This window comes from Aythya fuligula, chromosome 3, assembly GCF_009819795.1.
Source record: "Aythya fuligula isolate bAytFul2 chromosome 3, bAytFul2.pri, whole genome shotgun sequence".
Classification (NCBI taxonomy): domain Eukaryota; kingdom Metazoa; phylum Chordata; class Aves; order Anseriformes; family Anatidae; genus Aythya; species Aythya fuligula.
This window is the reverse complement of record NC_045561.1, coordinates 114807167-114879255: the sequence shown is the minus strand read 5'-3', so window position 1 is coordinate 114879255 and position 72089 is coordinate 114807167. Positions and strand designations below refer to the sequence as shown.

Sequence of the window (72089 nt, the reverse complement as noted above, 5' to 3'; positions counted from 1 at the left end):
CTGTTTACTTTAACTCTTACCCGTTATTAAATTTAAGACTCAGAATCCCCTGTAGCCATTTGCTTTTATTAACAGTGAGCATGTGTGCACTGCCAGAAAATCCAAGGCCTGGGAGAAATAGACTGCAGAATGTTACAGCTTCAGAAAAAAGCCCGTTAGAAACAAGGTATTCTGGATGATTTGCATGGGAATTATCATAAAGGCTTAGTGGAGCTTAAAAAACAGATTTTGTGACTGATTCTGACCTTGCTTGAGTTGCTTGTATACCAGTGCTGCTCTGCTGATTTCAGTTCATCTACTTCTGAACGCAAATAAATCAAGTTGAGGTACATTCTTCTTAAAGTGACCCAAGTGCTTAGCTTTAGACCTATAAAGGATTGATGGAACCTGTTCTCCTCTGCACTTAGATCCAGATCTTAGAACCTTATCCAGATCATTTACTACAAACACACAAAAAAGACATCACGAAAAGCAGCAGATACTCACTGAACTACTCAGGGTAACCCAAAACATAACTATCTGAGAGTATCCCAAGTATAGCAAGGGTACAAAGAGGAAGACATATGAGGAGCAACTGAGGTCACCTGGTTTGTTCAGCCCAGAGCAGAGGAGACTGAGGGGAGGCCTCATGGCAGTCTTTTATTTTCCCTTAATTCCCTTAGTCCCATAAACTGTGTATTCCTCATCTGTGCCTGGTGGCAAGAACTGAGGATATTTCCCTATTTCCTTCCTTTTCCCCCTTCACATCAAATCTCAAGCCATAGAATGGATCTGGGATCCCTTCTGGGCAAGGGGATCAATGTCTTCTTCAGGCAGAAAGGTTCTTCTTCAGGCTCAACTCCCTCTGTGCAAGTCTGGTTTCTGGGACACCTGAACCCACAAGGCCTTTAGGCACAGCAGTATTTGGTTCAGCGGAGACGTACACTGCTATGGGTATCACTTAGAGATAAAAAAGTGGAAAGGTGGTAGGAGCTACAGAAACTTGCCTGCAACTTTCGACATACAAAATGTCTTTGCGTCAGGGGTTAGGACAGCATAACCTACATTTGTCCTCTCAATTCAGGCTTCTGCAGTACCAAAATAAATTTAAATCTAAGTGTAAGCTGCCAACCTCTCTGTGCTCCACTGACCTTGCTGAATAGATTTCTACCTCCCATAGTGAGATGTTTGATACTTGGAGAGCCCATAGGCACCTGCACATTCAAAACAACATTTAATTGCCTTAATCTCTGACTGATTCCCACCTCTCTTTATCTCTGAATGATATTTTAGGTATCTGCATGCTTGGTTTCATCTGACAGTGGGTTGTAGGTAGCCCATAAATCTAGGCATAAGATTTAGGTGTTGTCTAGGTGGTAGGGATGTGGTCTCATTGCCCACAAAATCAGATACTGATGACAGAGAAAGCACAGATGAAGGAGAATACTGTAGCAATACAATTAATGCTTAAAGACTGGAAGTGTACAAAAACTTGAGCAGTTCAAAGCCTTTGGCTTTCTAATATTTAGATTAGCAATCTAACCTAATGCATCTCAAATGTTAAAGTTATTTATTTGGATTGGAAGTGTTAACCTGGAAGCACAGGAAAATCAAATTCACCTCACCTAACTTTAGCCATCAGAAAGTTAGACATCTGTCTACACTATTTAATCAGTTCCTCTTACAGTCTGTGAAGAAAGATACAAACCGCTAGTAATGGCCTAACCCATCCTAGTGTAAGTGAGATGAACTGCTATCTGGAGGATTCTGTCTGCTTCCATTGACTATTGAGAGATGATCAACAGCATAGACAACTAGCTTAGATTAGGTACCAACTGTCTAGACATGCAACACTACATGAGACTAATCTACCCCCCAGATATTCAGTATCTCTTTAAAAATCTCATGAGTCTTCTTGCAATAATAAATATTGCTTTTTCATATTTATGCTTCACAGAAGCAAATTTTGATTTGCTAGTGTATCTCAGCAATGATTGTTGCCCTTCTCTTCGCCTCTCTAAACACATGTATATGTGTATGTGTATGTAGGTACATACATGTAGTGTACATGTGAACTAGTTATGTTTTCATATGTAATACAGCATACTTGTATTTCATGAGTTTTGTTTTAATTTGTTTTCTTATGCACAGAAAACTTGGAAATCTTACAAAATATTCAGGTTTCTGTATCTGAATTCTAAGCACAATATATTTTTTCTGTTAACTATTGACCACAGGAAACTTCTGGAACTTAAAAGCCTTAGGAAATTATTATTAATATTATACTCTTAAGGGTTATTTTAAAACCATAGTCTCCCAGGTGCTATACTTAGTTTGTCCTGGGATATTTAAGTCATGTTAACCCTTGAACCTGTCTCATCTTTTCTTCAAAATTTAGCCAGCTGAGGCTTTTAAAGTTCACACTTAAAATTAACCTCTTGTCTGTTGAGTCTTATAAATGTTCTAATCTATAGCTTGTGATTCTGAACTGCAGACTGCTGGCTGCAGAGCAGAAATAATCAGGTGTTTTTCAGCATTAGAAACCAAAAGGAAAAAAAAAAAAAAAAAAAAAAAAGGACAAACTATATATATATATATATATATATATATATATATTCTGTATGTACCCTAATAATATCAGATGGATTTATTTGCAGCAAAATAAATTACCAGATATATATAAACAGCTTGCTTGGATACTAAACAGATTAGTCCTTCATGCCATTTAAAGGAAGAAAACTACTTTGCAACAGGAAAATTATTTTTATATCTCCTATCTCACCTAGTGTATTTCCCTTCCATTCTACTGATAATTTCAACATACTTTTTATGAAGAGCAATTCCAGACCCTATTATTTTTCCAAGCTCTGACATTCACATAGGAAATGAAAAACTGCTCTAACCTTCCTTCCTGCTCATAAAGTCCTGGAAGAGGTGGATAAGACCACAGAATCTTTTGACTTAGGGTACAATTTTTTCTGCATTTGCATAAATCCCCCAGGCAGGCAGGAAGAAACAATATTTCAAACCCAATCCCAAATATTTCATTTGGAGCAGTTATCTCATAATTACAGAGCTGCTGCCAATTAGCAAAAAGAGAAACCTGTAGAATAATTTTGTGCTGTTAGACATGGAGGAACGGATGGGGCTGATGGGCTTTAACATGTATTGGAGGTAAATACATAGTCCTGAACTAAAACTGGCAGTCCCACAGAGTGACCAATGATTTCTTTGCCTGGAGGGTACACATACCCTATACACATTGATAGAAACACCTTTTTCTCTTGAAGACATTTTCTGTTGTGGGACAACCATTGCTGTCACGGTGATTTAATAGAACAAAGCAGTATTATGGGCAATCTGAGGCAAAGATTTTATTCTCCCACCAAAAATGCACAGAAAATTTAGAGATAATATAATTTTCTTTGGCAGAATTGAGGGATTAGTGCCCACACACAGAACTTCCCTGGAAGTCTGACAGCTGTGGACAAAAAAAAAAAAATCTTTCCTTCAGCATCACCTGAAATATATCAGTAACAGTCACGCCCAGTGTCATGTGGGTTCAGAATATGGTTACATGAAATTATGTTTGGGCCATATGTAATTCCTGCTGAAAAACGTCCTCTTTAAACATCTCATACTCCCTATTACCCCACCAACACATCAAACTTTGTGATTTAAAGTGATTTAATGTAATTTGATACCTTTTTATTGAAGGTTCCTTTCCTATTTATTTGTTGGTCTGTGCACATGTTACTTAGGTTAGTAAACTCATGAAAATATGGGCTGCAAGTGTTTTATAGATGAGGCCATGGTAAGAAGAGGTTAGAACAGGAGCAAAAACTGAAAAACTCTTCCATCTTCATGTTATATTTAACACTTATGAACTAGACATGCCCTGTGATTTTTGCTAAATAAAGAATCTCTACAGATTTTTTTTTCAAGTAAAACAGTGAATGTGTTTTTCCTAACATTAACATCAAAACCTTGTGTCTGGATATGAGATCAATGTTCCCCTTGAAGAAGTGATTATCATCCTTTTGGCTGAATAAGAGTGTAAAGTATCATCTTACCTGTTAGAAAAGGTCCATTCATCGCTCCTAAATCTTGGAGGTGAGGAAGGCACCTCTCAAAGCATGACTATGTCTACAGCAGTTTACAAGTGAACTTGCGATAAGTATGGAATTTTTCTTATCTTCTGACTTTTGAAAATGTTTCCAGTGCAGACTCATTACAGACCACTTACGTTGTTTCCATACTATGTGTATGCAAGCAGATGGGCTCTAGTTTTGTGTGGAAACTAGACATCAGAAGGATGGGAAAATCACAGAATCATAGAATAGCCGAGGTTGGAAAAGACCTCAGAAGATTATCTAGGCCAAGCAGGGTCACCTAGAGCACATTGTGCAAAATGGCTTCCAGGTGGGTTTTGAATATCTACAGAGAAGGAGACTCCACAACCTCTCTGGGCAGCCTGTCCCAGTGCTCTGTCACCCTCACAGTAAAGTGCCCCCTCATATTCAGCTGGAACCTCCTGTGCTTCAGTTTGTGCCCATTGCCTTTCGTCTTGTCGCAGGGCACAACTGAAAAGAGAAAATCTCCATCCAATCAACACCCTCCTCTCAGATATTTATATACATTAATGAGGTCAACAAAATGTAACCTATGTGTCCCCTCAAGGTCAACCTGAAGGAACATAATTTTTCATCTGCTATTGTATGAGATTCCTAATGGAGAAGAAGTACCATGTCACTACTGCTTGACAGTCCTAGACAGACAGTACTTGAAATGAGCTGGATTTCCAGATATTATTGGATAAGAGATGTAGAAACTCTGTATTTTCCTGGAAGTACACAATAGATAACTAAGTAGGTCTGTTCATGCAGTAAGCAATGTGTTGAGGATGCTGAAGATCACATTCAGAACAAATCTGATGACTGCAATTATGCTGAAGTAGAAAGGACAAAAGATTATTGATTATTATTGACAGGTACACTCTTTGCTGGGTTAAAGCTGTCTGGACAGCCAGACCCAGAAAACAGTGGTTAATGGAGTGAAATCCAGCTGGCAACAGGTCACCAGGGGCCAGTGTTGGGAGCCATCTTCTTTAATATCTTTATTGATGATTTGAATGAGGTAATTGAGTGCACCCTCATTAAGTTTGCAGACAACACCAAGTTGTGAGGAAGTGTCAATCTGACAGAGGGTAGGAAGACCATGCAGAGGGACCTGGACATGTTGGATAGATGGGCAGAGGCCAATGGAATGAGGTTCAACATAGCTAAGTGCCGGGTCCTGCAATTTGGCCACAACTACCTCATGCATGGCTACACGGTTTGGGGGAGAGTGGCTGGAAAGGTGTACAGAGGAAAAGGATCTGGAGGTGTTGGTTGATGCTCGCCTGGACATGAGACAGCAGTGTGCCCAGGTGGCCAATATGGCCAAAGGCATCTTGGCTTGTATCAGGAACAGTGTAGCTAACAGGACCAGAGAGGTGATTGCTCCCCTGTGATCTGCTCCGGTGAGGCTGCACCTCAAGTGCTGTGCTCAGCTCTGGGCTCCTTGAAAGAAATCCTATAATCCACTGATTATGACCCATTCAAAATTATATGAGTTGGGTTTTCCTTTAGGAAAATTTAAGGAAAGTGCCTTGTTGCATTCAGAGGGTAGGAATGTGAATCTATTACTTTACAATGGACAGCACTGATTATGGGCAGACCCTGTTCTCACTGAAATCAATTAGAATTTTGCTACTGATTAAAATGGAAGTTGAATCAGACTTCATAACTACTTTTCTGAGTACTTTAATAGGCATTCCTGTGTTTTTATAATGTCTGCATTTAAATAGCTTATTCTTTTAACAACATCCTTTCTACTTAATTCATGTTACAAATAAACAGAAATTATTGAGCTGATGCCTAAAAATGAAAAATAAATAATAATAATGCAAATACTTGCTACAGCAACAACTAAAAACAAGGATTCACCTCTGGCCTGCCTATGCTAAGAATAAATTAGATCCAGTAATTTTTATTACATTCACTATAAAATAGACCACACACTCATTTCTTTGAGAAATGTTTAATCGTGGCTTTAAACACATGTGCATGGTTCCTAAATCCTGCAGCACCATAGGATGTACAGAGGGTATCTACTGAAGAAGCTCATCCCTTTCCCCCTGATCTATTCAAGGGAATATAATTATTGGCTTATAATAATTATTACAGAGAGGAGATTATTGGCTTATAATAATTATTACAGAGAAGAGATGCCTCCAATACTGGAGGCATTGTTTACCACAGGCATGACACCAGAAGGTGTGATATTGTCTGCTTTTGCATTAAAGTCACCCAAATGAAGAATAATCAGCCTCATATGGATATGACTAGATAGTGGCACATCAGCCAATATGTGCCAAGTAAGTGTGGCCTGACAGCTCCAAGCTGTCTGCTGTAGAGAATGAATTTATAAGTCCTTATGTTAGAAATACCATTTGAATTTCCTATTTTTTTTCCTAACTGCGGTGGTTTTACTCAGGTGGGCAGCCGAGCTCCACCACAACCGCTCTCTCACTCCCCCTCTCCTCAAAGAGGAAGGGGGAGAAAATACAACACAGAGAACTCGAGGTTTGAGATAAGAAAGGTTTAATTAAAGGGAAAGGGAATGGGAGGAAAAAAACAGAGACAAAAGAAGCAATCAGTCCGCGCGGAAGCACAGAGAGAGGAAAAATTATTCTCTACTTCCCATCAGCGAGCGGTGTTCGGCCACGTCCTGGGAAGCAGGGTCTCAAACGTGTAGTGGTTGTTCAGGAGGAACAGCCCCCTCCCCCACAAGAGCCCCCCTGTTTATTGCTGAGTGTGACATCAGGTGTTATGGAATATCCCTTTGGTTGGTTTAGGTCAGCTGCCCCAGCAATGTCCCCTCCCCATCACTTGCCCACCCCCAGCCTGCTGGCTCTTGGGGGCTTGGAAGGAGTCCTGATGCTGTACCAGCACTATGCAGCAATAGACACAACACTGGAGTGATATCAGTGCTGTTCCAGCTACGAGTGCAGAGTACAGCACTGTGTGGGCTGCTGCAGGGAAAAGTTGACTCCAGCTCAGACAGACCCAACACACTAACATCTAGAAAGGATCACCATATTGGACACAACCTGGCATACTTTTCTTTTTTTGTTTGTTTGTTTTTTGTTTGTTTGTTTGTTTGTTTTTGTGAAGATTTCCAGTTGGAATTCATTAGCTTTGTAAGTCCCTTCCAATTGAACTAAACTATTCTATTCTATTCTATTCTATTCTATTCTATTCTATTCTATTCTATTCTATTCTATTCTATTCTATTCCCTATCTTTTCCACCTCTCCAAGCAAAATGACAGTTGACTTCATGCCATCCTACATTCTTTTAAGTAGTTTATGAAAATAGGGAAAAAAGTGGAGGGGGGGGGGGAAAGGATCAATAAAAATTAAGAGATTCAGAATAAAGTAATATAGTTAACAAATAAAAGAAAGATTAGTATTTTACTAGGACAACATGATTTATTTATTTTTTCACATTCCATTTCAAATTGATAGAAAGAATAGAGGAATCAAAAAAGAAAGGCCAAGAAGTCCTTACAGCTCACCTTACTACTATTTTTCCTGAGATCTGGAGCACACTCAGCTTCTCCCTTGTGCACTGCATCATATTGTTTGGTTACCCAGCAGAGAAATTTGTTAGTTAATATTGGAAAGAAAGCCAAGTATATGATATTCTGCATAAACATTAAATGCTCTTGTTATCTAGAGAAAACTGTTATTCCACCACTCTTATAAAAAAGGAGCTTGTCATGGCTGTTGTTGGGGGCATAGAGGTATGAGCCCGAGTGGTCAGATTGCGTAGGTGCTTAGGAACTCTGCCAAAATAGGGTCTTTAAATGCCATGCATGTTTCCAAACCATGGGTTATAGGTAACCTGTGGAAAACTTGTCCATGTTTCAGCCTGCAGGTTAACCAGGGAGGTTTGAGGGAAGGAGGTACATGTACTTGTTTCTGCTGCGGCTGCCAAAAGCTTCTGCTGTAGTTTACACCTCCAGAGACCATGCGCAAAGAAACACTTCACAAATTTTCAGTTGATGAGTGCATCAGGAAGGCCTCTTTCTGTCTCACTGCCACCATTCACACCCAGGGTTACGGTCTCTAATAACCTTTCACATGGCCTGAGAAAGGCCTGGCCAGTTCCTCTATTTTCCCCATAATAAGAAAGAGCAGAAGAAACTTTGCAGTTTATTGACACAATAATCTCATTAAAGCTTCACCATGGCTTCCAGAAGTTTTAATAAACCAGCTGGTTAATCACAATAATATCCCTCCCCCCTTCACTTTATGGAAAGATCCTGCAGTCAGGAAATATAAAACTCTCAACACGTTGACCACAGCGAGGATTACAGCCTCATGCAGTGACACTTTCCAACTGCAGATCTTGTGTGCTGCACAAACCTCAAACAACCTCATAAACAAGTTTGAAGCAGACCTAACGCCAGGCTTGCCAAGGAGAACATCAAGAGTGATTCTGTTAATGAGGTCTGGCTGGAGCTGAAACACCTCTCTTAAGTGTGTTATTTTTAATCAAGTCATTTCCAGCAGGAACCTTTATAGAAGTGTGCAGTGATTCATTCCTTAAAATTTACACTTGAAGGGCCCAGTCTTGGGCCACTGATGTCACTGGAAGCTTTAGCAGTGACAGATGGGTGTTGAATCAGACACCAGGGGTTTGATATTCATTGACTTAACACACACAGATCACACTATAATCAGTGTCCTCAGACTCTCATACCACAGAGAAAGGTTGGGAGTGTAATCCAAGAGCTCACTTCTACAACTAATAAGAAAGTTAATAAAAGATCAGCAAACAACATTTGCATTGCATCAAAACTGTCATGAGCTGAGCTAACATGCCACCTGCATGAGGCTCACAAGTGGGTGCCCCTGAGCTGCTGTTACTAGAAAATATGTGCTGTTACTATCAAAGCCTACAAGTGAAAGCAGAGTAACACCAAGCAGCTGAGACAGTGTCAAAGCAAGGTGGATGTGGTGAGCATATGTGACTCTAATGATAATGCAAAAGTTCAGCTGATGTTTTACTCAATAGGCCACAAAACCACAATTCTCCTTGGTCAAACCAAAGGTATCACTCTCATGTGTTACAAACTAAATTCACTTATGCAAAGAAACAGGACAAAGAAGAAGGAAAGTCTACAGTAGCAGTGACACTGCTGGGGAAGCACAGTTCTTTGTGTCTCAAAGTTCTCAACATAAAATAAGTAGCAATGGTCACCTTTACCTGTGCCTAATTTAGCAGCTCTATCAGATGTGGACTTGTAGTTCAATAACAATAAGGAGATCAGTAAAAGTAAAAGAAAACTCATGCTGTCTCCTATGAGTTCTCTGGGTCCCCATGAAGCGAATTAAGAAACAAAGACAGTGATGTTGGTCATACAGTTTATCTACTCACGTTAAGGTGGCAAAAAAACAGCCCCTGGTAAAAGCTCGCTCTATCTATGCAGAGGGAGCCTCTGCAACTTATTCAGGTTCCTACCTTTTAAATAAGCTAATGAAATTAACCTCAGTCCCTCAGTAAAACACCAGGATGTGGGTCCTTATCCCAACTTATTTATATAAAAATGAGGAATAAGACAGCTGTTTCAGGAGAATGGCTGAACTGAGAAAAGACTCTGCTTTTTCCTTTCTCCCATTCCATGTCTCTACTCACTGGGTCACATTGTTTCTCTCACATTTTTCTACTCCTGCAAATGTACTATTTCTGGATAATGGTTCCCAAGTAGTTATTTAATTAAAGCCCCCATGCAGCCAATTTTATTCCAGAATTCTGGAATAGCTATTCTGGTAAATTCTGAAGTGTCAAGAAGCCCTAAGGCATGTGAAGAGAAGTGTGTGCCTGTCTCAATGAGAAGCAGTAAAAAAGGAAGGTAAAAATAATAGGAAACTTGCGTACATTGGCAAATGGCAATGAGAATGTTGCTGGTAGCATCATTTTCAATCATTCTGGCACACAAACAACTAGAGCTGAGCCACTAGTTTGGAAGAAAAAAGAAGAATTGAATTAATTCAACTTTTTTTGAGATTCACACAAGGTCTTCGAGGTTATGATTTATTCATTATTCAAAGCCACATTCCAAATTATTTCTTTGAGGCATCTTGGTCTCAAGTCTACGGGCTGTTTGTTGTATATGTTTGATATATCAAAACAAAGCTGGGCTAATTAGTTTTGTTTAAACACGTAGTTTATGATGTGTTAGTCCTTTGCCTTGATTGGATTAATTTAGTTCAGAAACACATGCTACATGTGAAAAAGGTATTTGGAAATACCTCTGCCACAAACATCCTCCAAAAGTCATTTGAAATGCCTTGTTTGTAAAAACTTTTCTGCAGTAAACTTACAGACTAAACTATACATAAAAAAATAATACACTGGAAACAGGAACATAGAAATATATATATACATACATATATATATGTATATAGCATAGTATTTTATTTGAGCAAGTAGTCAATGTTTTGTAGACTAGCCCAGCACTGTTCACTACTGGGTTGGTTAATTACATCCACTAATTTTGTAGTCTTTGTTCCTGGTACTGAGCACTTATTCATGCATGTTCAGCTACATTAAAGTCAATGAGATTGCTTGTGACTTTCAGCAAGCTAGTGGAAGGGCTGTACCAGCTCATGCTTCAATGTAGAAAACCCAGACTGCATTTTGATTATACCCACACCTCTTACATCCCTGACCCACAAAACATGGCTGAGAGTCTGTCTCGTGTGGTCCTGCTGGTGCCATCCTGGCTCCTGAGAGTCCTCCAGCATGCACCTGCTCCATTGCAGACACACTCAGATACACCCACCTTCAGCTTCAATCATACCCTCTTCCCTCCACTAACATGTACTCACTCAGACACTTTCACATTTGGTTACATATCCAACTCCTGGCACTCACATTCAGTTATGTTCGGAGTGCTACACCCACACTTAATTACAATCACACCCTCACACTCCCCATTCAGTTATACCACCAATGTTGCCCTCATACCCCCACACTCAATTATAATTACATGCGATTAAACATGCAATTCTGCACCTATGGTATAATCCTTCTCTGGCATTCGCATCCACTTATGCTCAAGAGCCTTCACTGGGATACACGTCTGCTCGTCACATTCATGCATGCATGGAAACACCAGATTTCTTCTCCTGTCCTGACAGCAGAACCTTATTTATTTATTTATTTATTTTACAGCAACAGAAAGAGAACCACTTTTTACCAAGGGAAAAAAAAAAAAAAACATGCTGCTGTTCTTAAAGACTACTACCTTCCCACAAAATAGCCTTGAGTCCTCACTATTTTATACCTCCTGAAGAAAGTACCCTACAGTCGTTATTGTTAGTCCTAGCAGGACTAACCTAGCAGGAATGAAAACCAAGTGGAAACATTATGAGAGCAAATTACTGGTGTTTCCTAACACATGACCAACCACTCAATGTTGCAGCAACTGACAGTCCAAATCAGACGTGTGTCTGCAATCCCATAACATAACACATATGTATAGTCTCTTCTGCATAACTACATGGCCATCTTTTGCAATTTGCTAGTAGAGATGTCCAGGTGAAATCTTTTTTCTCCTAAAGTCAGCAAGGAAGTTGTTTCAGCAATGATGAACCTGGCCATGTGTTTTCCCTGATAATGAGAACACCCACTTCAAATATGTATGAAGCCCACACAAATGCTAACAAGAAGTCTGGGCTGTTTTCACTAGATACACTCAATTCCAGTAATACTAACCATACTCATGAATATTAATGAAAGAACGGGAAAAAAGAAAAAAAAAAGAAAAAAAAAAAAAAAAGATAGGAAAAAGATTCCATATAGACAAATTAGAGGAATAAACAGAGCAAGCATCAATCATTTGTACCAGTTCATGTGCACACACATATACAGACACCTTATTATTTTTCCCATTATTTAAAACCCACAGTCAGTCTGAACCAGACTTAAGAGGAAACTGGTAATCTGAAGTGATTTCTAAAGCAGGTTTTCATTTAGAAAGATAAGACAAAACTCTGACTGAGAAGCCAAATTTCCAATCCTGTATTCCTAACAGAGACTTGAACCTGTTTTTTTGTTGTTGTTTTTTTGTTTTTGTTTTTGTTTTGTTTTTTAATGAAGACTTAAAAATCCAATGAAATTCACACCACTTCTTCTAGAAGCAACACCAGGGGAAAAGAAAAAGAAAAAAGAAAACTAAAAAACACACTGCAGGATGAGACAGAGTCTATGGATAAGTGCCTGCTGCCACAATAGGATACACATGGCCTGTTCAAAGATGCCTTTGCAGGGAGCCAGGCCACAAATAAAAAAAAAAAAAAGACATGTTGTGTGGGGTTGAATTGGCCACTTTTTTATTAAATAAACAATTGATCCAAATCAAGTAACTCTAAATCGTTTAGGAGTTCTTTGTTGATCCTGACCAGAACTAATATGTGCAGATAACCTACACTTGGTCTTATAATTATCATTCCCTGCACGGCTACCACCCATCAGAAATCCCGCTTCTGTGTATCTCAGGAGGCAGGGGAGAAGATGAGAGGGATGATAGGAAGGGACACAAACTGGAGGGACAATCTTTTTTCTCCAGCCAAGCATCTGGAGTGCAGATCCAAATGGCAGAGGAGGAGACCAGTCTCAGCGTTATGGGGCTGGCTCCCCCAGTCTGTGACTCCCACAGCGTGTTGTGCCCAGCCTCGGATGCAGAGAAGGCTAAAATACTATGGCTGCTTGTACCATCATGTCTGGTAGAGTTGAGATTAAGGTTAAGTTATTTTGCTCCACAGTTCTTGCAGAACTTATGAAAGGCAGAGCTCTTTTTTTTTTTTTTTTTTTTTTTTTTTTTTTTTTTTTTCAGGACACTGTTGTAGCCACCTTAGAGAATACTTTTTTTTTTTTTTTTCTTAAAGACATACAAAAAGTCACTACTCCATAGGACAGTCCTATGTGTCCTGACAGTAATAGAATTTTGGAAAATACAGGGTGTTGCTAATGTAACTAAAATAACACCTATGAATTGCTGCTGTATGGAAGGGAAGGGTTCAGGCCAAAAAAGCAAATGTCTGGGTTCACTAGAATGAAAGGCATGATAATAATAAGGATTACTATTAAATTATGTACATCCAACATGAAATATTTTTTGAATGGTGTCACTGTCTTGGGGGTGTATTCTGCTTTTCAGCTGGTGATCAGTCAGTGCCTAAAGATGAAGGTGGTGTCAAAATATGAAAAATTATTTCAAAGGAATGGTTTCCTGGAGACTTGATCCTTAAGGACTAGTCCCAGCCCTGAGGGTCCCGCAGATCTCAGCAGTGTTCCCGAGGCACCGTTGGCATCCCAGTGCTCTGTTAACCTTCTCTTGTGAGATTTATTGTGGGTTTACACACAAAATGATCCAGACACGATGCCTGTAGTAGGCTTATTTCCTATGGAGTAAAGAAAGGGAGAAAAAGCAAACAGCACAAGTTGTGTCATTTTTAAAACCAAAATGACAATCGGGATAGAGCAGAGAGAAACTTTGCAAGAAAAGTTTCCGATTAAGAGTTCGGGTTTGCACCTCTCAAAAGGCTGGTGGGAAAAGAGTAACAACAACAGCAATAAACACAGTAGCAACAAAAAATGTGGGATCCCAATGCCTGTGCCCACAGTGAGAATAAAAAATGCAAAGCCTGGGCCACCTCGCCTTTAATTTCCTAACTGCTGTTTTGTAAGGCTGTGTCATGCTTCTCAGTTCAAACACGCTTTGGCTCTTTATTATTCATGGGCCTTTTTCTCAGTCAGTGGTGTTGAATAATAAAACAGCCCAGGATCAAATGGGCCAATTCTCCACGCCTGACACCAACTGCTACTGTTCGCTGGGCTCTGCCAAGCGTTGCCTCTGATAATGAGTGGGATTTGGTTAAACAGTAAATTAATGAATAATGAAATATCCAGGTTGATCAGTTAGAGAGCACGCTTGCTTTGCCCCCGGCCAAACGCTCGGGGCAGAAATTACTCTCAAACGGCACTTGCCTGTGTGCTGGGCTGGATAACTATTTTACAGCCTATTGCTTGGCAGGATGTTGTGAAGCGGGGAGCTTGGGGAGGGAAAGCTCTTTCTCACCCCTCTAGAAAGGGACAAGGGGAAAAGGGGCTGGCTGGTGGCTGGATGTGCTCCCTCCCATGCTTTTCTCCCCTCTCCCAATTTCTGCAAGGGGTTAGAGCTGGGGATATCCCAACTTTGCAGCCCCTGACAAGCGTGGCCATCCCTCCTGGCAGGGAGAATTGTCAGATTGCAGAAGGAGCCTCCCGGAGCCGGTCAGGTGTTTTTGGCGAATAAAAGAGGCTGCAAACGACACGGGTTGTGGCAGCTGCATAGGAACAGGGAGAGAAGGAGAAAGCAGGCAGAAAGGAGGAAATAGCCCTGTCGCCTTCGTTCTCTGCACGGGGAGAGATAAGTAGCTGTAAAATATGTCCCGCAGGTCAGTAACACGAGTACGTATATGTACACACACTAGACGATATCTACAGCCAGAGGGAGAAAAGAAAAGCCCTTTCTGACTTTCACAGCTATCCTCCAGGATTGCACAACGCCCCAGCCCTGTGTGTTTTTTGGGCTGCGGGTATTTCTACATTTGGGCGAGCAAACCGCTAATTATCACCTTTCATCCAGAAGAGAAATTCCGTGTAACTAACTCCCTCCCTCCTTTTTTTTTTTTTTTTTTTTTTGATAGTTCTCCTTTCCAAACAAACCCCAGCCTCCCTAGCCAAGGCCAGAGCAGGGAGGGGGCAAGGAAAAAAATTGGAATAAAGAAAAAAAAAAATCTGTTTCAAAATGTGAGCTTACAGGTCGGAGCTTACAGGTCTCCCCCAACGAAAGTTCCTTTCTCTCATTTCATGTCACTCCTAAGTTAAAGTTTAAAGAAACTTTTGAAGCGTAAGGAAGAAGGAGGTCCCTACTACGCCTCGGCCATCGCCCCCGTCCTCCCCCGGCAGCTGCAGGGCTCAGGGAAAGCCCCCAGGCTCCGGCTGCAACGGCAAGGTCCCAGGAAAGTAAAACTGGAGGGGTTTAAGCGACAGTCAGAGCCTTGCCCAGCCTTCCTCTCTCGTCCGTCTTCTCGGGGTTTTGCGGGTGTAAGGCTGAGAGGAGGCGGCTTGGGGGCTGGCGTCTGGCCGGGGTAGGTTAAAGCCGGGCTTTACTTTCCCAGGCGAACAAAACCATCTCCCACACTCACTGCCGAGCATTAACGTTTAGATCCAGAACTTTTCGTTTTGACATATTTCGCCTCTTTCCTTCCTGCTCTGATCTGAAACAGGTTTTAAAATTCGTCCTCTTTCCTCGAAAAGCATTGATCCGAAAAGGCTTTCCGTCCTCAGTACGTTTTTTTTCCCACTACCCCCCTCCCCATTGTTACCAGTTATTGTAGGCTGATTTTCCGTACAGAGCTGCAAACGGGCTACCCATTTCCCAACCCAAAATAGGATCTACTCTGAACTGAAATAAAGCAGCGTTAGTGTAAAGGAAAGCGGGGTTTGCTCTTGTCCCGACCGCTGATCTGGGGGCAGAACAGAGCTGGAGGGGCAAATAAAGGCAGCTCTCGATTAACTCTGTGAGAGTTTTGCAGGAAAGAAGACTTCCAGGTGATGCTCTATGCACCAAGAGCGAGATCAGTTAGTCTTAGAGCTGATTTCAGGAGACAAAAGATTTTTTTTTTATTTTTTTATTTTTTTTTTGTATTTTAAAGGATTTCTACAAGGGAGCGAAATGTCCGTACCCATCTCATTCACCCTGGCGTTTAAGGGAGTCAAACTAAGTATATAATTGCAGCTGTACCCACTGTTCTTTATTTGTCTCACTAATTTATCACCTGGAAAGAACCAAACGTTTCTGTTTTAAATGAGATGTTCTTCTCCACCTGTCCTCTCATGGTCTAGAAGAAGGAGGCTCGTCCGCGCACACTGCTGTGGATTTAATAGCAGAAGCAACCCCAGGCACAGCACCTCCCCACTCTGCGAAGCAGGAGGTCACGCTGCACACCCGGGGTACCGCTTCAAAACACCTTGCCAAGGGTTGAATCTTACCGTTTTCTTTATTTATTTATTGTCTTTGGGGCTCGGGGAATTATTTATTTGCCCCACCCGGGGGCAAAGCTGGAGTTGGGAGGTAAAAGGATTATTGCCTCTGAATATTCGGGTGAGAAATGCACACTCACACACACTTCTAATTTTCCTGTTGTTTGGGGGAAGCTCCGAAGTAATTGCTGTGATTTCATAATTGCGTGAGAGTCTGTTTTTTCCATCTTTCTGTTAAGGAGAGCATACAGACACTCTTAACTCGCAGTTCCCCAGAGATTTCCTTTTCTCGGGGATTTTGCAGAAGGACGACTTGCTGCAAGGGAAAGTCGAGCAGCCCTTGCTCCACTGCCCTGGGGCACAGGATCAGGCCCACGGCCCTTCTGGGATGCCCCAGAGTCAGAGGAATGTGCGGAAAGCAGAGCCCTGGGCTGAGTGGGGGGGAGCGCGGGGAGGACCGGACCTTTGCATTCCCGAAATCTATTCCAATGTTTTAATTCCGAAGACAAAACCAAGGAGCATTTTTTTTTCCTATTAACTTATAACAGTGCGTAGTAGTGGGAGAAAGAGCTTGATTCTGCACGGGGCTGCGCAGCTACGCGCATTTTAGGGACACTCCATATAACACAATATCCCAGTACAGCTGAGCACACACATCCAGCTACAGGGAAAAAAATCTGTGTGGATGACTGTTTACGGGAGAGACAGAGAAAACAAAAGAATTCAGGGAATATATTGGTACTGGGGATTATTTAAGACATTTGACTAGTTCCATCATAGGGACACCAGATGTTATTTATGAGGTCTCATATAAATGTGGGCCATACCATGCAGGTGGGGAGGGGGAAAGGAGAAAACCAAAAGGAAGAAAGAAAAAGAGTTCAGCCCAAAGGGATGGAAGACAAAAATGATGTTTATGACTATATAAATCAAGGTGAAGTTTTGTAATGGAAACTAGAAGTACCTTGAGTTTAAAACAGAGACTGGGGCAAGGCAGAAGGGACAGAGAAAAGGTCCCCGCCGGTCACGACTGGGAAAGCAGATTATAACATCAGACTGGTGGGGAGGGGGAAATTTGATGAGATAGGTTACTGCTGCTATTCATTTATTTTTAACCTTAGCCGAGGGAGAAGCTCGAAAAGGGGAAAGACCGGGATGAGTAGAAAGATAGATAAATAGATTAGATGGATGGATAGATAGATAGATAGATAGATAGATAGATAGATAGAATCTGATCTTGATTTGTTGGAGACCTTTAGGATAATGAAGTGGAGCACAGACCAGCAGGCATATTTCTTTTTTCCTGACCCCCTGTTCAGCCCAACTGGTGGGCGAGTTCCCCCCGCCCTCCCCCTAGACAGCGCTGGCTGTGAGCTGGGGGGAGAGGGAGGAGCAGGCGGCCCCGAGGGAGGCAAGGCACAGCGGCACCCGGAGCCCTACCTGTATTTACTACAAATATAGACGTATGTTCATTGGCTTTGCCATCTCAAGATTGCCCCTGGGAGGTTAAGAAACTGGGGTGAGCCCTTCTTCGCATCTTCGGGTCGCCCTTTAAAGGGAGCCCCCATTTCTACCAGCGGGTGCTTCTGCTGAGTTATAAAAGAGCTTTCCTCGCTCTTTTTTTTTTTTTCTTTCTCCACATAACTGTTGCACAGTTCTTGGACAGCAGAGAAACTTCCTGAGCCGCCCCTCTCGCCCCCCAAACACCCCTCCCAGACTCCTCTGGGAACTTCGCGAGCTGTTTTGAAAGGTTTCATGCAAAACATATGCTCTACTAAAAATAATATCATCGGCGCGATTAAAACAAAAGAAAACAAAACAACGCATAAAAGCATGCAGCCTTGCTTTTGGAAACCAGCTCCGATGTCGCTGCTCTTCCCAGCCCTCCCTGCCCGCGGGCATCCTTCACCCGACACCTGCCCGCAGCTGGGTCAGCCTTGAAGGGGGCTGGGGGATCCCCGATCCTCGCCCTGCAAAACTCTGGTAGGAAGAAGGAAAAGGGGGAGTGGGATTCCTTTTTTTTTTTTTTTTTTTTTTTTTCTCTTTTTCTCACTGTTCCCCCCACCTCTTTTTACCCCTTACTCGGACCCCGGTAATCCCCTGCTCCCACCCACTCCCTCCATCCCGGGCCCCGCAAACTTGCTCCGGGCGCTTTTGCCATCACACCACGGACAGAAAGTAGGTCACGGCTGAGTCCAAGCCTGGCTGAAGCCGAGGCAAGCGAGCCTCGGAAGCTTCCCCATAAAACAGACTTTGGGGTCGTGGTTTGCAAGGCGTTTTTTATTATTATGCTGAGGAGGATTTATTATGGACACCTTGGGCGATCAGCTGAGGCGGCTCCTGTAGTCCAAGCTGGAAGGAGAGGGAGAAGGGAGGTAGTTTGGGAGATGGAGGTGGGGATGGATTTATTTTTTGCTATCCCCCCACCCCTTCTCCGAGAGAAATATTAAGTTTCAAAAACCGATCCGCTGCCTGCTATAGCTCCCGCATTTCTCTGTCCTCCCTCTTCACTACCGCTCCCTCCCAAAACCACCAGGCAAACCTGAACCCAGACAACTCTTCGGAGCGGGTATTTAACTAAAATAGTTCATCGCAGTAAATGCGATGCTTTAAACCGGCTTCCAGCCGCAGGGCTCCCTGTCTGTCTGAGCACACGTGTGTGTTTTTTTCGCAGGGTGACCGTGCCGAGGGATAAACTGACAGTCCTTTCCAGCTCCGAAATGCGGGGGGGAGGAGGGGAAGGGAGGAGAGGGTGGAAAAGAATACTTCTTTCTATGACAGCAGCGAAGAAATAAAAATAAATCCTGATGTGTCTGCCCCCCGCCTTTCTCTTCACCCAACCGCAGGGTAAATCCCGAGTCACTCCGGAGTGGCTCCGGGTTAGCCCTGGGGATTTGGATCTCCCCGGAGCTGTTCTTCATCAGTGCCGATTACAAACCCAAATAAAGCCGATTTGGGAAAGGAAGGGGGAGGAGGGATGTTTTGTTTTTTAATATTTCCTTTTGATAATTAGTTGTTGCAACTGTAGACCTAAAGATAGAAAATAATGCCGCGTTGTGAATACGAACATCACTTCCGATCTGTATATAAGAGTATATATATACATATATACACGCTCACAGTCACATATACATAAGTGAAACGTACAACAACAGTTACACAGCAATGGAACCGCGGAAATTAAATAATAAGTAAAAAAAAAAAAAAAAAGTTTCCTGATATCGAAGACTTGTAATGATATATAACGTTTTGATTTAATGGCTAATACTTTGAAAATGAAAATAATTTCATTTTTCTTTCATATCTCCTAATTCAGCTAGTAAAGGCAAAATGAAACGAAGGATCACGTTAACATGACATGAGGTTTATTATAGGTCTGCTTAGAATGAAGAGGTAAGGATGGTAAAAATATGGACACTTTGAGTCAGATAGAAATAAAATACCAACATTTCTGAGAAGCAATATTTATTGTCTTTTTTTTTTCGTTTTTTTTTCTTTTTTTTTTTTTTTTATGTAGAGACATGTCCTGAATTTCCCCAAAACCTATGTTGGGAAAATGAAGACTTCTTGGAGTTATAAGTAAATCCGTCTGCAGAATCGAAGCAGCACCAACATTCAAAAAAACTGAAGAGGAAAATACAACAAAACACAACAATCTCTTTTTTTTATTCTTATTCTTATTATTTATGTAAATCAGGTCATCACTGGACAAGAAACCAATTTCTACCCATTACCATAACAGCTTGTCTATAAAGAACAGAAAAGATTCAGATAGGATACTATCTAGTCAGGCGTTTTTTTTGTCGGTTTTCTTTTTTCTTTTTTTTTTTTTTCTTTTTTTCTTTTTGTTTTTAAATTCCCCCACCCATTCACAGAGGTATAGATTCACAGATAAATAACCCAAAAACTACTTGCTCGCCATATTTACACATTCCCGTTAAATTAAGCATAAATAAATATATACAAACTCAATACTGAATGCCTCTCCGCATTTCTTCTCAGGAAGAGTCGATAAACTGACATTTCTCACTGCATGGTCAGATTTTTCAAGAAGAGGAGGTGAAAGGGATCGTTTGGGGCATAGAAAGGAACAGTGTTTATATGACTTTTTTTTTTCTTTCATCTTTCCAGTTTCTCAACTGCTTTTTCAGAGCTTTGCATTAGTTTGATTTTTCTCTCCTTATTTCTCTCTGGCACACAATGTTTTGTCTCTCTCGAAATGTTCAGGCGTTTGCCAATGTGTTTGGGGATATTTCCTTTTACTTTTTTTTTCCTTTTTCCTTTGTATAAGAAAATATACTATTTGTAAAAAGCGTACGGTCTTTCACACGGGGAAGCCGGAGGGGTAGGGGCTCTTGGCCGGATCGATCTGGAAAGGCTTACGGCAGCTGAACAGAGCACCAATTTCTCCGAGAAACGTATTAAAACACAAGCCGAATAGGTCTGCGTGTTAAACCGGTCGGAAGGAGATGAGCAGGGGAAGGGAATAGGCCCTGGGGCAGAGCTAACGGTCTTAAAAACCATCCTCCCCCCACCCAGCCCCAAATGGAAATTGGGGGATTTGGGGGGAGGTTGGTCCGGGGACCGGGATGCAGAGGGACCTGAAACAGCTTCTCACAGAGAATTTCTATTAGGTGGGACAAGATGCGACCCGATTTTAGAGAAATCGCTGGATTGGAAAAGGTTTCCCATAGAATGGGTTTCTTGTTTCCTTCACACCTTGTGTGAATAACTACCAGGAAAAAATAATAATAATAATAATAAAATAAGTCGAGGAGACTACGAAAACAAAGACATTTCCAACGGAAAATAGAATTGATATTAAAAAAAAAAAAAAAAAAAAGACTAAGAATGAAATAAAATTTACAGCAACCCACCTGTTTGGTTTGAAAACAAACTTTTCAGAGTCTCTCCTCAAACTTTTCTCTTGAGTTAAAAAGCAAAGCTGCCGTGTTAATCCTCCTGTTTATTGATTTATGATCCCGAGGAAACCAAATCTTTTAATAACTCAATTATCAGATAAACGTCTGAGCTGCCCCGCCAACACAAGTAGTCAGGCTGGGAAAGTACAGGGGAGCAGGAAAATGTTTTCCGGCGGGAGGCTGGAATTAGACTCGGGGGGAGACCTCCATCCTCAGCACCCACAGACACCAAGCACTGGATGAGTCCCTCTGGGACCAGCACTGGACTATGAGGAAGAGCAGAGGTGGATGGCTACGCTCCTACACCATGCTTTTCCCTCTTTGTTTTTAAAGCAGGAGCCTCAAGACTTTGTCTCCAGACCTTAAGGAGCATAAAACAAAACCAGAAAAAGGTGGGGGGAAGGTAGCCCCTCTGAAATCAATGGGGATTTTACATTTGCCTTTCTTTCGTCTGAGCAAAGTACAGACTGGCATTTACAGTCTATCTCTTCCAGGTAGGAGGCACAAGATGCAGATCCAAAGTCACCAGGAGTCAACTGAAACCCTCCCTTTGACGTTACCAAGGTTTAGATCCTGCTCCAGGAGACCAAACCTGCACCTAGGGGACATTTAATCAGTAGCAGGATTGGGCCCTCACACATGTGCAGATCTTTCCCTGAGAAGTAGTTCCCTCTTCCCATTAAATCACAATTGTGGTGTGATGCTCTAAGTTGTCTTCCCCATTTAAAAGGAAGGAGCATCCCTAGCACCCCTCCCAAAAAAAGGAAGGGCCATCCTCAGCATCCCCCTGGACCTTCATCTGGAAGCTCATGGGTGACAGGGACAGGTCCCCCATGTCCTTGTGCATGCAGCTGGGGAGATGGAAGACTGAGCTCTGACTTGGGGTCTCCCCAGTGCCCAGGAGCACCTCCAGGCTGGGGATATTGGAGGGCTTGAACCCACAGGCTTCTCACCAAGGCAAAGTGGTGTTCAACACTTTGAGATGGGTTTCAGTAAGTAGTTTCCATAGGTAGAGTAAGGAGATATATTTTCAGGTGATGCCATTCATTCCTCCCCATACACACACGTGTCCTCTTTCCCTTCCTCATACATCCCCCTGCTGGGGTTTGCCCTGTGCTGGAACCCAGTGTCTCCTTCCCCAGAGGGTTGATGAAATGGAGATGGAGGGGAGTGATTGTCAAGGGGCAGGCTTTGGAGGGCCAGAGGCTGCTGCTCTTCAATTTGGGAGGCCCCAGCATGGATCCTGGTGGGGAATCAATGTGGATTGTTGTGTTACATAGATCTCACCTCCACCAGGGAAATCCCCAGGGACCTGCTGATTGCCAAACCCACTGCTGGCTGCCAGGGACCTGCCTAAAGCTGACCAGAGACCAGGGCTGAAGGCACCCTCCATCTCATCCCAGCAATCCCTAGACAAAGCCACCTGCCTCAGTTTCCCCTTGATGAGCACTCTGCCCCAGCAGGACCAAATTTACATGGATGAGGAGCATCTCCAGCAGAGTGGGTGCTCCCCAGGGCTGATCAAGACAGGACAGTCCCTGGGCTTCTCTTGCCACATGTCCAACCCACACGCAGGGGACAAGGCCTGAGACCTCCACTTGCTGCCATCCCCTAGGAAGCTAAGGACATTATGGGTGGGAATCATGAGGTTCATTTGCTTTGCTTTAAAAATATTTTGTTGGAGGTTGAAGAGAATATTGCTAAATGATTTCTCTCCCACCCACCCACTCTGGAAGGTATTTAGGAATGAAGCCAAGGCTAAGGTTTCTCTCTCCCCCCTTAGAAGTACAGGTGTGCCTGCCTGGGTCGGTGGCACTAGGTGCTGCAGAATTAACAGGGGTCCTGGGGGAGGACTGGCCCCACTGGAGTTTTGCCAGCTAGTCCAGAAGAGACAGGATTTACGCTCCCCTCCTCTCCCCCCAAACACAGAAACTGTTCTGACATGAGCAAAAAGATATGTTAGTGAACAAATCCTGCCCCACTGAGAAATACATGCAATTACCCAATACTGCAGAATCCAAACAGAAATTCACATCCTTACACTTTAGCATTATTTTTACCATATAAGACAGAGAGAGAGATGAAAAGAGAAAAAAAAAAAAAAAATCAGACTTCCCCTCCACCCCTCCCAAATCATAAGCATAAGACATCCTGTCACACACCAAACCACTGAGAAAAACATCGAAGTTAAGAAGTTTTCCCCCTACCACACCAACTCATTCCAAAGCAAGAGTCACAAGACATTTTTGAAAAGCTTTCTAAGAGAAACAGATTTCCTCAGACTGAGATGAGAAACCAGGATGTTCCCTGGCAAACCCTCCCCACTCCCGTCACGAGGAGCCAGCTCACATGGCAGCCCTTTCCTCCCTGGTTACAAACCCCGTGTGCCAAGCAAGTGCGGTAACATTCAACACAGCTCTTATTTTCTTTGCAATATTACACCTCGATTTCAACTTATAGTTTTTATCTCCTTCAAATTATTCCCTTTGAGCTTCTTTAAAGAAGTGCACCTACAGAATTCTGAAACAACTGGCTTTGATTTGAAAAAAAGAAAAAAAAAGTATCAGAATATCAGAATTGTGGATTTTTTTTCTCTGTACCTGATATATTGTGTAGGGATCTCTAGTCCTCTTTGAAGAAGCTCATAAGCCAAGCGGGCAAAGCTTTAGGAAACAGAAGAAAATAAAATAGTGCATACTCCTGAGAAAGAATTACATACTCATATCACTCATTTTTTTTGTTGTTGTTCTTAACAGTTCTTTAAAAATGGGGGGAAAATATCTCTCGCACACACTACTCAAGGAAATTAAGGACTGAAACATTGGCATAGTTAGGAATATAAAACTCTCTAGAGGAAAAGAGGAAATCTCAGAAAATTAAGATATTAGACAGCACTGACATTGTACCAGACCTTACTTTCAAATTTTGCAACCCATTATAGACAAGGCATTTTACCATCGAAGGCAAGTACTAAATTACAAAGGTATGTTTACATGCATGGATATGTGAGGCAATACACACATATTAAATATATATATATGTATACATCCATATATATACATATATATATGAACATATACAGTATACACGCACGCCCCTATCAGGTTATGTGTGTGCATAAGTATATGCACACACATACGCACACATGCGCACATACACACCTGTAAACGTTGGTAACCTAAACATAGTCTGTCTAGACCAGGAAAAAAAAGATAAAGTTCTTAAAAATTTGAATTAACTAATTTAATTGAACTACCATGACTTGAAGCATCCCATATTATGTCATTAAGTGAAGACACTGCCATGAACGAAGGCTCATGTCTTCGTGCAGGGTCTGGGGTAGCCTGGGCACTTGCCTGCCCTTCTTTCCTAGTCTAGACAGAAACAAGGGATGAGATGAGATGGGAAAGGTGGGGAACAAGGTGATGGGGTTGCTCAGAAAGGAACGCTCTTGAAAATGGTTTTATCTGGGGTGGAGACAGGACATCATTCCAAAAAAAATAATATAAAATAAAATAAATGAAAATAATAGTAAGACAGACCGTGCAGCTCAAGAAATCAAAGCACTGACACCAAAAATGTTTCTCCGATTTCTTCCAATAAGTTATTCATTTCTTTCTTTTATTATTATTATTAATTATTATTATATTCCCCCCTCCCCTCCCCAAATCATTATTTAAAAAATGTGAAAGAACAGAAGTGGGAAAAAAAATCCTGGTGGTTGTCTTCACATGTTCCTGGCAAGAGACTCTGAACCACTGGTCTTGCGCCATTGTGCTCCTCTGATCTTAAATTATTGTCTTTCTTTTATTATTATTATTTTTTATTATTATTATTATTTTGTCCTACCTAATAGAATTCTTCCAAAGCCCAATCCAATACTTTTAAAGCTAAAATTAAGACGGTTTTATTTTAAAAGATTATCTCTCTCTCTCTTTTTTCTCCTTTTATTTAACTTTTTATTATTTTCTTTTCCTTTCTTTCTTTATTTTTTTTTCCTCTCATTTTCTGTGTTTCTCTTCCTTGTCTCCAGTTTTACTACCTGGTCCTTCGCCAGATGTGTGCCTGTTAGCAGTGTTGTTGTTCAAGAACATCTTGTCCATGCCTTTGAGAGCTTCAGTCAGGTAGTTTTGAAGGGCCGTGAGGGCGGCGCAGATAGCAGGGGCCCCAAAGCCATGAGTGATGAGGCTGAAGTGAGTCAAGCAGCTCTGAATGCCTGGTTCCAAAATAGGGGTGGGCCGGCTGTTTCCAATGGGTGTCCTGTCTTGGGCCAAGAGATCTGTAAATTCTTTACAAAGTTGCCTGCATGAAAGAGAGAAAGGTGAAAGAATGAGAGGAAAGGAGAGAAAGAGAGAGAAAAATGATGGTTATACTCATCCCACACTTGACACTGTTCTCTGAGACAACGAAGTTTGAAGAAAGGAGCAAGTTCAAGCCCAAGCTGATCCCAGTCCACAGGATGGAATATTTTTGCCACCTTCTTTTAGGATTTCCATAGAATCTGTGATTCTATGTTTCTTTTTCCCTAGTAGTGTTTTGGGGGTCATCCATGGTGAGCCAACAGTTCCCCGCATAGGATGATGCTCTACAGGAAAGAGGTTTTTGCAATTCCAGAACAACAGGAGGTCTGGAGATAGAAATCTCTCCTGAAACTACAAGGATGCCTCTGGAACACTGTGAAAACCCAACTCTGCTTGCTGCCTCCAGAAATAACCAGGCTGAATGTGCTATGGTGTTGCCAGCTGCCATCCGGACCACGGCCCAGAGCAACTCCCATCAGTGCTGTTCCTGGATAAAAGTACAGCCACGGGTTGATGAGTGGCACAGGGACAAGAAGTGGACTAAAATGAACTTCCTTCGAGACTGCTTGAGCTGGGCAGCCTTGTTGAGAAAGTTCAACCTGGCTTAGCAAAGCTAACACTTGCTATTTTATTCTAGAGTGATGCACCCCAATCAAAGCATCACAGAGTTCAAATCTGGCTCTTGATTGTTTTTCCACACCTTTAAATTTATTTTATTTTTTTAAATGATTTCCCCCCCCTTTCTTTCACAGTGCCCTAGTCCGGAAGGCCTACAAGTCAACAGGTGCCAGGGCAATGTAAGAACCCTGGGGGCGAGGGGGTTCCCAAAGGAATAGTTTCTTTGAATAGATGCCTAGGAAAAAATGAAGTATGGAATAAAAAATAAAAGAAAGGGAAAATAATAATAATTAAAAAAAAAAAAAGCATTAATCTCTCATCCTCTGAAATTCTATGAAATTCCCAGTGGGTTAAAGGTTTCAGAGGGTGGAGAAAGATAAAGGTCTACCTCTATGTGTATTATCCATTAAGAAAGTGCAAGAGAGGAATCTTTGAATTTGGAGAACAAACAGTAATGAGTCCAACATTTTACATCTTCAAAGAGCAAAGCTGGGTCTGTGAGCAATTAAAGTTCTGGGACATTAATATCTTCTGACCCTGCGGAAAAGGGCAATCAAATTCCAATCACGTCTAAAAAACATCTGGACAAATTTGAGCAAATGATTTTTCAACCCTCCATATATTTCTTTAAATTACACTGTCATTGGAGGCAAGCCACGTCCCAGAGCATGAAATAAATGAGAGCACATTTGGGGTGATTTTTTTTCTCCTTTTTTCTTTTCCTTTCTTTCTCCCAGAAACAGAAACGTGCAGAGGCACACAGCACCCACTGCCACAGACCCAAGCAAACTCTGAATCACCCAGTTACAGGCCCAGGAGGTTCAGCTGGGTGTAAACCATCCCATACAACAAAGCCACCAATAAAATCCCGAGGGAGAGAAATGGGTTGGGGGGAGAAAAGCGAGGGCAATTAGCAGTACATGGTGACTTTTTTAATTAAACTGTATGGATAAGATGGTGACTGTATGGATAATATGTTTACAGACAGACAGGTGTGCATGAGCAGCAAGAGGGACAGAGACATATGTAGAAGTAAAATAAATTTTTAGTCCTCTTGTTATAACAATTTTTGGAAATGGTGCATGGTAGCTAGGGGTCAGTCACCCACATCATCTGTAAATTCAACGCGTTTCCCACTGCAGAGGGACACACAGACAATAGGGTCTACCCTGCCCACAGGGCAATATTCCTTCCTTCCCCCCGGGGCCGCTGTCTTTTGGGGACTGGAAGCTCCATCTGCCTTTAAAACGAGCTCAGACATAGGGTTTTAGGAGATGAGGGAGGGTTTCCAGGGGAGGGCAGAAGAGGGTGGTCAACTTCACACTCACTTTGTAGCAAGCAGCATGTTTTTCCTGGAGTGGAGATCGCTGGGGTCCGTGTGCTGTCTGTTCAGGTATTCAGAAACAGCCTTGGCTGGGAACTCCGTTTCGCAGATGTACCCAAAATCCCGGGCTAAATGAACGGCCTCACCTGGATGGAATGAGAGGGGCATTAATATTCCCGGCCCCACCCTGGGCTGGGTCCGACCTGCCAAAGCATCGTGCAGCAGTTTGCTGCTGCCCACTGCTCCCCCTGGGAGAGAGCAGCTCTTTTGGTTTTAACAAATCCAACAATAACCCCTGCACCTTAGGGACAGGCTCCAGATGTCTCTTTTCCCTCCCCAAGCCCTCTTTTGGGGGAAGAAGGAAGTTTATGGGACAGATTTACAGCTGATGAGATTTGTCTTTGCTCCAATGTAGTTGTGATGGCATATGCACATGCAACTCATCTTGTGCAGAATTTTGGGAAAGTACACACACCCACACACATACACACTCACTCCCTTTTCACGTGAACTGGACCAAAAAACAAAAAAACAAAAACAAAACAAAACAAAACAAAACAAACAAAAAAAAAAAAGCAAAGGGAAGCTAGTCAAGTCCCAAAAGACAGCAAGACACAAATTTCCCCTAGAGCAGAGAAACCATTCCTGTTTCAATACACCAGAAGAAACACTGTCCAAAATTTTACAGATGTGGACTTGTTCATATTACTGTCATTTCAGTATAGGACGTGATAAACACACTTATGCACACAGAGCACTTACATCATTATCACAATTATTGCCACATCAGTAAAATGTGGGAGATAAGTGATAATTTCCATCGGAGGAAATGCAGCCTGCTATCTTAACTGACCCTTGTGCAACAGGAACTCCTCTCTGCCCAATGGAAAGACAGCAACTAATGGCAACCTTTTCTGTGAAAAATAATTATTCTAACTCTAATTGCAATTGTCACTTCCCCTGCCTGCCTGGTTTCAGATTTCTTGCCTCCAGAGGTTCATGTCATCAAACTCCTACTGATGTACTTTATGCCACAAGAAGAAGACAGTAGCTGAAGAAAGGGGGGAAAGAAGAGGGGAAATTTTTAAAATAAAATAATAACAATCATTAAAACCTCAGACTCTAGAGGGATTCCATCAGATTATAGCTCAACCCCTCTAGAATAAAGCATTAAACCCTTTAAAGCACGGCCTGAGGGAGCAGGGGGAAGATTTTCAACACGCCAAACAGATATGTCTAACAACTCCAGGACCGCGTTATTTTCAACGATCCGGATTTTCGACGATACGGATTTGCTTTTCGACTTCACCCCCGCTTTCCAAGGCTTCTCGCTAATCAGCGACCCCCGTAATGAAATCGGGAGCACCCTGCCGGAGCCCTCCTGCTCTCTGCAGTGGGATGACTACAATGCCCGAGGCTGGCTGGTGGCACAACATAGCCTTCACCTCCAGCAGGTGCTGCCCCTTCCACAGAGAGGGAGCTCTCAGGTTGTAAGGACTTCAGGGAAAGCAGAGCGAGGTCTGCCTTCCTATGCACTTGACAGTTTTTTTTTTTTTTCATGTCTCACAGCTCTGGGGATGCTCTGGTTTTGCGGAGAGTGGGATGCTGAGCCCGCATTGACGCCTATGGATAGCAACCCCGGCGTTATAGGGGCAGCTCACCGCACCCGGAATGCTGAGAGTCCCCTGTAGCGAGCGCCCCCGACTCTATATCCGAACTCTGCTCTGTGCTTTGCACACTTAGCAGAAGCCATATGAGGTACCAGGAGGAGCTCGTTGCTGTCAGCCCCCGCCTGGCTGCGAGCCTGCCTTCAGCTCTGCATGCGGTAAGGGCTTATCACTGCCATAACTCAATCAAAAGAGTTGAAAAGTTAATATCTAGCGCAAATGTTTATGCATGCTTATATGCAGAAGAGATAAGTGGATTATTTATACGCCTCTCGGTGTGTATGTATAATGTAGATACATATAATTCATAATTGCATCCATACTATTCTGGTTATGTTTTTTGGAGAAGGTCCAACTTCTCTCAGCATAAACACACACGTATCCTAAACATATTAGAAGCTCTAAAAATGGCTCTTCGCTACAGCAACAATAAATCAAAGAAAACACGCTGAACACCAAAATGACATCATTTGACTAGAAACGAGGTGAAGCTTCAGTCCCTCCCGCTTCCCTCTCTCTTGTCTTTGTTTTGCTCCAGCCACCTTAAGGAAAACTGCGCTCTGTGACTCCTCAATTGCTGATTTCTTTCCCCAGATTTCTTTCGGTAGTTTTTTTTTTTTTTTTTTTTTTTTTTTTTCCCTCTATGGGCGTCCTGTAGGGGGCATCTGCCATAAATAAACTCGGGAGGGCCAAATTAGTAAAAGGATGGAGCAGACATGGAGCTGGAGAGCACATCCTAGTAATTACTAGCAATGACGAATGGGACTGCCCTGCATAAGCATGCACACGCATTATATATATATATATACACACACAAACATAAATACACACGTACCAGATGCACACACCTTCATACTTGCCACCAAGATCAGCCAATGACCCTCAGGCCAGTAATCTCATTTTTGGGGACAGGGATCCTTAACCAGCGTTAGTGCTCCCCCCGCCCTGCATTTCACCTTTGCAAGGCTTTCCCACCTGATCCCGAAAGTTTTTTTTGGTTCGCAAAATGTCAGACACGAGCTGAGAGCAGGCAGGGGTGTGAAGGGAGCTGCGACCCTCGCTTACCTTCCACCAGGGAGGTGAGTAAAGTGACATTTGCAGCCTTACGCCTGCCGGCTGGTAAATTCAAACCGATTTTTTCTAGCCTTTCTCGCAAAGATCTCCCCCCGTTTTTCGATTTGGCTCTAGAATTACAAAGAAATTAACATCGTGATTAACCCCGCAGTGTTCCTGGAAGAAACATTTAATCTGTGCAGTCAGTGGAGCCTGGGAGAGTTTTCACTCGGTGTTAAGCACTTTGGGTGTGTTGGTTTCTGCTCCAGTTTGCTGAGATCTGCTTTATCTCTCCCAGGGGTGGGAATGGGGATGAGCCCACTTTTCTCCCCGTTTTATCCAGGGAAATGAAATAACGCCAGATAACAATAATTACTGTGTAAGGTTTTGATCTAGAGAGCAAATGGGTTCCTACTGTAAGACACTAACTCGTAGGATGGAGCGTGGAGATGGACAGAAAGATAGAGAATTAAATCCTTATTTATTTTAGGAAAGAACCAGAATAGAAAGAAGAATGAGAACAAAATAAAATAAAAAAAATAATAATTACAAAGGCTCGAAGGGATAACGTGTGTGACTGTGGATGAATAGAGTAGAAGGAAAAAAAAAGTATGAAACTTCAGGAACCATTTCGTGCATGTGTGAGTGTGTGCGGAAAGGCAGCGCTCATCTGAAGGCAGTGCGTTATACAGAGGGATTGTGCGGCCTGAAGGAAGATGTGAATATTTGTTGGAGGTTACTGATAAGGACACTAAAATGACAAGTGAGCTATAGGTGGCAAATACAGAGCTATTGTTCAAACACCTATAGATAACGTAAACCTCCGGGGATGAAATCTTGCCACCTGTGAAATCAGTAAGGGCTTTGACACTGAGATCAGGGTCCATCTCACGTGTTTATTACTTCTTACTTGCTGAAGAATTGGCAGTGACATTTACGGAAAGGAAGCCAGAAACGACAGAGAAGCCAGACTGGCTTCCCACTATTTGATATCAAAGTAAATAGGGAGAGACGGCAGAATTGCAAGGGAACAGCTTCCTATATTTCATCTGCTCTGAACCAAAAGCTTGTCTAAAATTCTGATTCAAGATAGCAACTGAAGTCAGCAGCAGCCAATGATTATGTCTTGGGCCACCTCCAGAAATCCACTGAAGCTCAATAATGATGTTTCTTTACCTTGATAATTATATTTTCTACAGTATATCTTTCAGATGTCCTCCCTGCTCCATTTGCGGCTGGACAGGAGGAGCAGGCAGGTTAGCGTCTGTAAGGAAAACTTTGCCTCTCTTGCTGGCAAGGATCGCAGCTGAACATTGATTACAGACATTCACGTGGAATGGCAGCTATTTTAGGAGCTCCTAATTCTCACGTGTATTTTAGGGCGGCTGCGTGTGGCAGGACATGTTCCGCCCCCCCCTCCGCCCCCCGTCCAGACACGGAGATGGAGCTAAAGATGTCATCACAGAATTGTTTGCAGGAAAAATACACAAAAAACTTCATTTTAAAGCACCTGAGAGTCAAAGTTGCCCAATAGCTACTACAGAAGTTGTGAAGATTTGTTCTTTCTCTAACACTAGCAACTTTTAAACGTATTCTGATTCTTTTTCTGGGTTAATTCATATACGTCTGTTACTGATAGAAGTCACCCTTTATTTTCCAGTCTGCCATATACCTCCTGTTATTTTTTCTCCACCTGCCATTGACTTGAGAGTACCTTACACCACCCCACGACCTCTTCCCTGCTCTGACTGGTCTATATCCTTAGTTCACCTTTCTCCCAGACAAATCATACTGACAATTCACAGCCCTCTTAGGAAGATAAAGGCCTTTCTCTCTCCCTGATAGTTCAGCTGGTGACTTCAGAACTCAAGTTCTTGTTACTGATAACTAAATGAACAACCCTGAAGTGATGGAGACCCATAGGTCCTCTGCCTCTTGCTTAACGAGTACCAACAATATAAACTGGAGGCCTTCAGCAAAATCCCCCAGGACATCAGTGGGTGGAATGCACAAATACTCAGCAGCATAGGCCTCGGGACCGACTCTGAGAGACTCCACTACCAGCTTTCTCTAGATGAAGCACTAAGTTAGTGACTTTCCAAACTATCTGTTAATGGCTTTTCTTGAGTCGGGTACTCACCTACCTTACAGGTTGCCTCTTAATCTCCTACTGCTTTCAGTAATGTCACGTGTGACACCGTTTAATTACCGTATCGTTATTACCATATAGAGAATGCCACACAGATTTATCTCAGAAATCAGCTTATCACTGAAATATAACAGGCTCATCCTGCAACATCTAATTTCCCCATGCCCAGTGAGGCATTTTATCTTGTGCATTTGCTGAAAGAAAAGTAAAGACAAGGAGGATATATAGAAAGCGTGTGCGTGTACAAGAGTGAAAACTTATCTTGCCTCACTTCCTTCATTTTGGGAAGCTCTGATAACATCTATATATGGCCCAAACTTTCTGTTGCCTCCATACATTCATCTCAGTGTCTGAATATAACATATTTTCTCCTCATTCTCAAAGTAACACACATATGCTGCGACAATAAAACCAATGTACATTTGCAATCAACTTTACTATTGACCAAACATCTCTGGTGCATGCAAGGATGCCCGCACACGGGCTTGTTCACAAACGCGTCCCAGCCTCTTACCTTCTAAGAACTCCTCCTAGGAGGGATGCGTTCAGACACTCGGGAGGAGAAAGGCGTCTTTGAACTTCTCCCACTGTTACTTTATATTTTGAAGTTGAACTAAGCAAAGACAAGCGGCCAGGTACAGAGCAAAACACCTCTCCGGTATTGACTGAAATTCCACCCAGGAAGCCATCTTTATTCATCATCAAAGAAGTAACAGATTTTGGAGGAACCGGAACTGGAGAAAGAAAAAGGAAGGAGGGGAGAAACCATCATGTCGTGAAGGAGTACGGGATAAGCACAGTCTTTCTGCCATGCCCAGCAGAGTAAAATGAAAGAGAATTTTTAAGCTCTAGCACCTACAACAGCCTAAATGGTGCTTCACCCCCAATATTTAAGGGTATAAAAATTAATAATAGATGGAGAGAAAGGTGGTTCAGTATAGCCTCTGTGCAGGGTTTAATCACAGGGAAATAAAATACACATGGTAAGTGTTGGGCAACTTTGAGGCCTGGCCTGGCCTGTACAATCCCCCCCCTTCCCCCTCCCCCCAGTGTTTTTCTACAACAGACAGCACCGGACACTTCGCAGGAATAAAAAATAAAATAAATATATTTTTTAAAGGAAAATGTGCTTCTTTCCTAATGCTTCGCATTACTGTTAAGCTGAGCCGGGAATAAATTCGCTACACTAAGGGAATTGCTGTCTTAAATAAGTATCGAGGCTGGAGGATACAGCAACCAGAAAACAGCTCTGTTATTGCTTTGTGTTTTTATTAAGTCTGGTTTATGAAATAAAATAAGCCTTTTCCTTCAGAAAATAAATAAATAAATAAATAAATAAACAGCAGAAAAAATATCTGGTCTAACGTGGTGTTCACCAACTTAATCATATTGTGTTGTTCTTAAAGTAGTGGGAAGTCTCCAGTCCCTAAGTAGAGATTATCTATTTACTGTAGCACATATTTAAAGAAAGTTATGAAAAAAAAAATCAAAACAAAAGGGCGAACCAAAACGAAATAAAAACCATTTTATTCTGTTCACAATCAGACAAAGTATTCCTTTTCTCTGATAAACTAAAAGGTTGTTTTAAGAGTAACCGAGGGGATTATAACGAACAAATTCCTGTAATAGCAACCAGACATACTCCGAAATAAACAAGGAGGGGAAGAGAGAGAAGAAAAAAAAAAAAAAAAAAAAAAAAAAAATTAACCAAAACCGAGAGCAATTCCCCCGTGCCACGAATTTTGTTTACAAATGAACTTAAATGGCTCTCTCATAATTGTGTGTAACTGTTATGATTTACAGCAGGTGCTCTAATCAATCAACCAATCACTTTAATTTATAGGGAGCCTCGCTGCATTTTCCCAGTTGTTTCATTTCTGCAAGTAATTGATAACAAACCGTACTTAAGGTATGTTTTATGCAGGAGTTAATAAGAGTTGACAGCTGCTACTGCTGCTTCCTCTCGGAATCACGGCAACACGCGTTTTCCTTCTCGAAAGTGTGCTCCGCACTTGTGGGTTTGCTGTTGGTGGTGTCGTGGCCGAGCGGCGGGCATGTTCCGGAGGAGCAGCCTAATTGATTACACACCCTCGCAGAGCAGATAGTGCCTCACTGTCTCCCATTTCCCACTCAATCAATTGTAAAACCAATTCGGCAAATAATAGGGGTCTATTCTGCACATATGCCAGCTATTTAGGTAGTTATAATATATGTCAGTTAAGTCATAAAAACCCTGTTTATTTGCAACATATCTGGAGAATCAACCCATTAGGGTTGAGGGGATATTTAAGTCGTCTGGAGCTGCTAAACAATAAGATCGGGTATCCTAATATATTACCAAGTGCTAACTACTGGGCAATTGCCAATTTTATAACCTCAGTGTATGGAATAGACACAACCGTGTTTCACTGTTTTTATTACAGATCATTTCCTACCGCCAGACCAGACCCCCACAATAAAAGCTCTATAACAGCTAAAAACCAAAAGGCATGTCGATTTTAGATATACGTATTGCTTCATATGCCTTGTATATAGTCTCCAGTATAAACAAATTATTTTGAGTGGCTTTACTTCAGGGAATCGGAAAGTGAAATGGATTCCTATTTCTCTATTATTTTTAGTTAGGCACATTATGCAGCTCATAAAGGCAGTTTCAAATAGTTTGAGATCGGAACAGAAACAGTTATAAAAGAGTTAGAGGCCCGCTCCTGCTTTCCTTGCTATTAATAGGATTTCTGCCATTGATTCTATAGGAAGAGACTCCTCCGGGGTATCAGATGTAGTGCTGGCAGATGTTGTGCTGTAACGTCTCTCTCCTCCCCTCATCACATATAGATATATCACTTATTTCCTACACCATGCTCTGGAGCTTCATGTTAGAGCACGACCAAGAAAAAGTAAAAAACAGATAAATTAAAGGAATGCCACACCAGAGAGATTTCCATCACCGTCTTTTTTTTTTTTTTTTTTTTTTTTTTTTCTTTTTTCTTTCTTCCCCTTCCCTTCGGACAAACACACAGGCTCAGTGGATTGAGCACACCTCTGCTGTGGCTATATTTAGTGGCCAGTTTATCAGGTCACTGTCCAGTGAACTGAGAAATTAAACAAGAGGCAGCAATTCCACGAACATCTGATCTTAGTCTAAACTCACTAAAGAGAGAAGTACCCGGGCAAGGCTTAAACAGACCTCACTCCACTCTCTGTGGCCTTTCGGAGCACTTATTACATTAGTTAACCTTTGAAATATAGATTTTCACGTGCTCGGTTTTTTTTTTTTTCCCATGCAAATTGCTTTTGGTAAGCAGTCTGGCTGCCTTCCCTGCTATGCTGAGCGCTCCTCAGCTATTGTTCCTGGCATTGCCTCCCCGAAAAGAACCACATGAACATGCCAAGCAGTTGGGAGTCTTAATAACTCTCAACCCGTTTTAGAGGCTTACCAGGCGGTGTAAGCATATCTATTGCGATTTCATAGCTTCAGAGAGATGTATTCTATCTACACTCGATATCTTCTGTAAATTACCTAATGCTGCCTAAAAAAGTGTTTGCCACGGAATGAATTATCTGTATCTATATCATATCTATATGTTTATCATGGCTATAGCTTTTCAGATATAGCCCAGGCATTACCAGAGATAATATAATGTGGAGGTTTTAGTGGGTGAACAGCTACACACGTCCGTGCGCGCAGCTGCAAGTGTCAAATCCCTGTGTGCATGCAGCCTGGTGTAAACCGAAATGGACAGTATATTTTTAGTCGATGCCAGCTTTCCCAGCTGCTTAGGAACTGCTGACATAGCATGGAAGAACACACGCCTATATATATATATATATATATATATAGTGTCTCCACCACCTCTGCTTTAAATTTATTCCCAGTGATTTAGTTCCCATTGTCCCCAGAATAAACTGTTAGATTTTCTTTCACTTCTAAACGCGTTTGGATCGTGACCACGACCACTTTCACCCAATTTCCCCTTCCCAAATCTCTCCCTTCTTTCTCTCTTCCTCGTGTCAGTTTCTCTCCCTTCCTTCCCTTCTTTCTTTCTATTTCTCCCTCCCTTTCTTCCTCTTTCTCTTCCTGTGGTTACTTCTAGCCTCTTTGTCATTTCTCCCCCTTCCATTTCTCTTCAGCTTATCAATAAACCGGGAGAGCAACAGTAGCCGCTTGATTTGTTAGTAATTATAAGCATACTGTTCCTGCAAACGGGATCTCTAGATGAGTGAGATCGCTTTAAAACGACAGCAGGAAATGGTGAGGAAATGGAGCATGGCGAAACTCAGCGTGAAGCTTTCAGTTCTTTACATGTTTACAATTTTCTGTGCATACATTAAGTCTTGAGGTTGTTTTTTTCCTTTTTTTTTTCTTCCTTTTTTTTTTTCCCATTTTTTTCTGGTGGTGGTGGCTCTCTTCCGGGTTGCTCTTCACAAACGCGTGAAAACGCGCACAAATGCACACTCACAAGTGTGTAAGCGTCATTAAAAGGGCATTCACCATCTCTAAAAATAAACAAATAAGTAGAATTTTGTCCTGAAAGCAACTGAAAAAAAAAAAAAAAAAAAAAAAAAAAGGAAGCTCTAAGCTATGGGTACCGTCTCAATATCCGTGGCAAATAACAGGATAGTCGATCCGTCAAGCAATCAATCGCGACAAATATTTCTTATTAAACTTAACGGACAAAGTTATTACTAAAGAGTTATCAGACCACCCTCAAACCTTTTTATCTACTTATTGGGTGTGAAGGAAGCTTGTCCATCATAGCATCAAGGCTTTGTTGTTATTGGTCTGGCTTTGTAGCCAAACCTAGCAAATACAGGGACAATGCCTTACCCATTGCTACTAAATACCCTATTCTTGTTGTAGACTTAATGTGCAAATACAGAAAGTGTGTGTATGCCTGTTCCCTTCCCTCCTGTTCCTCTCTTCTCCTTCTCTTCCCCTCGCCCCCCTCCTCTGTCCCTTTCCCTGAAAGCCAGGAGTACGTTTCAAAGTGAAATGTATTCCCCCGAAATTGTTTTGCATTAAATTAAAAGGGATCATAAGGCTCAATGGGTAGTCCAGAAAAAGGCACAAAGAGAGTGGCAGCGAAGCAAAATCTCTGAAGTAACGTTTGATTCCCAGATCTATCACCTGAAAAGCTGTGTCCGGAGTGGTTTCCAGTTAATCATTTATTGCTGGATACCTCAAGAAGGGGGTGGGGAGGAAGCTTATGCTCTACGACTAAGTACTTTATTTTTCGTCTCCTTTCACATGTTTCTTTAAAACAATATCAATAATAGAGCGTGTCAGCAAAGAGACAATGGAAAAGGTGTTAGGTTAAAGTGGTCTTTCGTGCTAAATCAGATGGAAGTGTTTGGACAATCTTCAGAAATAGCCGAAAGTAAATAAATACATCAGGATAATTTTAAGGTCACATAATTTTAAGGACTGTGCCCCAGAGTCACAAAAAAATAACTTTGGACTCGGGCCACGCAAGGTTTTGAAAGACGACAACTTATTTCACCATAGACTGTGCCAAGCAAATCTCAGATGGGCAGTTGACAAGGGGACCCTGTCTTTTATCCCTAACATACCGAAAACCTTCCCCTCACTGCAGCAGAAATGGAGGAAAAGGCCTCAAAACGTGTAGCCGGTAAGTTCTTACAGCTGAGTTAAATCTGGTATTAATGCTCTTGATGATTATCATCATCTTGATGATTTATCTGGCTCCCTCCCTCTTACTTCCACCACCCAAATCTTAATGGAACTAGGAGTTAACGATGATTTTTTAATGTCTTGTTGGATTTTTAGACTGTTAATGTACCGCATCCTTCTCATTATTAGTTTATTGATTGTTCATTGACCAGCCCCCTTCAAATCGTATTAACCACCCTCTGCCAGTTTAGATTAGGAGAGTTTAAAAAGCACCTTTCATTATTTCACCGCTACCACCACCACCACAGTAGAGTTCAGGCTTGGTAGCTTAATGCTCGCTCTAATGGGGCAGCTAAGAGATGAGGGGCCACGGTCCCTGCCTATTGCATTAATAGCTCAAAGGGGGCTAATACAGAAAATTAGCCTTAAACGAGCTCTGGAGATCTCCAAATGAAAGAGCCGTTTATCACGCTGGCTACCTTCACTCCACTCGTTTGCTCTCTCTACTGGGAACAACTCATTTCCTCTTAACTAAATTACTTCAGAAATGTCAAGTAAGCTGAGATAGCAAACATAACAAGAGACTGTGTATATGTAATCTATTGTGTGGGATCGATACGTGAGATAAATCAATAGCTGTGTATGAATCCCTATATAATTTCCTTAATATTTTGGCAATCCCTTTGCATAGACAGATAGATAATTCCATCTGCAGGCCTCAAAGACCATAAAGAAGTAGGCCTTTACAGTCTGGATAATTTAATTAAGCTTATACTTCAAGTCTGCATCATATTCTTTTCACTACAGTTTAATTAAAGCATTTTAGTCACCAAACCAGGTTTTTGTGAAACAGACCCCCTCCAATCCTCATCTAGTAAATATGCATCCAGAGGAGTGCTCTGCAGCACAAAAATAAAACATTATCTATGTGTCATCTGCCTGCAATAATGACCTACAGAGTTTAAATAACTTATTATTACTTCAAAGAACATCTTCACAGCTGCGAAGTGCGGGGAACAAAGCGAAATTCAGGCTGAACCCTCTCTGTGTTCCTTTTTTTCGCCCTGAATAAATGTCGTCTGCTACAAATGTTCCCTGCCACTTATTGCCCACTTCTCCTCCTCCGCACCCAGGGAACTCGCTATGCAAAGGGAAACTGAGCTCTCAATTTTCCCTTCTGCTGGAAAGTTTCTTAGAGCTCGGCATTGCCTCTGAGGCAGCAAACGCTGCTCTGGTGACTTCAAAACAGCTGCAGACGAATCTCGGTGGTTTTAGCAATCAGATTTCTAAACTGCATACGTAACGTGGATGAAATTCAGAGCATCTCACCCTTATAGCTGCAAATACACCCACGCAGGGCCACCTATATGGGACCGTGCGGCAGCTGCTCGAAACGGGGCCACTGCTCTGCCCATGCACACTCAACACATCTCCATCTATACCTAACCCATATCCTTAATAACATTCGGATTTTAAGCTATTCAGTGGCTAACTCCACCACTCAGCACGCACATTACATGCTTCTGCTGTCCTCGGACGAAGGGGAGCCCCAGCCAGAGTGGGGAAAACCCACTCCGGGCTGGGTGCTCACGCAGAAGGGGGTTTTGCGGGTACCAGGCTGCGGAACAAAAGTACGAGCGCAGCCCGGCGTTAAAAAGAAGCCTCCCGACCACAAATCAAGCACCAATTAATCAAATACGCCCAAGAGGAAACATCGTGTGTGAGGTAGCATGCGGGGCGGGGAAGAGAGAAGAGGAAAAGAAGAGGAGAGGGGAGGAGAGAGCGGGGGGGTGGGGGGTGGAAAGGGGGAAAATGCAACCAGAAGCCGTCAGGTTACAGATCCTGAGCACCAAACCTACTCATCACATACAAATGATGATTTTTTTTTTTTTTTAAGGTAAGTAATTTTCTGTCTTTCTCAGAAACACCTTCCACTTTTCAACCGGTGGTCATAAATGATGCTGCCAAATGATCTTCAGGTTCTCATCTGTCCTCCCTCAAATAACTACAACTCGATTCTGTGAAAGACAGGGACTATACATGAGGACTGAAATAAAAAACAATAAATACACGGAAGGACCTCATGCTGTCTTGAACACATTTAAATAAACACTTTCACTATTATTTTGCTTTACATTCTAGAAGATCATCTGCACTAAAATATTTGTAGCTTTTCTGCACATTTGACAAATAATAAGGTCCTGGAGATAAGTGCTGTTGATAGCAAGCATAAGGGACAGCATTTCTAAGCCTCATCTCTGGTACTTAAAATTGAATCTAGAAATAGAAACTCCTTAGATAATTAAAGATAGCTTTCCCTACATTTGCAGTATGTGATCTGTTTAATGTCTATCAGCATAACACAACACTAATCGCCAAGCATCTTCGAGTGACTGTCAGAGAAATGTAAAAAAATTAAGCAGCTGCAATACGCCCAAAATGAGTTATTGTAATTACATTTAATTAGTTTAATTAGTTAATTATTTTGCTTACAGCTGTACAAGAGACTGCAAACATTTGTTAATATCACATTCCCTTTAACAGTATGGGGTGATTCTGCAGTTACACTAAATCATGTGTGCATATGTAGAAAGATTTAAAAAATAGGCAGGGGGAAGGGGGGGGGGGCTTTTGGAGGAAGGGGGAAAGGAAGTCAGGGCTGCCTTTCCACGGGCATTTCTTTCTCTCTCCTTCACGTATGATTCGCCTGGGAGGTGCATTTAAACCCAAAAGGGATTCAACACCCCTCCCCTTCCCCCCGTTAAATTCAAGCGATCCCCAACGAGGACTTTTGGGGGGGTGGGGTGGGTTGGGGTGGGGGGTGTACAAACTGCGTTGGAGCACGGGGTGCCCCATTTGAGAGAGTTAATGTAATTAATCCGATTGGAGGGAAAAATCAACTTTCCTTTCACACGTCTCTCCTTTTCCCTTCACTCTATCTACAGATCTAAACAGCTATTCATCTTGCTGCCATGTATGCCTGCTTCCCAGATAAATTAATTGCCCCAAAGTAAAAATATATCATGGAGATATTGCTACACAGTAAAAGTTTGTCTAGCTTGTTGGAATAATCCATACCTTTTTTAATGACAGACTGGTCCAATAAGTTCATACCGCTGTTATTGGCATCTTCAACTGACTGTGGATATAAAAACATCACTATTCAAATTGACTGGATATTAAAGAATCGCGTACATAAATCATGTCATTCCAAACTGGAGTTTCTGTTATTTCCATTTATATTAATTCACTAGGGGAGGAGGGATTTTTATTATTATTATTGTTATTATTATTCCCCCAAATCGACAAGGAAATGAAATTCTTACAAATTATATAGTCTTCTAATAAAAAAGAGGTGTGAAGCATATGGGGTGCAATACTGGTTTTGTTATCTTATAAAACATGGATATCACATTGACTTCTTTGCATTCGATAAAGCTTTATATTTCTTCCTTTGAAAATCTGGCAATTTGGTAGCATCTGCAAGATCTATCGCATGACATAAATGAACACGATTAAGAACAACTTAAATTCTCCCTCCCCTGTCCTCCCCTCCCCCCCCTCCGTTTATTTTTTTTGTTCTGTTTTTGTTTGTTTGTTTACCCTGCTACATCTTAATAATTCAAGGGCCATTTACTTTTTATATATAATAGTTTACATTATGGACTTTTAATTAAAGCCTGAGCAATTCGGAGAGCAGCGCAACGCCCACGTCGTATAGGGTGCAAGCAGAAAGAGATTTACAGCTCCCGGGGTTGCTTACATGTCCTAAATTTGTGGGGCGGGAGGAGGGAGCGGAACTATACATTATCAAAAGTATAAACTATTACATTGATTGTCTAGAAATAGTGTCCCGCTCTCCCTTTCAAACACTTTTCTATTATTACTATTTTCAGTTCCTTTCGAAGCACACCTGTTATTATGGTATTAACTTCTCTAACAGAGAAGAGAACAAAGACGGGCAAAAGAGGACATAGCAAATGTTGGGTTTCATTTCTCAGCGCGAAGGTGCGATATACGAAAACAAACAAACACAAATTACCGCTCAATCTGCGGTCAGTACAGTAAAATTATCTCTCAAAAAGCAGTGTCGTAAGAACAATTAATTGCAGAATTGCTCCAGGTTCCGTTTTAGGATAAATTCTGGGTTCCAGGTGAACGAAGGACTTGTGTGTTTCTTGGTTTTATTAATATATATATATATATACATTCTATTTGTTATTTGGCTTTTTTTTTTTTTTCTTTCAGGTTATTTCATATTTGGGAGTTCTCACTTTTTTCCCTGATAAGGAAAACCTCTTTACAGCAAAACAATGATTTTATTCTCTATTATTTTAACTTTATCTTTGCTACTCCGAGAGGCTGAGCTTATCCGGATCCAACGTTTATCTCTGACTCTTTCTCTGCTCGGCAGACATTCAAGATGGAATATGATTTAGGAGAAAATTACATCTCCCCAAAAAGTGACGGAGATCTTTCCTCTCTTTTTTCCTTACATATACAACCAAATGCGCACACACACAGCGGTTCCTTATGCTGTGTGCTTGTGCATGTCTGTGTGTCTCTCTCATAATCAATAGGCTACATACCTAAAGGGCACAAAATAAAATTACAAAATCTTCACTCCTTTCCCTGAGCAGCTACCAAAGAGGGATGATGAGCAAATCCTGCAGCCTGCTGGAGTCCATCGTGTTGCAACTCGATGGCACAGAACTGAAGGTAAATATGAAGCGCCATCTTTCCTTTTCATTTTTTTTCCCCTTATCTCACCTTATCTCTGGAGTATATGGTTGTGCACACGCTTTATGTGTGTGCGTGCACTCCGCTCACTCCATCAGCAACGTGGGTTAGTTGTTGTAGTTAATGAGAAGACTCCTGTCTGATTTTCTATCTAATTACGCCCTCCTGCTGGGTTTTTGTACAGGATATTCGCTCAGCATGCTGGCAGTTAATAGTCACAGAGAGGATCGTAAAGATTTAATTAGGACTGCATGCGGAAACGTGGAAAAACAACTCAGACTTTTAATTACTAGACTTCTTTAGTTAAAAGTGATACCAGGGGTTACTTTATAAGAGACTCGGGTGTTTTGGTGCAACTTAACTTTCCGTGTCTCCTGCTAGCACACAGGCGCGGGGCCGGCCTTGAGCGGGCGGAGGAGTGGAGGTGTGTGTGCAGGGAGGGGAAAGGTGATGAGTTTCCAACTCACAAAATCTAGAGAGGAAGATTGCCCTCCCTCCGCTCCGCCAATAATCTGATAGCACCGAGCTTCCTATATACCATAAATATATGTGCATATATGTATACACCTTATTCAACACCTAGGGAAATAACTGAGAGAAGAACCTGGGCAGTGATTTTTTTTTTCTTTTAAAGACTTTGTGTTTTTCCCTGCATATATTTTTGTCGTATCTCTTTCCAGTAGAACCCTACTTTTGTCTAGATTGTGGGGAAAAAAAAATAAATCTGGGTTTACAATGATGTTTTTCAGTGTCCCTATTAGATAATGCAAATTTATTTTCAATTATTAGGTCCTGGCTTCCCTGTTCCCTGTGTGACGGCTGTAAATCGCAGATTGAAAATTCCTTTCCAAAGGGGCAGCAATAGCAATACAATACGTCCTGTTTACAATAACAGAGCGCTATCGTGTTACAGTCACTTAATTCTACCCCTGGACAATGGCTTACACATGGCCTGGATTTGGTGTTTATATAATAACCACTGTTTCTTGCTGTCACGCACTCTCTCTCTCTTTCTCTCTTGACAGCCCAACCCATTCTCGAGGCATCTATTTAAGCGGAGATGAATATGCTAAAGCAAAGATACCCTTCTTTATTTAACTGTCTGCCTAGATACCGGTTCAACTTTTTGAACCACTTAGAAAAAAAAAAAAAAAAAAGGAGTCGTGACCCTTCCTGAAAATTCTATTTAGTGTTTGTAGATGGTAAATATATGTTGCTGAAATGGGACTTCTCACGGTCTGAGCCGAATCCTTACAACTCAGGTAAATCCATCCTAAAATTCACGGTGGAAAATTGCCCAACTTCATCTGTCACTAATGGAGGGACAAGAATAGAAAATGCTGAACGAGAGGAGAGAGGACTGGGCTGTTTTCCCTCCTGCCTCTGCTAACTTGCAGTTGGACACTTCTCCATTCACGTGTTTCTCCTTGGGACACCCTCTCTCTCCTCTCCTCCTCCCTCAGTCTGCGACCAAACTTTTGCAAATAAGGGGCCTGTTTGCTTCCCCGTGGCCTCAGAACCACAGACAAGAAACACAGACCTGCTGGTCCACAGCTTCCTCTGCCCATCCCCATCCCTAACCTTATTCCCACACCGCTGGAACAGGTCGCGGGTGGCCGCGCTGCGGCAGCGCCCGGCACAGCGCTGCGCTCCGAGCCGCCGGGGGGAGGCACGGGGGGGCTGCTGCAAAAGGGGAGAACTGCTTTATATGAGCTGATCAGAGGTTTAGGGGCTTTCTTTCTCTCCTTCTCTCCTTCTCTCCTTCTCTCCTTTTATCCTTCTCTCTTTTTCTCTCTCTTTCCTATTTCTTTTTCCTATGTCTTTATCTCTCTCTCTTCATCATTGCCTTCTTCTTCTTCCTTTTCTCCTCTTCTTCCTTCATTTCTTTTTTTCTCTCCTTCCTCTCTCCTTCGTTTTCTTCCCTCCCTTACTCTCTCCCTTCTCTTTTCCCTTCTTTCTCCCTTTTTCCCTCCCCCTCCTTCTCCCTTTCCCTCTCCCTTCCCTCCCTCTCCTCTCTCTCTCACAAGAGCACTAGAGCCAACAATTACCGGCTTTTCTTTGTGGAGGGTGTAAATATCAAAGCACAAATGCTAGCTAACGTCTATTGCAGAAAGATAGAACCACAGAGAGCCCCTTTCTGCATTCACAGAGGTAAAACTCGCCTTGAACTGCAAGGGATTTTGAACCAGGAATGCGGGATGAGAGCTGCGCCCACCGCCCGTGGGGCTCGGGGTCTGCCCCCAGGTCTGCCCGACCAGCTTGGGAACCCGCAGGAAAAAGGGACCAAAGGGGCAAGGAGCTCAGAGGCAGCAGGAAATCCAGGAAGAAAACCTCCCTGTACCTACAGCACTCTTCCCTGTCCTGATCCCTAGCAAATCTCCGTGATTTCCCCGTGAAGCTCAAGACAATTCTTGAGCCGATGTAATACAGCCCCCCTGCTCCTCTGCCACGGATTCCCATGATGTTCAGAAGGATCCTTTTCCACAACTATTTTTTGTTTCCTTCTCAGCCTTCTCCTTCCATAACTTTGAAGTCTATGTCTCATCCAGTCACCTGTATCTGTGTTTATTCCAAGTTTGAATATATATATATACTCATTATATGTATCATATAGAAATTTAGGAGGGAAAAAAAAAAAAAAAAAAAAAAGGAATGGAGAAGAAATCCCAAATTCCGACTTCTAAAGCTGGATACAGGACCTGGTCCCCGGAGGCTCCAGCCTCCATCTCGGGGCCCCCACCGGTTGGCCATGCCCTGCTCCAGCAAGGTGCAAACCGCCCCAGCACCGAAGCTGTTAAGGGCCTTTCTGTTTTTAGGAAATAACACGTGATGATGAGTTTCGCGTGGGATGGGGGAAGGCTGGGAAACATTGTGCTTTGAGCCCGGTGAAACTCCTTTGTTTTCCATAGCAGCGAATAAAACAATTTAAAATTAGTGCTACCCTAACAGCTGTCCTTAAAAGGGGGAGCAGGATTCTTCCTGATGGCCAGTTGCTGCTTTTGGTTTGGGTTTTGTTTATATTTTCCCTCCCTCACGGATGAAAAAAAAAAAAAAAAAAAGTAATTTGACAATTTCATCAAAATCCCTGGAGTTCAGGAAGTTAGTTTAGGGGGTGGAGGGGTAGAGCTGAGATTGCATGTGAAGTAACTGGGATTTGAAAAACCAGGCTTAAACTCTGCCAGCTTTTGAAACACGTGGAATATTTAGAGCAGCATGTCTGCCTTTCCCACTCACTCTGCTGGTTTTCCATGTAGAGGAGAGTTTGCAAAGCAGAGCCTGTGCGTGACAGCGATGGAAAAAAATAAATAAATAAATAAAAAGAGGGGAAACATTACAATTATAATTCCAGTGTTTCCAAAGGATAGTAACCCACACAGAAACTGCTGCAAACCCTCGCTGATCGTTTCTAGCCTGGGCAGGGCTCCAGGCTAGAAGGCGTCTGCATTGCCCAGGAGAAAGAAGCGCGGTGCCTTACCTGGACCTCCTCCATCCCTGGGTGTCCGATGCCATGCAGAGAAAGGCTGTCCCCCATGCCGGAGTCAAGGCCATGGTGAGCTGAATGCAGAAGGACATCTGGCCTCCGTACTGAGTGGTAGTCCCGCCTGGGGTCCAGTCCCGAGAGCTGGGGCAGGGCGGCCCGAGGCTGTGGCAGCAGTGACCCGGTTTCTGATCCCACCTCTTGCCTCTGCCTCTGTCCCCAGGGGTGCTGCTGGGGTTGATGCAAGGGGTTTAGGGAGTAGGGGTCATTGACATGGGAGTAAGGGTCCTGGCTTTGGTGGTAAGGAAGAGGCTGGTAGGGGGGTGGGAAATAAGGCGGCTGGAAATCCGAGGACGGGGTGTGAGACAGCGGAGGAGCGCTGGAGTAGGGTCCCTGGGAGACGGATCCCAGCTGGGACAGCCTGGAACTGTGGCTGGGCACTCCATCATGCCGGTCCTACAAGCGGAATTGAAGAAAAACAACAACAACAAAAAAAAAAAGAGGACTTTTTTTTTTTTCCCTAGTATAAATAAAATGAATACAAACCCAGCAGCAAGTCACCCACCCCAAAATAAAAATAAAAAAAAAAAGAAAAAGAAAAAAGAACAATTGTGAACCAGCTTTCAGTCGTGTCCCCCTCCCCCGCCACAGATGAGAAATGTCCCAGCACTTCGTCCCCAGTCCGTGCCTATTCCCAATACTATTCCCAATAACTATCGGGAAGGGCGAAGTGGGGGGGGGGGGGGGGGGGGGGGAGAGAGCTGAAATGCTAAATGTCATAATTAAAAATGTAGGACTGGGATTCCATATACGTATATGATGTGTGACTTGAGTCTAGTAACATGATTCTCATTCCATCAGCCCACAAAATAAAACCAGAGATTTAAAAATAAAAATAAAAATATCCCCCCAAAAGCATCCCTCCAAACAACCCACCCCTTGTCCTGCCTAAAGTTCACAAACTTCTGTTTATTCCCTGTGCTGCAACTCAAAGTCACCAACCCATCTTCACGTGGAAAAGACCAAAAGGAAAGTTGTACTTCTCGGAGGAGTCCGAGTAAAGCAGTCGTCCGATAAAGGACTTAAAATAATAATAATAATAATAGTAATAATAAAATATGTCGGGGGCTCTTTGTATGAAGAGTCCACCCCCCAAAAAAAATAATAAAAAAAAAACATCAAACCAAATAAAAATGAAACATCGGTATTGAACAAATCCAGCCGCTATGATTTCTGCAGCAACTTGCAGTGTCTTTTGTCTCTTTTCGATATTATATTCCGGAGAAAGGGGTGGGGGTGGAGGGTAATTGTAATGAAAAGTCTTTGGGGTATGGGGGGGTTTGGGGGGGGGGGGGAAGTGTGTGGAGGCTTCAGAGAAAAGGTGGGAGAGGAGTTTTGTCCAACTCCATCGTGCTGAAGCTGCGAGGCTAAAGTAAACAAGAAAAATATCTATTCCGCAAAGTGTAGCTCAAACCCCCACAAGCAATGGCACACATGGTTAAAAAAAAAAAAAAAAAAAAAGTTTTTTTTTTCTTCCCTACTCTCCCCCCCAAACTCCCCTAGCTCAAATCGAGAACACACAATGCAAAAAGGGAGAAGCAGCTGCAAGCCTCCTCCAATTATTGTGCTAAATTACCAAGCCAAAGGCGTTTAAAAAGAGAGAGAGAGGGAGAGAGAGAGACAACAGATCGAGAGAGAGAGAGAACATGCAATTCTAGTACAACATGGATCCAAACTCACCATGGCGGAATAGGTGTGGACTAACATCTGGAAATAAAAAAAGTCTTGTAATAGCTAAAAATAAAATAGTGGTGATAATACTAATAATTGGAGGGAAAAATATCAAGGAGATCTGCAAAGGGACGTGTTGGACACAGGAGAACAGCTTGAGATATTTCGAAGTCTATCCATCAAAAAAAAAAAAAAAAAAAAAAAAAAAAAAAAAAAAAAAAGACCAATGCCCCCAAAACCGAGCCTGGAAACCTCTATCTACATATATGATTTACCCCTCCCTCTCTCTTTTTTTTTTTTTTTCCTTTTTTTTTTCTTTTTTTTTTTTTTTTTTTCCCTTTGAGCTCCCAAATACAATCCTCTTCAACCCAAGGCTAGGCTCAGACTGCTCCGCTACCCCTTCCTCCCTTTCCTTCTCTACACCGCCTCATAATAATTGATATTCATGACTATTAATATTACACGACTACTTTAAAGGGAGAATGCAGGACCAAATGGAGCGTGAAGCTGGCAGCCAGCTCGAGAGCTCCCCTACTATTGTAAATGACGTTCATTCAGTGGAGAATTACTAGATGTAATCAGACGAGGGGGGCTGGCAGAGGCAGAGTTTGGGGAGAGGGAGAGGGGGGAAAAAGTTTAGCAAGGAAGAGGCATAACTTCAATTAACTCGAGCGGAGGAAGACGCGGAAAGTAGAGTCTGCTGAGCTGGAGTAAGGAAGTGAGATGAAGCAATGCTAGAGGCGAAGAAGAAGAAAAAACATATTTCCTTTTTTTTTTTTTTTTTTTTCTTTTACATTTAATTATACATTCCTAATACGATGAATTGATTGCCTTTGGTGCTTTTGTTCTTGTACTTTTTTTTTTTTTTTTTTTTTTGAGGGAAAAAGAGACATTTTTAATTCTTTCTTTTTTTAAGAAAAAGAAGAAGAAATGTGCAGTGACTATAATATGCTTATTTAGAGCGGAGATTAAGCCATTCTGGTGCATGTTACCAGATCGTATTTGTTCTCAATAGCCAAATAAATGCTAAATCTGGGTTAAATTGGGTTCCATTTAATTCTGAATCCTGTTCTTCCCACCCGATATGAACATATATATATGTACATATATACCCCGATTTTCACCCAAATGTAAAATGTATGCAGTGAATTTTAAAGGATAGTAAATTTATAGTTTCGAGGCAAAGCCAGAGGCGATATAAAACCTTTTTGATGTTGCAGGAACCCGTTCAACTGGACTGTCTGCCATTTCTGTTAAAGTTCAACTTACGTTCCTTCCTAAATAGACTCACACTTCCCAGAGCAGCACCCCCCCCAGCCCCCCCGCACACACACGCACATACACACAGAGACACACACGCACACACTTTTGTTTTAAGAACAGATCCAGTTTAAGTGTCTAAGATGCCCCTGCCATCGTGCTGTTAATTATAATTCGTAAAGGAAAAGTTTTTTTTTTTTTTTTTTTTTAAAAAAAAAAAAAAAAGAGAAGCCTAGAAGGCTTCAGCTCCTTTCCGAACAAGCAAAAGCATTTTTTTTTTTTTTTTTTTTTTTTTCCAAGGCTGCATGTTACAGAAAGACCCGGAGCGCTCCCTCAAGTTGGGGTGCATCCCTCCTGCAGCCCTAGTCCATCCAAGTGCTCCCCAACTTCGCCTCTCTCCCACGGCAATGCAGAAACGCGTGGCTGCAAAACGCCCGGCGGCCGGAGCAGGCTTAAAAATCCCTTCCAAAAACAGCGAGGGGGGGAAAATCCCCGACATTCCCCGACCTCACAGGACAGGGAGATGTTTTGTCGCCTGCTGCTGCGGGCACAGACAATGGTCGGGCTGTGCCTGGGGACGGGGAGAGAGAAGCAGAGAGGGCTCTGCGGGCTGGTGATCGCCGGGGGGATGCTTACAGACGCCGGGCTGTGCCTCCGTAGCTCAGGCTGGGTTTTGCCAGTTGATAATTAGCCTGACGGGAGCTTTTGAGAGCGGAGACATTTTTCCCGAGCGGACTGCGGCTCCCCTCCCGGCTCCCCTCCATTCCATCCTTTAGCCGGCTGCGAACCCCCCCCCCCCTCTGCCTCTTTCATTTTTTTTTTTTCTCTCTTTCTTTCTCTCTCTCTTTTTTTTTTTTTTTTTTTTCCTCTCTTTTTGGGATGTGTGTGTGCTGTTGTTGCTCGGGACTTTTCCGCTGTAAGTGCGGTCCCGACGGCGCTTCCCGGGGGCAGCCGGCGGGTGAGCCCCGAGGCGCCCCAGCTCCGGATTTGGCCCTTTTAAAAATCCCCCCGCCACAGTCACAGCCGCGAGAATCCCCTTCCCTCAACTGCCCTCAATAATAGTAACAATAATAAACATTCAAAAATAATGCACAAAGCGGCAAAGCAGGCGCCTTTCCTTCCACATCTTTTCCTTTTCGGAGCAAAGCCATCACACTGCTAAACTTACACCAAATGCATTCCCGGAGTCGTTTGGGGAAAGATCCCGGTCAGGAAACGGTGCAAAATTGAGAAACGTTTTCGCAGTGTTTGTGTTGTGATTCCTCCCCCACCTCCCACCCCAAGTCTGCTTTTTGACCTCGAAAATACCGAGGAGGTCCGAAAAAGCAGACAACTTTTCATGCCTGCGGACGATACGGAGCTGACTGCGAGCGCACCGGTTCGGGTACGTGCACACACGTCCGTGCAAGAATGTGTGTGCCGCTTCACTAGTGCGGCTGTATGTATGCATGTACACCTTAGCTGTTGGTGCACATGTAGAAAAGGTCGTAAAAATGTATCCGAGTGTAAAAACAAGGAAAGGAAAAAAAAAAAAAACAAATTCACCGGGATCGGAAAAAAATAAAGAAAAGAAAGAAACGCTTCCCGTCCCCGAATACCAGATTGTGTTTCTCTTCTAATTTCATTTTTTTTTTCTCGACATTTGTCCGTATTTAATCGAATTATATTTAATTCGAGGTCTAAACAATCAACTCTTGCCTTTAAGTTGCCTCATTCCAACCCCCAGATCATTTCTTTGATGTTTTAAATCGCATCAAACAGCTTTTCCACGAAAGAAAAAAAAAGTTTAGGACTTGGCATGCTGAATACAAATATGCAAATAAATAAGCATTTAAGCATTTACTCTTGGTTTCCTGTCTCTATACTTGTGTGTGTTGGTGTGCGCGTCTCTGTATCTGCGTATATGTAGAAGTAGAGCTATATATGTATTGTATAGTGTGCCTATATACAGCTAGATGTATATTTAAATATACATATACTCTCTTACTCATATGCATATTATATACTCACCTCATAGATATCTTCATACTTGACATTTTCAACCAGTTTCCAGAGCATGATGGCAGGCTGTTCTCTAGGAGGTGAGTGCATTCATGTGAAGAGCAGATGTCTGGATTCTCAGTACTTCTCTGTCTGTAATGATCCATCTATAATTGGAAATGGGGGACAGACACCAAATCCGACGTTCCTCTTCCATCGCAACTTATATCTGTTGTCTGAAACAATAGGCTGCAGAAGTAAACCTCAATCGGAGAGTAAAAAACATTATCTGTTACATAGTTATATATATCTACAGACATATATGTGACTATATATCTACATATACACAGATATATAGACTTATACATATGTGCAGACGTATTAAGATATACACATGTATGCAGTTTCACATACACTGCCATACATATACAGGCACATGTACACACATATATCTCCAAACATATAACTTTCCCACGTATAGACATATATAAAATGACAAATTTATATATGTAAATTATATATATTCCTGTGTATGTATAGATATACCCAGACACATTTATACTACACATTACATACTCACGTATACATACAAACATGAACAATTTATATAGGACTGTACCTAAAAGCATATGTGTATATATTTATACATCTGTACTTATATACATGAATATACAGTGATCAAATGGACATATTATATGGTGCATATATCTGTTATTTTTATAGATGGGTGGATGGATGGATAGATAGATAAATAGATAGATAGAAGAAATTAATGAACATTTTTTGCAATCCTATTTATATTAAAATAAAGAATAGGTGGTCTCTGCACTAGGCGATACATCATTTGCAATGAGATATTATGCTTTTCCCCACATGCAATATGCTTTTATTTACATGTCCAGAAATTATCCTCTCATATGCAGTAAAACACCAAACCCGCGACTCCTCAACACATTCAAGCCAATTTTAAAGTAAAATATTTAGATCAATGATTTTCTTTTGAAAGCCTTATACTTCGGATTTGGACTGTATATTTTATAACTTAGAAACGTTTTCTCTGGAAAAAAAAAAAGAAAAAAGAAAAAAAAAAAAAGAAAAAGAAGAAGAAAAAGAAGAAGAAGAGTTCAGCAAGCCTTCCTCTGCACACATTTGAATAGCGATTAGCTACTTTCTGAAAAACGATTAAAAACAGAGTTAGGTTTGCGCCTTTCCCGGCTAGCCCTCGGTTTGGAAGGGGAGAGGAGGAGCTGGACCATTTTTAACCTTTATTTATTTATTTTTTTCCCCAGGCAAACCTTCGTTCGCATTGTCCGTTTTTAACACGTTGTTCCGCAAAGAAGCGACCTATTCTTCAGGCAGGCAGAGCTCATCTCTGCTTTTGAAAGGGAATAATTGAGTTTTACAGCCGGCTGGTGCACCAGGAGGGGGGAAAAGAGGAAAAAATGAGAGAGACACACACAGACAGAGAGAGAGAAGGTGTTTCTAAATTAAAGGACCTGTCTCTGGTTCTTACAAATCTTTGTTATTCTGCATGTGATCCTATGGGAAAGTGCATGGTGTGCTTTGTACTTTCAAAGGTGCTACAGGTAAAGATGCTATTATATATGTAATCTCGAAAACGAGGAGAACTTCATCAGGAGACACTTCTGGTGCTGTTTAGTTGGCTGGTGGGAAGGATGGGCTTGTCTTTTTTTGTTCGCTTTGGCCTTAAATTCAAGAAGAAAGTATAAATTCACCTCTCTTTCCCCCAGCTCCCAGCTCCTGCAGCCTCCCTTCTCTCTCCTCCCCGTTTCTAAGTGCACATCTTCTAAAAAGTCAACCCGCAAAAGGCAAGAGACACATAACAGCCAGATATTACACCAGGAGCTGGGCAACCGTCTTGCTGGAAGTTATTAAAGCAGATTTTTTTTTTTTTTTTTTTTTTTTTTTTTCTTAGCACAGTCACTGCACAGAGGAGGAGGAGAAAAGAGCACATCTCTGAGTGGGTTGGCCAGAGCATTTCAGCTGAAGCAATAGTGTTAAAAAATGTTGAAAAGGAGAAGAGATCTATGCTGTTTGCATGCGGATGTGCAGAAAGAGCTATGAAGCCACCCCACACACTCTTTCATTGCACCTACAGAACTGAATGGCCCTCTTAGAAAAATATCAGGCTCATAAAGGGACACTTTGCCATCACCTTTGCTAAAGTCTTTGAGTCATGTCCTGCGAGGCTGGCACAGGGTAGAGTGAATGTGCTTCATGACAGCTAATGCTTTACCATTCTTGGCACCCTGAGTTAAATATGCCTTGCCTGCTGGGGGAGGGGAGAGGAGGGGAGAAAGAAAAGAAGCTAAAATAGATCTGGCGGCCACTAGCTCTCTGCTAACAGAAAGGTGTAGACTTTAAATGTCTGTTTTCGAGTACCACAGTTTGCTTGCATTTGCTTGCATTTGCAAAACAGGGCATAGGTGTCTCCAATGTTCATACAAATATTAAACAAAGGTCATCCATATATATATATATATTTGAGCTTGTTTAGAAATTCCTCCCTCTCTGCAGCCTCTTTTAGTCTTCCTAATTTAGCAGTTTCAATCTGTAAGAGCTGCACGTATTTGTACCCGAAATAAAACCTGCTTTCAGAATGCGAGACACATCCTTGGAACTGACCGTTACAACCAATACTTTCATATCTTTAAAATAAATAAATAAATAATAACAAAAAAAGCGCACACAAAACACCAACAGACGTTTCTCTCTCATTTCGGGAAATGCTTTCAGGAAGGAAAGCCCTTGCTTCTGCACCGGTGAGCTGGGCAGGTCCAGCTCACCAGGCACCCTCACCCTGGCAATGAATATATATATATGTATATATATATGTATATATATATTTTTTTTTTCTTTTCTTGTTGCAAAAAGGGATACTTTGCCTCCAGCCCACTGTTGGGCCGTGCAGGGCCCCCCAACCCCTTTCCCCCCCGCCGCCCCAGCTGTGCCAACGCCGGGAAATGGCCCTGGAGCCGGTGGCGCCGAGCGGCGTTGAGCGGGGCAGCGGCGCCCTCTGATGGGAGATCCCTTCCTGCAGCTCCCTCCTCCTGTTTGCAGCCCGTGGCTGGGAGTTACAAGCAGCCAAACGTTTCCTCTGCTACAAATGCTGCTGCTGTCAGTGTTTCCTCCGTCAGGATAAATGTGTGTGGGTGCAACTTCGTTATTTGCACTGATTTTTTTTTTTTCTCCTTAACAGAGTGCTTAGTGTTTGAATCTCTTTTACAGTGAATCAAGAATATATTTTATCCTCTGCTTTTAAATGCAATGTAGGGCCTAGGTCAATTATCCTGAGCATCTCACCAAGCTGTCTTTTAATAACCCTGGCACAGGAGAAAGTGGATATTCCACTCTGTGATGGCTGCTTTGGTGGTGGGAGAAAAAATATCGATTTTAATTCAGTAAGTTATATTATAGTTATTTCATAGATTTTTTTTTTTTTTTAAATATTTACTTGCTTCTCATCATGTTTCAGAACTTTCAGTCATTCTTCATATTTTAAAGCCGTCGCGAATCTTTATAATACATTATTTACTCCCATATCCAACCCCCCTGAAAAACCCTAGTATTGGCTGGAGTTTAAAATAAATCAATTTATCTTAGCGCCCTCTGCTGCTCGCTGCAAGCTGTCGTGTAAAGGCGGTTTTCTGATGTCTCTATCTGAACGTTCAATCCTTTCCTAAGCGTTTTCTACCTGTTCTTGCAAACTATTTTTTTTTCCTGACCATATATTTTCCATTTATTCCCATGTATATTTTATAATTCAGTATTTTTCATTGAACAGTCTCTTTGCAATTTGTTTTAAAGGGGAAGAAGTCATGTAGCGTATGTATCAAAACGTAACCAAATTCAGTCTGCTTATTCATGCCTTTCCAGAAAGCATTGATTCAATGTGCATTTTAGCTATTTTCTTTGTGAATAATACCAAGACAAACTCTTAAAATAAATTAATCTTCCAATATTTTGATGACACATCTATTTTCCATGTTGCATCCACAGTCATATCAAGGGGGTTACTTTCTTTGCATTTGGCTTTCCAAAGCTTGAATGCTCAGTTTTCTTGGAGACAGATCCTCAAACTCTGCCTCTGCCTCTGCCAGGGGCATCTTGCAGCAAGCCAGGAAAGCACAGCCACATGTGCTGAGCTCACTTGGACAGGTCCATGCAATTTGCCATATTTAATAAGCCTGTGGTGAAGAGAATGGGAGTTCTCCCACCAGGGATGACCTACCTGCTCTCCCCTTTGATACAGACTGTTCCCAAGCTGGGGATCAGGAGGAAGGTGTGACCCTGGGGCATCAGGACCCACTTCTTCTGCTTTGGTACTGCCAACCTCCCATACCGCTGCTTGCAGAGAGAGCAACACAATCTGAAATGTCTTCCCCCAAAGGGCTCTGAAACATCCTGAGAGCCATGCAGAAGAGCATGCAGGCTGAAAAGGACTAGTGTGACCATTTCAATCATCAGTTCTACATTCTTGTGAAAAGAAGGTACAGAAATACATTGCTGAAGGCTAGCAGGGTCTTCCCTATGATTCCTGCCCTTTTATGTGAGAGGAAGATAGAAAAAGAAATCTGTACCCGACAGAATCAGTAAGACCAACTGAAAAACCACGAAACAGGAAACCCAGCAGCTAGTTTGTTGCCACTGTCTCCCCTGGTTTTAAGAGCATGTTAATAATGACATGTTTGGCAAACTCATAGGAATGCTTTAGAGTCCTTCTTGCTAGTAAGGTGTGTGCCCTGTTAGAAAACCATTCACAGTATGTTTGAAGACATAGTCTGTTTACAGGAGGACATTGCTGCTGCCTTTGCTTTGGGGTTTTCTTTCTGCCTTTCTTCTCTGGATCTGGGATGGGGAAGAGTTGTAGGGGATGAATGATAACAAAGAGCAAAACAACCTTATGAAAATCCCAGCTGTCACCACATGGAGACACTGAAGATACCTTTGCTCTGTTTTTCCAGCTGAGAGCAAGGATGTTCTTCTATTTGCTTTTGGCAGCAATTGTAAAATTGTCAAATAGCTGGAAAAAAAGCAAAGAAGAGAAAACTTAAAAGGCAAGAGGAGGTGTGTAGAGAAGAATTTAAAAGCAGCATCTCAGCAATTAGATTTTATTTATTTATTTTTTAGGATTTTTTTTTTTTTTTTTTTCAAATATGAAGAAGCAGATAGGTACAAATTTAAAATCAGGGTACAAAACATGAATGTCTGTTTTGAGCTAATGATAGGAAATATCCACTCATAGCTATTTAGCCCACATTGACAGTCTAAAAGATAGTGAATTTTGTTGAGGAGAATGCTATTCTCTATTTGGAAAAATAGAATTAAAATTTTGAATTTCTCCAATAATAATAAAAAAAGATTTCAGATGTCACTTGTCTATCTGTGGTACTTACTTGGCTTTTAGTCTTTGATGCAGCCAATGGAGTCCTTTATAAACAGGAAATGAGTTGTACAGAAAAATGTCTCAATTCACAATTATGCTCAGAGATTTCACTACATCTAAATCCAAAATTCAGTTTTTCCATGCCAATCTATTCCTTCCTTCTCCACAACTACAAACACTTACATACCTTCAGTGCTATCTTTTCTCACATAAAGGATTTTCTGATACCATGAAAGAAGTTGTTGCTGAAGTTCTGGTGGAAATATTCCCCCTAGATGACTCTGCTCCAGTGTGAATTACTTTGCCCATACTAGAGAACAATAAAATAATCTATCACCCTTTGCAGTAGTATTACTAGGATTACAACAGCAAATGATGTGTTTATGTTAACAATATAATACTCTATCACTAGAAAAATCATGGAAAACTATGAGGATGCAGTTAATCTAATTCAGATAATGGGAGGTGGTAAATGAAGATTTGGTTCTTCCTTTATGTGACTTGGATCAGGAATCTAAACCTACTTCTCCCAGGCCAAGTCTTGCACGACATCTGGGCTATTTGGAAAAGAGCCTTGCCTAGTGATGTCTGTATTACTAGAATCAGCAGTTACTCTGATACCAGAATTTACCTATGTATCCTACTCATGTCATTATATTTTATTCCTCTTTATTACTTGTCTTTTTTTGTTGTTTTGTTTTGTTTTCTTTTGTTTTGTTTTCACAAGAAACTTGGGAATACTATGTCATTAAGGATGTGGACCTGGGTGCAACGTGATGGGATGCCTCACCAAACACCTAGAGCCTTGACACCTCCTCCTGAGAAGAATTTTACACACTGAAGAAATTCAACATGCTGCAAACTCTTTGGAGCAGGAATGCCAGTCCAGAATCCCCCAGATTAAGAATTCAGAATTTTTCACCTTTTCTTCTCTGTCTATATTCTCCTCATCTTTATTGTAAATTGATGTAGGCACTTGACTAAAGAGAAAGGGTTGAAGTTAATGAACTTTAAATAATTGTTTGTCTCCCTAAGACAGAGAATGCAAGGCCTTGCTTGCCTCTGCTGTCCTTTCCCATGTGCCTGGATTTCTCCACCTTAGTATTTTGTGTCTCCAAAGTGTCGTAAGTCCCCAAGCTTTCTTTGAATAAGTATCTTGAGTGATAACTTTAGGGATTTCCATGATTGACAGGAAAAGTAGAAGTCAGATGATGCAATGCTAAACTGAAGATTTTATGCATGAACTACTACTGAATGATTTATTTTTTGTATCACAAGAGTCAGGCGAGTCCCAGGAGTTGCTGTCTCAGTTGCAAAGTTATCCTTCCTCTCCACCTCCATATTTTAAATAGGACTTAATCCTTTCTAAAACCTCTTCCTCTTAGAAGCCAAACAAAACAATCAGAGAAGTTGCTAAACTTGTTTCCTTAAAAAATTTAAACTAAAAATATAAACATATCTTCCAGTTTCCTTGGTTCAGATACGAACATGAAAATCTGGAACTGGCTTGTTCATCTGAATAAAACATATACTTTTTAGTTTTTTATTGTTCCTATTACCAAATAAAAAGACCCCGTCCTTAAGAAAAAAAGGCACATAGTCAAGGAGAAACAAACTGCCCTTTACTGAATACTTAATATGACAGAGTTAGGATATTCCACACTTATTTATCAAATTTAATTCAATTATGCTTGTGTAGATACTATATTTATGTAGATACAGACTGTTTCTTTGGTGATTCCATTGAAAAACTATGTTTAAATTATATTCATATAGGATTAGAATGCTCTCACGCTCTGCCAAAACTCTACTGAACTGAAGACCAGGAAGCATACTCTTCACATTTCAGGACAAAGACTGTAGAGTGAACTCAAAAGACATCATTTAAATTTCATGTCAGAAGAAAGTTGATCAGTTATAATGAAAGTGAAGAAAAAATAAAATCTGATCTATTATCTGAATTGAAAATACTTTTTGATACCCTCTTCTCCTACATTTTTTTTTTTTCCTCCACTCTCTTAACTTGCTTTCTGGAATTAGGCACTCAGATAATATGACCATAGGCAGTGGAGTTTAGGGAGTTAAAAATTTTCTGGGTACTTGAAAGAATATATAGCAAAGCTAGTAAATTTTATCTTTAAGGGAAACATATTTCAGGCTCCCAAAATTGCTTATAATATTTCCAGAGTCAAACCACTCCCTGGATATTGCCTTCAACTTGCTCCTGTATCAAAGTGTGGAAGACATAGCCCACCAGGGACTTCAGCCCAAGGAATAGTGGGATTCTGAGTGCAATTCACATTATATGTTATTAACGGACCTTAAGTTTCTCCCTTCCCTTCCCTTCCCTTCCCTTCCCTTCCCTTCCCTTCCCTTCCCTTCCCTTCCCTTCCCTTCCCTTCCCTTCCCTTCCCTTCCCTTCCCTTCCCTTCCCTTCCCTTCCCTTCCCTTCCCTTCCCTTCCCTTCCCTTCCCTTCCCTTCCCTTCCCTTCCCTTCCCTTCCCTTCCCTTCCCTTCCCTTCCCTTCCCTTCCCTTCCCTTCCCTTCCCTTCCCTTCCCTTCCCTTCCCTTCCCTGCCCTTCCCTGCCCTTCCCTGCCCTTCCCTGCCCTTCCCTGCCCTTCCCTGCCCTTCCCTGCCCTTCCCTGCCCTGCCCTTCCCTGCCCTTCCCTGCCCTTCCCTGCCCTTCCCTTCCCTGCCCTTCCCTGCCCTTCCCTGCCCTTCCCTTCCCTTCCCTGCCCTTCCCTTCCCTGCCCTGCCCTTCCCTTCCCTTCCCTTCCCTTCCCTTCCCTGCCCTTCCCTGCCCTTCCCTGCCCTTCCCTGCCCTTCCCTTCCCTGCCCTGCCCTGCCCTGCCCTGCCCTGCCCATGACACACAGATCAGCTATAATCTAAAAATTTAGGCACAGACTTATTGTCTGAATTAGGTTAACTACATCCTCATTGCTTCCCATGTAATATTAATGTTAGTGATAGAATATGATATTAATATTAATATAAACATGCCATTTGGAGTTGTAATCCTAAGGTAATTATATATCATTGCTTTCATTATTATAAATGTACAAGTATAATACAAATCAATGTTTCCTACCTAAAAGGCATTGAAATGAGCAAGTGTAAATTAATAATTTCAGCAGCTCTGAAAATAAACATTCTGTTCTCTGATATCAAAATGAGAGAGATGGAAATTAAACTTTATATTTCTTCCCCAATTTTGAAATTAACATTTCTAAATGGCTTGATTTGACAACCTGACCCTATATTGCAAAAACTTTCAGACACCTGCTCTTTGGTAATCAGACTAGTTTATGGAGTTATGTAACAACTTACTTAAAATGTGACTGCAGTGCTCCTTAAGGAAAGACTCACAGAATCATTTCTCTGTTTTGCTGATGTTGGTCTTCACTAATGAAGTTCTAAAATGCCACATTTTTCTCCAACTAAATATTTTTTAAAAAAATCATCAAACCCACTTTTGTTTCAGGAGGCTCAAGCGGGGTTTTATCACATGTTGAAATCACATGATCAGTTTCGCAACTCCCTGAATGGCTAACCTTGTTGTAATCTAATTTTTTAGACAACTGATAAGTAGGGTTATTTCTAAGAGTATGATGAATCTGCTTGACTTTAGTAAAAACATAAAACAGAGATATCTTTTAAAACTCAGGCGATACAAAAGAAGGGACCTGAGTCAGAGTGGTGGAGAGGACACTGGAATTTGGGAGAATGGTTCCCTCTCCCAGCCCTTTTGGCTCTGGTACTCCTGGCCTTGGTCCAGATCTCCTTCTGTACTGAAGCTCCATTCTGGTCTCCCTTGTTCCCTTTAAACATATGACCTCATCACAGAATGAATTAAAAGGAACCTGATCTCACCAGGCATGAACATCAGAAAGATGTTTGGGTAACAAAAAATAAGAGATCAATGTTGCAGCAAAAAGAATGGCATTCAGCAAAGTTCCATGAAGTCAAAACCACTTATCACAGGGTCACAAAGTTACTGTATCATTGTTTAGAAAGGAACTCTGGAGGTCATCTAGCCCAGCCTCTGATCCAGGAGAGCCACCTGGAGCAGGGTGTCCAGGTAGCTTTTGAAGATCTTCAAAGACGAGAATCCACAACATTTCTGGGTAACTTGTTCCAGTGCTTTGTCACCTGCACAGTAAATAAATATCTTCTGGTGTTCAGAAGGAACATCTTGGGCTCAAATTTGTATCTACTGTCATCTTTCTTGTCACTGGGCACTACTGAGAAGCCTGGCTCCATCTTCTTTCCACTCTCCCTCCAAGCACTATGTTTTGTTCTCAGTCATAAAAGTTCATTTTCATTCTATTAATACAGTGTTTGCTGGCTTCCAGTTAATCTATTTCATGATACAGTTTCCCATTAACCAGTTTTTCCACAATCTTTCAGACAGAAATTTTATCAATGGTGATGTTCTGTATTCTCATTGATAAGAATGAAAACTGGTGTCAGGGCAGGAACTGAAACCTGAATCTTAGTTTGGAACTTACATGCTCATTCATAATTTTCTCTTCTTCTTTTTTCCAGGTTGAAATAAATGGCTTTTGATCCTTTCAATGCATGTAGTGTTTTGTCTAATTGTTATAATTGTAGCCAACATCCCTGTGGTTGCAAGTTAAATGTGCTCTAGAAGTCAATCAAATTTGTAATCTCATTAAATGGAAGAAAAACAAGTTCATTTGACAGTATCTATTTTCTGTAAACCAGTATTGATTAGTATTAATTACATTATCCCCCTTTAATTTTTCATTAATTGAGTCCTCCGTCAGATAATACATTAGTGGGCACAGAACTGATACCATACTGTTAAATATCTAATTATGTGGAATTTTAAGTTTATCTTTAAAAAAAAAAAAAAAAAGACAACAAATTAACCTCTGTGATTCACTAAGTTATAAAAGAAATATTTGTTTTCCACATAGCTGATTATTTATTTATTTGAAAACTTCTCAAATTGTCATATTCTAAGATATTGAGCAAGCACAGATGAAGTTTCTTTGTTCTTATTCATAGTGCTTCTGTTATCTTCTTCTGAGGCATTAGTAATAGTCCCTGTGAGAGACAGGTAAGTGAACCTGAAGAAACCTGATGATCTGTTTTGATACCATTCCTACACTGGTCTGATACACACTACGTATATTCTTCAACCATGTACTCATGCATACAGCAGTATTTGGACTTATTTTTAAATGGAAATATTACACAATAAATAGGACTTTATTATTATTATTATTATTGATCTTGAAACTTTGTGAACCTTACAATCATATGAAAAAAGTGGCTTTCCATGATTTCAAATGGAGCATTGAAAATAAATAGATGTTATATATTAAAAAAAAAAATACTTGGAAGAGAATGTGAAATGTTTGCACTCCTTTAGACACCAAGTCCCCCCAAAATGAGTACGAAATCATATATTTTCTGCAGAACAGAAACTGAAACACAGAATAAAATACACAGATAACATGTATCACATCTAAAATATGCCAGGAATATAAATTGGAATTTGTAGAACAGTAATTATATATCCACTCATGTGAAACACTGTATTCCTCCTAGCAGCAGACTGAGCAATGCTCATGCAGTGGACATACAGTGTGGTTATATGACATGATGCTGGTGAGAAAAGAGAGGTTTGGTAAAGATCACTTGGGTTTTCAGCTGTTGAAGAGAACTGGGCTTTGTTGTCACTTTTGAAGTGGGAGTCACAAAAGAATAGTAAAGAATAGTAAAGCAGCAACAGTTTGAGCATTAAAATCCTGAAATCTCTTGTGATTTTCCATGGTCCATTATGGCTAGAACTGGGAACATTTTGGTGTGGGTCAAAAGCAGTCTCCTAAACATGGGGGAAAAGGGGTTAGCACACATCAGAGACCTTTCCTATTGTGCAATCCAGATACAACAAGCTTTGTCAAAGGAAAAACTCATCCTTTGTCATTTATTTTTCAGAATAAAGTCCCCAAATGGTAATATCTCTCTGTTTAATCATGTGCTTCCTTCTTCTACTGGTGTCATTCTGAAACAGTCATGACATATCCCTGTGCAAGCAGAAAATCACAGAATCACAGAATCATCTAGGTTGGAAGAGACCTCAAGATCATCAAGTCCAACCTCTGACCTAACACTAACCAGTCCTCCACTAAACCATATCACTGAACTCTACATCTAAACACCTTTTAAAGACCTCCAGGGATGGTGACTCCACCACTTCCCTGGGCAGCCTGTTCCAATGCCTCACAACCCTTTCGGTAAAGAAGTTCTTCCTAACATCCAACCTAAAACACCTCTGGTGCAACTTTAGTCTATTCCCCCTTATCCTGTCACCAGGCATATGGGAGAACAGACCAACCCCCACCTCACTACAGCCTCCTTTAAGGTACCTGTAGAGAGCGATAAGGTTGCCCCTGAGCCTCCTCTTCTCCAGGCTGAACAAGCTCAGCTCCCTCAGCCGCTCCTCGTAAGACTTGTTCTCCAGAACCCTCACCAACTTGGTTGCCCTCCTCTGGACTCGCTTGAGCACCTGCATGTCCTTCTTGTAGCGAGGGGCCCAAAACTGAACACAGTACTCGAGGTGTGGCCTCACCAGAGACAAGTACAGGGGGACAATCACTTCCCTAGCCCTGCTGGCCACACTGTTTCTTATGCAAGCCAGGATGCTGTTGGCCTTCTTGGCCACCTGAGCACACTGCTGGCTCATATTCAGCCAACTATCAACCATCACTCCCAGGTCCTTCTATGCCTGGCAGCTCTCCAACCACTCATCTCCCAGCCTGTAGCTCTGCTTGGGGTTGTTGCGCCCCAGGTGCAGGACCTGGCACTTGGCCTTGTTGAACTTCATACAGTTGACCTTAGCCCATCAGTCCAGCCTATCCAGATCCTCCTGCAGAGCCTTCCTGCCCTCGAGCAGATTGACACACGCACCTAACTTGGTGTCATCTGCGAACTTACTGAGGCTGCACTCAATGCCCTCATCCAGATCATCGATGAAGGTATTAAAGAGGACTGGCCCCAGTACTGAGCCCTGGGGGACGCCACTAGTGACTGGCCTCCAACTGGATTTGACTCCATTTACCACGACTCTTTGGGCCCGGCTATCCAGCCAGTTTCTAACCCAATGAAGCGTACGCCAGTCCAAGCCATGAGCAGCCAGTTTCTTGAGGAGAATGTTGTGGGAAACGGTGTCAAAAGCCTTACTGAAGTCAAGGTAGACCACATCCACAGCCTTTCCCTCACCAAACATGTCACTTTATCATAGAAGAAGATCAGTTTTGTGAAGCAGGACCTGCCTTTCGTAAACCCATGCTGACTGGGCCTGATTGCCTGCTTGCCCTGTAAGTGCTGCGTGATGACACTCAAGAGAATCTGCTCCATGAGCTTCCCTGGCACTGAGGTCAAACTGACAGGCCTATAGTTTCCTGGGTCTGCCCTCCAGCCCTTCTTGCAGATGGGCGTCACGTTTGCTAGCTGCCAGTCAACTGGGACCTACCCCGATAGCCAGGACTGCTGATAAATGATGGAAAGCAGCTTGGCCAGCTCCTCTGCCAGCTCTCTCAGTATCCTTGGGTGGATCCCATCCGGCCCCATCGATTTGTGCACATCCAAGTGCCGTAGCAGGTTTCCAACTATTTCCTCATGGATAGTGAGGGCCACATTCTGCTCCCCATCCCCTTCTACCAGCTCAGGGTGCTGGGTATCCAGAGAACAACCAGTATTGCCGCTAAAGACTGAGGCAAAAAAGGCATTAAGCACCTCAACCTTTTCCTCATCTTTTGTAACTAGGTTTCCCCAAGCATCCAGTAAAGGATGAAGATTCTCCTTAGTCCTCCATTTTGCGCTGATGCATTTGTAAAAAGATTTTTTTGTTGTCTTTAACAGCAGTAGCCAGATTGAGCTCCAGATGAGCTTTGGCCTTTCTAATTTTGTCCCTGCACTGCCTCGCAACATCCTTATAGTCCTCCTGAGTGGTCTGCCCTTTTTTCCAAAGATTATAAACTCTCTTTTTTCTCCTAAACTCAAGCTGCAACTCTCTGTTGAGCCAGGCTGGTTTTCTTCCACACCGGCTTGTCTTTGGGCACGTGGGGACAGACCGCTTCTGCGCCATTAAGATATCCTTCTTGAAGAGTGCCCAGCCTTCCAGGACTCCTCTGCCCTTCAGAACTGCCTCCCAAGGTACTTGGCCAACCAGTGTCCTGAGCAGCTTAAAGTCAGCCCTCCGGAAGTTCAATATAGCAGTTTTACTGGTCCCCTTTCTGGCCTTGCCAAGAATAGAGAACTCTACCATTTTGTGGTTGCTCTGCCCAAGACAGCTTCTGACCACCACATCTCTCACCAGTCCTTCTCTGTTTGTGAAGAGAAGGTCTAGCGGGGCACCACCCCTTGTAGGCTCAATAACCAGCTGCGTCAGGAAGCTATCTTCCACGCTCTCCAGAAACCTCCTAGATTGCTTTCTCTGGGCTGTGTTGTATTTCCAGGACATATCTGGGAAGTTGAAGTCCCCCATGAGAACAAGCATTGATTTCACAACTTCTGTCAGCTGCCTGTAGAACTCCTAATCCATCTCCTCATCCTGGTTCAGCGGTCTATAACAGACCCTGACCAGGATGCTAGCCTTGTTGGCCTTCCCGCCAATCCTAACCCACAGGGACTCAATCTTATTCCCAGCCTCGAGTTCTACAATATCAAAAGATTTTCTAATATAGACAGCTACACCACCACCCCTTCTGTGCTGCCTGTCCCTTCTGAAGAGTCTATAGCCAGACATTGCAGCACTCCAGTCATGAGAGTGGTCCCACCACATTTCCTGATGGCAACCAAGTTGTAGCCTGCCTGCTGCACAATGGCTTCCAGCTCCTCCTGTTTGTTTGCTGCGTGCATTAGTGTAGATGCACTTCAGCTGGGCCATTGCCTTAGCCCCCAGCCTTGCCATTGTTACCCCTGGCACAGCTCTAACAAGCCTTGTTTCAGCCCCATCCCTCTTCTTGCCTAGTTTAAAGCCCTCTCAATGAGCCCCAGCAGCTCTCGGGCTAGGATCCGTTTTCCCCTTAGAGAAAGTGACCCATCTGCACCCATCAGGCTGGGTGCCAAGTAAAGCGCCCCATGGTCAAAAAAAACAAAATTTCTGTGCTGGCACCAGCCTCTGAGCCACGAGTTTATCAGGTAGACATTCCATGTCCTCTCTGTACCCCTCCCTGCCACCGTAGGGATAGACGAAAACACCACCTGTACTCCCGCTCCATCCACTAATCGTCCTAGCCCCCTAAAGTCCTGTTTGACAGCCTTGAGGCTTCTCTCTTCAACGTCATCACTGCCAGCCTGGACTATTAAAAGAAGATAATAGTCAGAGGGGAAAACCAGGTTGGGAAGCTTCCTGGCAACGTCCTTGACCCTGGCCCCAGGGAGGCAGCAGACTTCCCTACGGGTAGGGTCAGGCCAACAAATAGGTCCCTCTGTTCCCCTGAGAAGGGAGTCGCCTACAACAATCACCCTTCTTTCTGTCTTGGTGGAGGCAGTCCTGAGGCGTGGAGTTGACTTCCTCACCCTAGGCATCCTCCTGGGTAGGCTTCCTACCTCATCCTCACCCACGGGTCTCTCAAGCTCCAGGGCCTCAAATCTCTTGTATAAGGGCACCTGGGAAGGAGGGGCCAGAAAGGAAGGGCATTGGCTACAAGGTTGAGCAGGGACCTGTTTCCATTCCTCCTCAACTCCCAGGTCCTCTGCCTGATGGTGACAGGGCAGGGGGTCCACCCCATTTTGGGGTGTCTCACCCTGGTACCTCTCCTTGAGGCCCTGCAGGGAGTTGCTCCACCAGTCTATCTCCCGCTCGCACTCTGTGATAGCCCTCAACCTTTCTACCTCCTCCTTGAGTTCTGCCACCATGCAGACCAGCTTGTCCACCTGCTCGCACCTCACGCACACAGTCTCTCTGCTTCCTGCCGATGGCATCAACAGGCTCAGACACTCCCCGCATCCAGTGACCTGAACTGCTGCATTTTTGGACGGGCAGTCGATCTGGGTGTGTACTGAATTCCTGGAGAGAGCACCATGCCTGGTGCAGACCATTGCAGCCTAGCTAATGGGAGACTGCTGTTAGAGGAGTTGTTCGTATGGGCGGGGGGAATGCTCTGCCCTCCCTGCGCGAACTGCCTCGCTAACTGCCGCTCCACTCCCTGTTTGCCCGCCCTGGTTGCCGCGCTCCTGGTCACTCGCGCTTTTGAATGGCTGGGATTGATTCCAAACTGTGATTCCAAACTGTGAATACGAAATACATCCAGTTGTGCTCTCCCATGACAAGTTTGAGAAGGTATATAAGAAACTGTTCATAGTTCTTTTGATCACCTAGAAAGCTGTTTAAGTTTTGTCCCAGAGAGGCTGTCAGTGTCTGGTCCTTTCAAGGTTCTCGTTCAATTTTCAGTTTTTGGTGTACTTGTTCTGCAAAATTCACATTCATGAGGAGTACAAAGAGAAGCCCTATAGAATAAGGGGCAAAAAGAGTTGCCTGGAATTAACCTTAGACCTACCAAAGACCATTAGTATTTATTTATTTATTTTTTTTATTGAGTCAAATAAAGTCTATATGTTGTCATTAAGATACCACCGGTGCACTGAATGCTAGAAGTAAAAAATGTAGTGTGATATTCTCTCTCCTTTGGGATATTCTGTAACTTGATGAAAGCAAGAAACAAGGAGGTGTTGTCTGAGCTGGCTTTTGAAGGAGATAAAATAGGTACATTTATCTCCACTGTAAATAATAAACTCACTTAATATTATTAATTTCAAACATTATTCAGTGAACTAGAAATTTTTCATCCCATGAATTATTAGAGTGCCATTACAAATTAGAAGAAATCTTTACAATTTCAGAATACAGCATACAAATGCACTGTCCGTGGTATTCTTTATATATTATTCTAATCCTTATTATTAAAGAAAAGCTTGTTAAATAAACCAGCTTGCTTGACAATCATCATCATCACTTGAATAATATATATACATGTATTTAGTTTGTTTATGAGATGGGATTCTTCTACTTTTATCTTGGGGTTTGTCATCAGGTACAGTAGATAAAGACCTTCACAAGAACACTTTGCAGATTGGGTATGTGCACCTAACTGAGGTTTTCTTGAGGTCAGAAGCCCTGAAGTATGGTACTGAAAGATATGACATATGATCTAGAAGAGATCTACTTCATAACTCTAGAACACTTATTCTAAGATTAATAAATATAACTACAATATAACAAAAGAGTATAATTATACATTATATTATATATTTTATATAAAATAACAATATATATATGTAACTTTCTTTGAAAGCTAATGAGTCAAGGGTTTCATCTGGCTTTGGCCTCATACCATTCCCTCTTACTGTATGACCTTTGTTGATAACTGCTGTGGCACATTTGTGTGATTTAAATTATGTGCACATATTGTTTTCTGAATTTTACAGAAAGTTTTTAATGATCTTCCTCAGGGACAGGCTGTCTTTACTGCATTTTGCACAAAGTTTGAAATAATCTATGTGTCAGCAGTGACTGATAACATTTTAGGTACAGAAACAAAATCAACTCCTCTAAAGGAGCAAACAATTGACAAGAAGCTACTTACGGTATTTGAGATATGAATAGCAGCTGAGACTGGATAGTCAAAATCTATTCCTTACTATCCTAACTGATCTGCAAATGGATGTACCAACAAACACAGACTGAAATAGATTGAAAAACTTACCAAACAAAATACCTTCTTCTCCTGCTTGAAATGGGTGAAGGAGTTTCCAGATCATGAGTCCTGCTGCCTGTGTGTCTTGCAGTAAGGCATCCAGTGTTGCTGTGAAGACACCAAATGATGTAGGATTCATCAATTCCTTGGTTATTTCATGAAAACAAGTTTTGTTTGTTTGTTTGTTTTTTGTTTTTGTTTTCCATTTTTATTTTCACATAATAGTCATTTTTAAAGGAGAAGTTTGGCCACTTATTTCTCAGATCCAAATTTTGACAGATAAGGAGATATCTTGGCATACTTCCATCAGTTTATTCACAGGGTATCCAATTCCACAAATGTGCTCTTTATGAATCATTCTTAATTTTCCATGCAGTTTTATTACTGGCTTCACACTGTAAATTAATTGGCAAAGGTTCAATGCTTTGATAACTCCTTAATTTAACTGGCCATAATGATGGCCCAGGGTGTTTCACTAATATTTGTGTTAAAAGTGTATTAACAAAAATGTATGAAAACTGTATGGCTTTGGGTGAGAACAGTAATAGGACTCTTCTTCCTGAAACTTCATGTCCAGTCCAAGACTTTAAATGTTGAGTTTCATAGGGTGTTTGTCGTGGTTTAACCCGGCTGGCAGCTAAACACCACGCAGCCGTTCACTCACCCTCCCCCCTCCCTCTCTGGGACGGGGGAGAGAAATGGAAAGTGAAGCCCGTGAGTTGAGATAAAGACAGTTTAATAAGACAGGAAAATAATAATAATAATAATAATAATAATAATACAATGATGATAATAGTACTACTACTAATAATATGTACAAACAAGTGATGCACAATGCAATTGCTCACCACCCGCTGACCGATGCCCAGCCTAACCCCGAGCAGTCCGGCCCCCTCCCCCCAGCTAGCCACCCCTATATATTGTTTAGCATGATGTCAGATGGTATGGAATACCCCTTTGGCTAGTTTGGGTCACCTGTCCTGGGTCTGTCCCCTCCCAGCTCTTACTGCACCCCCAGCCTGCCTGTTGGCAGGACAGAGCAAAAGTCTGAGGTGTCCTTGGCTTGGTATAAGCACTGCTCTGCAACAATTAAAACATCGGGGTGTTATCAGCACTCTTCTCATCCTAAGCCAAAACACAGCATTCCACCAGCTACTAGGAAGAAAATTAATTCTGTTCTAACTGAAACCAGGACAGTGTTGAAACTGCTTGTGTATGTACAATGGTTTGTATTGGCACAGGTACTGAGCCATAACTAAAACTGATACCAGGCAGTTTTCACAGTTTCATGCATTTATGGACAAGAGGATCTAAGGAATTTGAGTGGGGCTGGAAAATATGACATACATTCTGTCTGGAAAAGTACATATATATGAGGCAGGATATCTTACTTATTTCAAAAGATGATAGATTCTATGTGAGCAACTGAACTCAGTCCAAAGGGCTCACAGTATCACAGAATGGTGAAGGTTGGAAGGGGTATCTCAAGATCACTTAGTTCATCCACTCTGCTCACAGCATTCATCTTGAACTTGTTGCCCAAGACCATATATAGAGTTCCGAGGTTCTGGGAATCTTTAAGGATTTCCACAGTTTCTCTGGGAAACCTAGTCCAGAGCTCAAATAAAGTCTCAGACAAAAAGTTTTTCTTACTTTTTTAAATGGAATTTCCTGTTTTTATTTTTATTTTTTTTTTGTCCACCATGTCTTTTCCCATCATTGGACACCAGTTAAAAGAGCCTGTTTCTGTCTTGTTTAACATGAACACACACCGATCAGGCTTTTATATACATTGCTAAGATAGATCTACAAGACCTGTGGAAAGCCCATGCTTCCATGAAGCTACTGATGAAGTGACAGATGGACACCAAGCAGAGTACTCTGGGCTGCTGAAATGGCAGCTGTTGACTATGTGTGAGCAACTGAACCAGAGTACTTTATGTGCAGACTGTGTATGCAGACTGTACTATACATGTATGTTTATTGAAAGCTGACAGTACTATCTCAGGATTCCTTGGGTATCCAAGATATGTGCAAGGCATTGACAAATACAGTGAAGGAGCTGTGAGACACCTCAGTCCTTCTGGAGAAGCAGTGGGAAGGCAAGCAGGATAGACAAGGCTGTCTAAGATGTCACTAGATGTTTATATGTGTGTGATTGAATCATGCCCCCACTATGTCTCTTTGTATAAAATGACAGCAGATTTCATCTTGATTATCTTTGTATAGGTCTGTCTAGTGTAAGAGATACAGATGGGTAGAACCATATCCCACACTTCAGTGTAATCCTAGTAATGCTTTCTTCAAAAATAAAGTATTTTGAGTTACTTCAGAATCTGCATTTACACATCAATAATTCAAATATATTTCCAGTAAAACAAGCAGAAATAACAACAAAACCATGAACATTTGCCCACAGGAACAACAACTGAAAGGCTTGAAGTTCTCATTAATTTCTTAGTCATGTCTTCTCAACAGGGGTATGAACCTAAATAGCAGTTAAGGAGCTAGCCATTTTGTTAGTTTGGCTTCTAGTGCTTACCTAGAAAAAAATCTGCATTTTTCAGCAAAATACAAATGAACACCGAGCCTCTCTAACATAAGTAGGAGTTCTGTCATTGAACACATGCAAATATTGCCATACATCAGTTCTTCTAATTCTGGGAGTTCAGTGTACTCAGCATTTTACAGATTTTTCCCTTGTTTTGCTTTGTCAATTACTTAGAATGCAAATTAGTACAAACTCTCTATATAGTGCTTATGTGTAAACTCTGGTAAAGGTGTATTTTTTATTATCAATATTTTTTGCCTTTCGCCTTCTTGTATGTTGCAGTGTCTACAAATTAGAGGCTACTTTTGCTCATTGGCATGTATTTTGGCATTGCACTTTTGCAAATCTCAGTGGGTTTTTCTTCTTTTTCTTTTAATAGAGTGAGTAGGAAAATTTACACACCAAAGTGAAGAGAGATGGCAGAGCCAACCTCTCACGTGATTATATTTAAAATACTGATGAATTTGTCAGAGTTATATGTCCTCTGACTTTGGACAAGAGCACATACAGAACTGATCAGAGGAATTCAGTGTAGCACTGGGGAAATTGTATTTCCCAGAAGAATAAGGGGTAATATTAATTAGTGAGAGTTCATTTGATAGGGAACAGAGGTGTGGGTTGGATAAACCAAATTCAAACATGTTCAAGTTGCCTTCCAAACTATTTCCTTTTTCACCTGAAATCCTTCTGAAGTTTTTGGCATTGCAGCTCTGCCCTTGGTGTGTCATTGTCTAGAGTTACTCATAAAGTCATTTCTGTAAGAACTGAAAGAACACAGAAAAGATTGTCCTCAGGTTTCCAAATAGTTTTGAAATAATATGTCTGGGAAACTGCTTAAAATATCTCCTTTAGATTTTTTTTTTTTCTTTTTCAGCAAAACTTTTCAGATCAATCTGTTTTGGAAAGTTTGGTTAAACATCCAAGCTAGCATTACTTCAAAAATCAAACCTGCAGAGGGATGCTAATTACATCTAAACACATTTCATTCTCTCTCTCTCTTTTTTTTTTTTTTCCTGCCTGAGAAGAATCAAACCACAACACTGGGACCAAAATCTAGAGTGAGACTGCTTGCAGACCCCTGGCTGAAGTAGGAATTGGAATTGAACTGCTGTATGCTTGCAGTCAGAAGGTTAAAGAATTAATTTGAGACTGTGGAGATGTGCATTTGATTGTCAGCATTGTCACAGCCTTTCTATGCAATCATGGCGAATGGCAATTCTGAGAGCATATTTCTCATTTTAGTTTGGTTATCTAAATATTAGTATTCAAGGTTAGCTAATTTTCTAGGTTGAGTCCAGTGTCAATGGAGATGGATTTAGATTCTTGACACTTTTCCACTGTGGTCAACTGGGAAAGATGAAACTAATATAAATCATCACATCTAGCTTGGATCCCTGTTTTAGGGCAGGACAATTGTCA

General features: G+C 42.0%; 1 protein-coding gene across 2 annotated transcripts; it reads right to left on the bottom strand.

Moving 5' to 3' along the window:
* Window positions 1-25020: 25020 nt before the first annotated feature.
* Window positions 25021-51202, bottom strand: TFAP2B (transcription factor AP-2 beta). 2 transcript variants are annotated; one of them, XM_032185671.1, is made up of 8 exons: window positions 51009-51202; window positions 47748-47774; window positions 46005-46463; window positions 40868-40928; window positions 32672-32891; window positions 30021-30139; window positions 27293-27434; window positions 25021-25347 (listed from the first exon to the last, which is right to left on the bottom strand). In XM_032185671.1, the coding sequence occupies exons 1-8, from the start codon at window positions 51087-51089 to the stop codon at window positions 25047-25049; spliced, it is 1410 nt and encodes a 469-aa protein (XP_032041562.1). In that variant the 5' UTR covers window positions 51090-51202; the 3' UTR covers window positions 25021-25046. The 2 variants fall into 2 exon arrangements, with proteins under 2 accessions (XP_032041562.1, XP_032041561.1); XM_032185670.1 differs by lacking the exon at window positions 47748-47774.
* Window positions 51203-72089: the final 20887 nt, after the last annotated feature.

What these genes read in the sequence shown, in the direction of transcription:
- TFAP2B (XM_032185671.1), bottom strand. Translation starts at nt 51,089, where the DNA reads ATGCACTCACCTCCTAGAGAACAGCCTGCCATCATGCTCTGGAAACTG. An exon ending in TCCACACCTATTCCGCCATG is followed by an intron (nt 46,464 to 47,747) that starts GTGAGTTTGGAT and finishes TTCCGCTTGTAG; the next exon opens with GACCGGCATGATGGAGTGCC. An exon ending in ACTCACCTCCCTGGTGGAAG is followed by an intron (nt 27,435 to 30,020) that starts GTAAGCGAGGGT and finishes CATTCCATCCAG; the next exon opens with GTGAGGCCGTTCATTTAGCC.